General features: G+C 41.6%; 1 protein-coding gene across 1 annotated transcript; it reads left to right on the forward strand.

Moving 5' to 3' along the window:
• Positions 1 to 21,381: 21,381 nt before the first annotated feature.
• Positions 21,382 to 22,633, forward strand: LOC148040771 (uncharacterized). Its single transcript, XM_087686338.1, has 3 exons — positions 21,382 to 21,994; positions 22,088 to 22,375; positions 22,437 to 22,633. Exons 1-3 carry the CDS (start codon positions 21,382 to 21,384, stop codon positions 22,631 to 22,633), a joined length of 1,098 nt encoding a protein of 365 aa, XP_087542464.1.
• Positions 22,634 to 72,089: the final 49,456 nt, after the last annotated feature.

Here is a 72,089-nt window from a genome sequence, read left to right on the forward strand (position 1 = left end):
ATCTAAAATTTACTACATATAGCTGCAGCGGACCTCATCATGCCATGCTAGTGCTCAATGATGGTGCAAAACGTGCATAATCCCAACCTATGGCATGGAAATATTTAATAAGAATAGGAGATGACCCCTAAGTGTAGTGCATCAACAAGTGCAACGTGAAGTGCTCGTGAATCCATTATCCCCGTGATGTGCAAAAGTCTCAACAAGAAAACATACCTAGCTCCTCAATGTTCAATAGCTATTGACAAACACAAGCTTCATCCTATTTAAAAAAATACCAAGCTTGACTAAGGCTATCAAGTTTCACACTCAACAAATCAAACAAAATGATAGAAACAAATCCTAAGCTAGATAAACACAATAAATCCAATTACGAAATAACAAAACAAACTGTCACACAAACAACTAAGCTAGCAGAAATCAAACCTAACTAAAATTTGACTAGGGCTTTTCAGTTTTCACAAAAACACTTAACAACATCCCTAGCTGACTGCTTGCAACAAGCAAAAAGCTCCCCATGAGATGCATCTAGGCTAGGTGTTATACGGCAAGGATGTGGCATGCTCCTCCCCACATGAGCTACACCGCCTCACACGAACAAAGGCAATGGTTTGGGGTTTCCATAGGCTGTTGTGTGTAGCGCTTACAACCTCCCTCATCCTACTACCCTATGTCAAGAGCCTGGTGCATCCCCCTACATATGGTAGGTAGAGTGGGTGGTGCTCCACCTAGGACCTTCTTCCTATGTCAAGAGCCAGGTGCCCCCCCTACTACTACCCTATGTCAAAAGCAAGGTGCCCCCCCTACTACTACCCTATGTCAAAAGCAAGGTGCCCCCTACTACACATATATTCATGAGTAACTTACCCGAGGATCTAGATTGGCCTCCCAACCAACCATCTAAGTGATAGGGAAAACAAGGCTAAAAATGAAAGACATTGTGAATATTTGTGGAGAAAGTGAGCTATAGGGATAAGGCCAAATTATCCACATTCTTAATGATCTGGTATGTGCCATAAAACTGTGTGCTAACTTGTTGTTAGATCCATTCTTGAGAGTAGAATATTGTGACTTGGGCACCTTCAAAAGTAATAACTCTTCTTTTTGAAACTCCATAGGTTATTTCTTCTCATCAACATAAATCTTGATTTGGTCCTAGACTTTCTTAAAATTCACCTTACATTGTTGAAATAGAACCTTTTCTAATGCCCCTTTGTGATATCTGATGACCTAGGGTTTCCAGATCACCGGCTAATGGTCTATCTCCTCTTAGAAACCTAGGGTAGTCTAGATTAGGGCATTACGGAGGCCCTACCACATGCAAAGCAAGCTGCGTAGGAAAGGTGATCCAAGGGGAGTGATCTGGGCTCTCATGAAGATCCATCTCACGGACGGCCTCCACTCACCACCAAGCCTTGGCCTACAATCCTGAAGACCCTCCTACAATAGGACCTTCCAAGTCTACCCTCCTAGTGTGAGGTCACAAAAAACTTGCTTGCCCAAGAGGGCCATACTCTCATACTCTAGGTCTATGATCCCAAGCCCTCCCTCTAACGGATGCCATATGATGGTTGCCCATGCCGCCTTGGCCCTAAAATCCCTAGAGCCGTCCTAACCCAAACCAAAGGAAGTTCCGCTCTAGGCGACAAAGTTGCACTACACACAGGATGAGGAGAAGCACCAAGACGAGGTGATGTACCAGGCTGTCACTAGGAGGACCTGGTTAACCACCATGGCTCTACCTACTAGTGAGAGGTGAGTCATGCTCTAGTAGGTCAGCTTCCTCTAAGAGTCGAGGGCTGGAAGAAACTGCCAGGGTGGGAGTGATGTCAAGTCCCACATAGAACCCTCGGTAACGGGTGGCCTACCCTTTGCTCACCAATCAAAATCCTAGGTGGACGCCCCACTCCAAGGGCTAGAGTCCCAGTCTATGAAGAGACCCACCAAATTCAACCAGTTGATTTTTGCTCTCGTTGCAGAATAGAACACCTACATACTCTGAGTCTAACAACTCAATCTCCTCTCTTAGTGGAAGTTGGAGGCCACATAATCCACTCACACGTGACCTAAGGAGGTAAGAAATCGTGTCTGCAAAGAGTATGAATATGTACAAGGCCGGGGGGGTAGCCCTACTAAACCCCTATCTCTCCAGCTGAAACTCCTCCCCCAGCCTACCACTTATGAAAACCTTGTTGGTAGCCGATATGTAAAGTGCACAGACCCCACAAATCCAAGCATGGGGGAAGCCCAACCTCACCATGGTGCCCTCTTGGAAATCCTAGTCCACCCTATCATAAGCTTTCTCAAAATCCAAGAGTAGTATAGCTAGTCCCTACCCACTATGCTGAGCCCACTCTGTCGGCTCAAAGAAGGTGAATACATTGTCCTGTCTGTGTGTCATGAATGATGTATGTGGAAGCATCTTTGCCAGTGCCTTATAGGCCATGACAATAAGGTGATTGGTCTCCACTAGGAAAGCTCCAAGCGGTCTCCCCCTTTTGGGAGAAAACTGATAAGGCCTGTGCAAAAGACTCCCTCGCATCTGTCCTAAAGTGAAAATCTCCTCGAGGGCCATCAGTAGAGGGTCCTTCAACACCTCCTAGTAGGTAGTGAAGAAGGATTTAGAGAGGCCATCCTCTCCCAGGCATTTCTTCCATCCTGTGTATGGAAAGTCTCCTCTAGTTCCTTCTCTATGAGGGGGCTAGGAGGGAGCGTCCCATCTCCTCTGTGACAAGGAATGGGATATGATCCCACACCTATTGTCTACATCATTTTCCTCTAGCTAAGACTCTCTCCTATTGGAAAAGGAGTCTATAGTAGTCGGTGGCAATCTCCATCACCTCATCTAGGCTAGAACGAGTCCTCCCATACTAATCTTGAAGGCTTCATATTTGCTCTCCTGAGGTGCGAGGATGGTGCACCTCAAAAATCGCCTTGCACATTGTGTCCCCCTTCCACGCCAGATGGCTGTTGAGGTGCAGAAAGAGAACTCTGAGTGCATGTCCTCTAGGCCAGCGATGGATGCTCGTGGGCGCACCTCCCATGCATGGAGGGTGGGATCCCCTAGTGTCTCATGTAATAATATCTCTGTGGCTGCAAGGTCCCACTGAAGTTCTCTCTCCTCCTCCCAGTTCTACTGCCTGGCCTATATGGCTGCCTCTTAGTAGATACTGATCGACTCGGCTAGGACCTCTGCAACCTCCTCTATGATCCAGTCCCTCTTGCCCCACTCCCTATTCCAAATTTTCTCAATCATTCTCTTCACCTCCTTCCTCCTATAGATCGAGTCAGGGATCCCATATGATCGTGTGTCTAGGTTAGATGCTAGGGGATCAAGTGTTAGAAGAAATGTGGTGCCTGCCAACTACCCAATCTGACGTCCACGAGAGCATCCCTACTCTCCCACATAGAACATGTCCAACCGCTCCAACAATAGGACTCCACCTAGGCACTTGTATCCCCAAGAAAAGTCGAGTGACCTTTCCCTCCTATGGAAGGCAGGGTCTCTTCAGGCATCACATGCTCCTACTGCTAGTAGAAAGACCTCCTATGCCTCATGCTTCTCCCCAGCCATACCTTGGTAGTTTTTGCCTCTACCATGCTGGACCTTTAAATCCTCTAGGTTGTTGAAGTCTCCTCCAATGATCCAAGAGTCCACCTCTGGGAGTCCACCCGCAATCTCCACCCAGAACCTGCTACATGCCCTAACCTTTGTAGGGGCATAGACATTGAGGACTCCAAGTCACACGTCCCCAATATCCAATCTGATCCATAGAACCCTCCCTGCCACTATCATCCCATTGTCTTGTACACATGCGGTGAGACTCAGGCCAATAGAGGTGCATATGCCTCCACTCCTACCGAGGGCATCGATGGTGTGCTCCCAGTAAGTGTGTGAGCTACCCAAGAGTATCTTCCCTACCTGCTGGTCCTGGGTGGGAGTGAAATTGTGCTCCTATTGAAGTAAGATGTCGATCCGTTCAGCAAGGGCAGGCTACAACTCCTACTGAACAATCAACTTCTTGGAACCACGTGCCCCACTATAGTGGAGGCTATTCACATTCCAAGATGCAAGGTGTAAACTCATTGGATACATGTGTGTGGAAGCTACTGACAAGAAAGAGGAACTATGAGGCATACATATACCCTTTGCTACTGGCCTGGATTGTGAGATCCATTCCCCAATGGGTGGACCATGGGGGTGATGGATGCACCTAGTGGTACCACTAGGGCATCTATCAACCAGGCTGAGAGGCAAGACTTCGTACACTGGTAGAAATTGGCCGCCTATGCTAAGGGCCACATGATCACATCCATCGGCACTCTCCATTGTAGAGGGGCTCAAAAGATAATGCTCAAATGAGGGACCTTGGCCCCAGGCCTCAGCCCCAGCCCACCAGCTGATGTCCATCATGCAGCTCGACCATTGCTAGGAGAAAAGTGCTAGTCCACCTTCTCCCATCCACTGGGAGATGTGATTTGCCCCTTGGATCTTCACCTCCTCCTCTATTTGAGTCATCATCCAATCTCGTGTGTGAGAGATCTCAAGGAAGAAGGCATAACTTGGTCCATCCGGTGGTGCTAGTAGATGAACCTTGCCACTTCTAGACTTGCGTACCACAAAGTTTCCCACCTCCACGGGTAGTGGGAACGCTCTGCGCTCCACAACTCTAAAGTAAGACCACGGCCCACTTTAAAAAAACTCCAGTGGTAGAAGTTGTGCTTGTCTCGAGAAACTATGACGCGTGGCTTGGACAGATGAACCAGTGGGTATGTGAGGGGTAACTAGACTGCCGGTGGGTAGAGGATGTCGGTGTCTAGGTTTCCTCACCTCTTGTGGTGGGACAGGGGGTGGGTGGGGGAATGGTCACCTATACTAGGTGGGGATCAGGGAAAGGGGGGCTGGTCAGCACGGGTGATGGTGGGGAGGGGGAGGATCAAGGGATGGTAGGGTGGTTGGAGGCACTCGGTGAGTGTGGGGGGACAATAGCTCTAGGTGAAGGGGAGGTGTGGATTAGGGTGTCGGGGAGGAGCCATGGGGAGGGGATGGGGGATATGCTCTGTGGGCTATGGGCTATGGGCCCTCGGGTGATACGGCTTATGATGCCCCTATGGGAGATGGATGTGTAGACCTATGTACATGTCGGGTAGGGAGAGGAGAGGGGCGCCGCGTGATGTTGTACCAAGGGGGTGACGCTCACCCTCTTGCTCCCTGTTCTGGTTGTCTCTGTACTTGTGTGAAATCCTACGCATCCACCTATGGGCCTATTGATGAAGCCACCCTAGCTTCAAAGAGCTTGCACTCTATTGCTTGGTGCCCAAAGTCATGGCATCACAAGCACTGACGTGGCAACCCAATCATAATGACTTGCTGCTTGAAGGAGTGTCCGCGTGCCTCAATCTCTAGGAACTCTTGAATATTCTTGGTCTCTTTCACTGCCACCCGTATCTTTGGGACTCCTGCAACTGTCACTCAATCCGTGAAAGAGAGGGGAGTGACACTACCAAATAACCCTCCAAAGTCTTCCACCAATTGGCGATACTCTATCACCAGTCCAGGTAAGAGAAGGGTAACTGGGTATCTAAGGAACTTGTGCGGAACGCAAATGCCTCCATTGTGAAGCCATTATACTAAGGGACCATGTGGATGATCCCCTTTGTGGAAGAATAGGGTGAACTAGCTAGTAACTCATGGGTTGCGTTAGCCGAGGTGAGTCAAACCATGAAAATTTATTGATCCATTAGAACCGCCTCCACTATCTGCGTTGTGCTGATGCGTAGCATGGAGTGAAGCCAATCCCCAAGCTGGGTCACCCTGGATGGGGAATGACCTACTACTTGACCAAATATTGTTGTTTCTTTAAGCTCCAAATCTGTGGCACAGATTGCTAAGAGCTCTTCCTCAGAGAGGACAACATGCAAGGTGTTTGACTAGGGGACAGTCGTAGAATGCACCGGCATCTGACCAGAGGTTTCCATTGCACATCCCTGCTAAGAAGCTACCAAACATGTTGTGCTGCTAGAGAGGGAGAGGAAGTTGTTGTAGAGGGAGGGAGTAACTGGAGTGAGAGGGGAGGGGGGACCAATGGCAAGGAGGGGGGGAGGGGAGTGGGGAAATGCCTTTTTTCATCGAAGCTGACTCACAATGGCCACAGTGTGGATGTTGGGCCTGTCATATGGGTTCGGGGCTACAATAGAAAGAGATGGAGGACCAAGGCAGAGGAGGCGGGGGGGTCAGGGTGGAGGAAGCGGGGGTTCCGACTATCACCCGTGGGGGGGACAAGGCGAGTTCAGGCGGGGGTGAGCTGGCAAGGTGAGAAGGAAATAGAAGGCGAGTGTGGGATAGGCAAACATAGTGCTGGGGAGAGGACATGTTAGGGGATGGGCGAGGAGTAGTAGGTAGAAGTAGGCAAGGTCAGTGGTGGGGGGTGGGAGTCGTGCCAAGGACAAGGAAGGAGGGAAGCAAAGCAGAAGGCGTGGGAGTAGGTAGGAGAGTAGGCACAATAGAAGGTGAGGGAAGATATGTGCAATGATGGGGGGGTGGAGCAAGAGCATGCACGTCGAGAGGAGCTTCGTTTCAAATACCGCTCCTTATATGCACCTTTATATTAGATAATGACAGGTATCATCATCACCTTGCCCTGGCATTGTAGCAACAACTTCATTTCTTGTAGGAACAAAATATTGACTTGACCTGGCACAACCTTCTATAATAGTCATTCGTAGATCCATTGTACGGCTCTAAAGCAATCTCTCAACTAGAGAATGGAATGTATGAGTATAAAAAATATTATGAGCATGCATCATTTCTTGGAAGGAAGCTAAGAATTTGCTATTAATATTTGTTACAATAGCCATTCTATTTCAGAGCTCATGCTCACTATTGTACACACATATACAATTGCAAAAATCTTAGCCTTGCATGATAATAAGCATAAAGACTAGAGAACCAATACAATGATAAACAATATGATGAGTAAGAAAGGTATAGCCATTTTTTCCAGCAAGCAAGGAGTCATCTATATGTAAATGTTCTTATTAAATTCCTTACTATGCAAGTGCTTATCAAGTAACCAACTCTATAAAGCAACATTATATACACATATGTTCTTATTAAGTTCCTTACTCTGTAAATGATCATCAAGCAACCAACTCCAATGAGGTTCTGGTGGTTCCTAAAGGGCAAGCAAAGAAGCCTTTTTAGTTTGACAACAATATTTCTCCATTGTCAATCTATGAATAGTCTTTGACTTGCAATTCCAAAATTTTGCATCACAATGATAATATGATTTACTTATGTGTGTGAGCTCATGAGGTCCATTATCACAAAAGTGCAATGTAGTCATTGATAGATGAATATGCTTCTCAAGTATAGCATGCAAAATTGAAAGGCCTCCTCAATTAGAAGGATTAAACCTTCATAGATTTGGAAAATTTTAGTCTTCAAGTGGTCTCTCAACATGGTTTGGACTTGTGTCTCCCATATGCTATGCTTGGGGGGTCCACTAGGGTTTACCATATGGTACCACGTGAGTGTAATGGAGGGGGGTTATTTAAGGGAAGGAATGTACATTTTATAAGGTAAGATCTCGTAAATAGGGTGTAGATAAGGGGTATTTTCATGTATTTCTTGCACGCAGGTGACATCTCCTTATTACTACTAGTGATCCCCTGTGATCCTATGATGGGTGCATGTGACAAGCATGACATGAAAATTGGGACACTATGAGCCTAGTGAGGACTCCCGTACTAACTATTGAGAGCATTCTATGTCCTTGACTTCTCGCAAGAAATAATTGTGAAGAATGCATATGATCATGGCTATCATTTTCACTAGTGTGGTGATATGATGTAAGATATAAAGGAATCCTATGCATTTGTGTGCAAACTCTCACATTATATGTTCCAAATAACTCTTGTAGAGTTCAACCATAGTCTATGCATTTGTAGCATGGGCTCCCTTGAAATCAAATGTACAACCATATATTGGATAGATGATATTGAGCTCTAAAATTTAAAAAAAGAAAAAAAGAAAAAAAATATTGACAATAACAACAATGTGTGAACGAAAATGACATAGAGAGAGAGAGAGAGAGAGAGAGAGCTCTAAATGATAATGATATATATGCAACTTTGTAATATCAACCGAGAGAGAGAGAGAGAGAGAGAGAGAGAGAATGAAATGAGCCAAATTACCAAGGCACACATTAAATAACTAAATCTCTTAAGAAAAAATGTATAACAAATGGAAAAACTCACTGTATCAATTTTAAAAAAATAGACTCATCTAGAAAAGATAAGTTTGAAATAAAGACATAGTCGGCACATCCCTCTATATTTGCCACCTAAACTCTAGAAGGGCCAACAATGGTATTGCCACACTAACAAAGGGGTGAACAATACTTGTCATAGTAGGGGAAAGAATGCCACCCCTTCTACCACCTACATCATTAAAGACTGTCTGCCACAACAATAAGACTGCCAAGGTGTGCTCTAAAGTTTGTGGCATCAGCATCAATCTTGTCAACTTGAGACTGTAAATTTTAAATAGCTAAATCTTCTTCCTTGCCCCACAACGTCCCCCACATCTACCCGTATAACTCATGGGTGTCTCTTTGTATGATAGAAGCAAAGTCCATTTGCCCTTGCAAAGTAAGGTCAATCATGGCCTTCCAATATCTAATTGTCTTGCAAACTCAATCTGTTGGCGCAAGCTTAGTAGGTCCTACACAACTTCAGACTTCCAAGTAATGTCCTCTTGCCTTGTGTACTCAAGTTACTACCACAAGCTATGCAGCTCATGTTGCACAAAGGCAATAATAAGTCCACTATTTAGGATTTTCTTGCTTCAGGCTGCATACAATGCTCTTTTAATGGCCTTACCCCTATCCATGTACTTTGTCCTCCTCACATTCATTCTCCCTTTGTGGGGGAGATGCAATGACATCAAGAAAATAAGTATGCCAAAGGTGTGAACAATGGCATTGTGATTGTGCACCTTCATATCTATGGAAGGAACATTGCAACCAAAAATTAAAAAAATCAAGGGACATAACAATGAATATACTTTCTAGAATGTATCCAGTTTTGACATCACACAAAAATGCTTCTCACATATGATAGTGTTGTCTTAGAGGAAAAATATATGCTTCAAGGAATGTTGTTTGCAAAACCAATAAGTTAGATATTATATTTACAAAAACACAATGCAAGTTCTGGGTGCTTAGTTGCAAAAATGGCTAGTATACTTTGATATTGATATATTTCCAAACTTTTGACTTAATGGTTTTCTATATGCAAGTAGAAGTACACTTTGTGAAGATTGTTCACAAGATTCCAATATCTCATGTAGTTAGGATCAACATTGTAAAAGAACTACTTTCTTAACTTCATTAAGGCAATGTAAAAGAATGTGATTATGTACTTCATTATTTCAACATGGAAACCCTACAACTATTGAATAAGAATATAATGACAAGCATGAGTAACATTGAGGATCTGAATGAAGGTACAATAGCCAACCATAAAAAACTATGAAGTGACATAAAGGGAAATCATTGTGATTGCATCAAGCCTCTCATTGTACTCTTGTTCAATCCTGATTATTTCTCTCCTCCTCCTCCTCCTCCTCCTCCTCCTCCTCCTCCTCCTCCTCCTCTCTCTCTCTCTCTCTCTCTCTCTCTCTCTCTCTCTCTCTCTCTCTCTCTCTCTCTCTCTCTCTCTCTCTCTCTCTCTCTCTCTCTCTCTCTCTCTCTCTCTCTCTCTCTCTCTCTCTCTCTCTCTCTCTCTCTCTCTCTCTCTCGTGATGGACTTGTCAACAAGGGTGCTTGCTACTAATCAAAATACAGGCCACTAAAATTATCCAATATACTTGGAACCAAGGCTTACCATTTGGCACACTGGTCTACATAGTTGCACATCACATAAGAGTCTTTGTGTATGGGGGTGTGCTAGTTTCTAGTCAAAAGGCCCAAGCACGCAACACTATAGCCACGAGGTTCACATGATCTAACATGGCCTAATTATGGGGATAAGTTACTAAATATAACATAGTGTTTGTTTAGTGACAATGTCTATGTAACTCCTTTCAATTCCAGGAATGTTGTAATAAAAATGCACAAAATAGGATGTATAGATGGAAGAAGACTCCTATTAGGGCAAAAGGTTTCTTTACACAAGAAGCTCATATATTCAGAATAGGAATGGAATTAGCTGAATGAGAGATCAAAGTGTAGTATGGGTTCTTAGGCTAGGTAGTAAATGCCACATTTCCAATTTTGTGTTATATGATGTCAGAGTTTGGGAAAGCAATGATTATGGCTAGGTGCTTATTGATAATAGCATGAACTTGCTGTAATTTTACATATCTAAACCTACTTGTGCATAGAAGCAATGGCTATTGTATCATCTTTTAAGCAAGGATATAAAAATGATGCAACCACAAGGTCTACACAATCTAACATGGTTTGAGGGAGGTATTGACCTACATGAAAGGTATAGTTTTGTGTGATTTCTTGTGTATTATTTTGTGTTTTTAGGATTGACATATCCCTGTAGACCTCAATATTGAGCATACTTTATGTCCAAGCTAGTATTCTAGCTTGTTCATTAGTAGCAACAACCGAGGTAAACTAGTGTTTTTTGTGTGTTGCCTTTTAGAGATGTCATACTAGTTAGATTTAAAGTTAATATATCTATAATGTTTTAACACACGTAATGCTTAGTTATTGTTTGCTTACTATGCAAAATATGCAAAACATTTTTTAAGCCTATATGATGCCATGAGGCATATTCCATGGTGGATTCCATAAGACCACGGTGGATTTCGTGAGGTTTTTACGGTGGATTCCATAAAACTATATTTATTTGCCGGGGCTCATACACAAGGTGGATTCCTTATGCGAAAAGTTGATGGGGACGCCTGTCATTTTCAGGCATCACATTAATTTAATGTGTAAGTGGGTGATTCCATAGCGGGTGATTTCACAAAATAAATATTTAAATTAATAGATGTTTGTGAGTAGAGTATACACTCGTATTAAATTAAGGTTAAGATAGAGTTCCAACCTATTTTTGTAGCTGAAGACTACTAGGTATTCACTTTTGTCAGTTTAATTTTATTATTTTCTAACAATTATAAATGCTTCAATTAATGTGTAGAGCAGGCAACAGTGGCGCTAGGAAGCACTAGGTGATAGCGTGTATTCAAGTTATTTAGAAGAAATTATCATTTTTTATATGTATGTGTCTTAGGCGTGGTGCTAATATTTATTTAGGTGCATTTATTTATTGAAGTGCTTGACATATATTTATTATTTTGTATGCGCATAGACACACTGTTTAAATATTCATTATTGGACATTGTATTTGGGCACTGCTCGACTCTTGGGCCGCTCAACTGCTTTATTCTTTATTTGGACAAAAGCAAACACAAAAGCTAAAGCAAGCTATTTGTAAAATCAGGCTACTTTTGAGCTTTGAGATGAATAAATTGATAAATACATGCTTTATGAAGTGCTCACACAAGGCATGGGGGGAGATTGTATCCAATTAGTCTTTTTGTCTCATGTCATGCAAGTCTATTCTCTTGATTTTTGAGCTTAAAGTAGAGTTCTTTGTTCTTGGGGACATTTTGGCCCTCGCTACGTATGCATACAACATCCGATTTGCACACCAGTGGTATCAGAGTGAAGTTGTGATCAAGGGCTTCCAATCGCTTACCATCTCGTGCGAAGGCAAAGCTCCTGGAACGAACGGGCTCCACAATTAGTCTCATGACAGTTCGTCAATACTAGCGTGTTCTTGGCGGTAAAGAACCCCCTGTTGTATTGTTGGATCAGGAAGGACCAATCTTTGACGGCGAAGGACCACTTCTCAAGCTCTTTCATAAAGACATTTTTCTTAGAGAACAGAGATAAGTGAATTTGAGATTAAAAGGTTAATAAGCTTAATTAAAAATCTTAATCCCATCAATTTCAGTAAATGCGGAGGCAGCACGTCCTACAAGGCGTCAAATTCGGTGAGCATATTCTCTCGACCTGCGCATTGGCAAACGATCACTTAAAGATTTTAATTAAAAAGCTTAAGTTAAAGGATAAGCTTTATTAAAGCTTAAAGACCGTACCTCTCTAAATCTCTTTCTCAGCAGGGTTGTTCTTTTTGCCATACTTTCGAATCGGTTTCACCCTTTTCTGCAAGCCTCTGTTCACACATGTGCTGTGACAGAGATAATTTTTAGCAAGTAGATTGCTATACACAGTCTTCACGGGCAAAGAATTTGTTGAAGAAGGATTTCAGTAACTTCCGTATACGCAAAGAAGAAAGATCGCTAAAAGCCATTTTTTTTTTAAAAAAAGCAAGCCTTGTAAAGCTGACTTAGAGCTACGCTCATCCCGCTAACAAGATTTCGAGTGTGTGAGGTCGTTTGAAATTTTGCAGGATGATCAATCACAATATCGAAGATTTTATGGCCGAAGGTGATTACCGGAACCAACGATGGAGAAAAAATTGGACCTAATTATGATGGAGCTTCAAGAAGAACGAAGAGCACATCAAACCTTGCAAGCTCAATTGGCCACTCTTCAACAATCTACTACCGATCAAGATGGATTGCAACTTGGAGATGTTATATGACACACGATCAATGTGACACTTGAAGCACAATCTATCCGAAAAGAAGCCAAGATAAGTAAAATAAATTTCGAATTCTGTACTTTTAATGGGTTACGCGATATTGGAAAGACCGTTCTCGCTTTTATCAGTCAATTTGATGATTATTTCCATGAAGAACAGTATTCCGAAAAAGACAAACTCAAGTGTGTCACTAATCATTTAGTGGACAGAGCATCGCTATGGTGGACTATTATCCGCAAAATCATTGATTTCTCTACTACTTGGGAGACTTTTCAAAAGAAATTTTTACAGAATGTTCTTTCACCTCAATTCCACGAAAAAGCAATCAAGCAATGGGTTCTTCTGCAACAAAGAGATTGCAAGCCTATATTATAGTATACTGAGTGTTTCTAGAATGCCTTATTGCAACTTCGAATGCTCGAAGATGTACTTGAGACGACCCATAAGCAAAAGTTTATGTTTGGTTTGCTTGGTCACTTCTATGCAAAAATAAACATGTTCCAGTGGCCCATGATGGTGAAGACGAAATTCGAGGAGAAGCGACCACAACAATTTCCAAATAACGGTAACTTCGGTACAAAGCAATTCAATTCTAACGTTTGAAGATTCAATCAAAACCTCTTTCGTCTTCATTTCGTAAATCTTGGACACGACCCCCTACTTTACCATCAAACACAAATTCAAATCCAAAGCTATCTCTCCAACAAAATCCCAACATTTCTAAACTCCCCGCTATAACCAATAATGTTTCCAAAGCCAAATCCATAGTCTGCTATAAGTGCCATCAACCTGGACATCTAGCGATGAATTGTCAATCCAAAAAGCCAACTATTCACATCAACTACTTGGGAGCAACTGAAGATGAAGACCATGAAGAAATGCCATATTTCATAGAAGACAATGACGATATCGCTACTACTTCAAATACTTTACCAGGTATGCCAAATTCCCATTCTTTATTAACGACGAAATGTATTGTGCATGGTAGAGAAAAGATTGTTTTACATGATGATGGAAGCACACATGATTTTATTTCTGCAAAATTGATCAAACAATTAAATTTACATACTATTTTGACTCATTATCGCAACAAGGCTGCATTTTTAGGCACTAGATACAATGAAACACAAGAAGTGCATGACTTAGAAATTAAAATTGGTGATTATATTGAGCGCAGAAATTTCTTTGTTGTGCCTTTGCAATCTAGTGATATTATCTTAAGAATGCCTTGACGTCATCAATATAATCCCGATATAGATTATTCCATGCATTCAATGAAGATTTATTCTAATGGAAAAAAATCATATTGCATGGTATGCACATCCTTGATAATTTTCCATTACTTAGTCATATACATGCTAAACGTGCATTAAGAAAAGGTAGCAAATCCTACTTAATATGGATGACTAAAATTGAAGCTAAGGAAAATCAGATACATCCTAGGCACACACAATTTATTTCATAATTTAAAGATTATTTTGCTACTGACTTACCACCTGGCTTACCACCTACATGTCTTGAAGATCATAAAGTAGACTTAATTCCAGGTTCTCAACCACCATGTAAAGCACATTATCAACATAATCAAATTGAACAAAAAGAAATTCAAACCCAAATTGAAGAATTGTTAACCCAAGGACTCATTAGGCCCAGTAGTTCTTCTTTTGGTGCACATGTCCTCTTAGTCAAGAACAAAAATAACACCTATATGATGTGCATTGATTATCATGCCCTAAATAAGATCACTGTCAAGAATAGATATCCGATCCCTAGGGTAGACGACCTCATGGATAAACTACAAAGGTCTGCAATATTTAGTAAAATAGATCTTAAATCTGGATACCATCAAGTACAACTAGACACATCCGATATTTTCAAAAGTGTATTTAGGACTCAATTTGGACATTATGAATTCCTTTTTATGCCTTTTGGTTTAACTAATGCACCAGCCGCATTTAGTCATATGATGAATTACATATTTTTGAAGCATCAGCATTGTGTCATTGTTTTCTTTGATGATAAATTGGTTTTTTAGTAAAAATGAGAACGAGCATTATGAACATTTATCCTTGATTTTTAAATTATTAAAAGAGAATCAATTAATTCTAATCTTGAAAAGAGTAAATTTTTTAAATCCACATTGAATACTTAGGACATATTGTTTCATCTGAAGGTATTAAAGTTGATCTTAAAAATATAGAAGAAATTCTGAATTGATGACTGATATCTAAAAATGTGCATGAATTACGTTCTTTCTTAGGTCTTGCTAGCTTTTACAAAAATTTTGTGAGAAATTTTTCATTGCTTGCATTACCTTTGACAAAATTATTAAAGAAAGGTATTGTGTATCATTGGTCTGAAAATCAGCAAAAATCTTTTGATTTACTCAAACATGCCTTAACACATGCTCTTGTATTGCAACTACCTGACTTTAATAGACCATTCTTCTTAGTAGTCACTGATGCTAGTAGATCTGAAATAGGATCTATCCTTATGCAAGATTCACATCCCATAGCTTACTCTAGCTGCAATCTTAAACCCTCTGGACTTAAGTATTCTACCTATGATAAGAAATTGCTACTTGTAGTACAAGCTTTACAACAATGGAAACACTATTTAATGAGATTTGAATTCATGATCAAAACTAACTAACAAAGTATCAAACATCTCCTTAATCAGCCACAAATCTCTGACCATCATATTAAATAGACTACTTTTATTTAAAGTTTTCCTCCACTTATCCAATATCAACTCGAAAAAGAAAATGATGTTGCCAATGCCTTGAGTAGAAGACCAATTATTCATAATATTTCAGTGATATCTTTTGATTCTCTTATTCCTATGAAAGATACCTGTGATCAAGACCCTAGTTTTCAAGCTTATTGAAATAAAATAGTTGTAAATAACTAGATTCCAATATATTCAGGTGGCACTCAGATAACATGTCCATAAGTTTCTCAAAACCATATGATATGACCTATGATTGAAAAGCACTTGAAAAATAAAATCTATTGAGCTATAGAGCGCTTGATTTGGAGTTATAGTGTTCAAGTTATGACAAATCTAAAGATTTGACCACGTGTCCCAAACTTATGGGAAATTCCCATATTCCCCGGTGTTACTTTACGTACATTGGTTGAAGATTTTTATTGGCCCCACAAATGGAATCTGATGTTTCTAACTTTGTATCTGAATGTTTAATTTGTGTTAAGCGACACTATGGTAAGCATATATGGTTTTTTAATGCCTTTACCAATTCCAGAATGACCATGGGAATATATTTCAATGGATTTTATTACTGGTTTGCCTAACACTCAAACTAATCATGATATGATTTGGACTATCGTAGATCGGTTTAGCAAACAAGCATATTTCATTCCATGCAAGAAAATGTTAATTGCATCTCAAGCTGCACAATTGTTTTTGAAAACTGTTTTCACTAACCATGGATTACCAAAAGTTATTATATCTGATCGTGATTCTCAATTCTGCAATAATTTTTGGACTACTCTGTTTACTAATTTAGGTACAAAGATTGATTTTTCATCAGTATTTCCTCCTAAACAAATGGGCAAACAGAAGCTACAAACAATGCAATTTTGGATCTTTTGCGTGCATACACAATCTCAAAACCAAAAACATGGGATACACACTTGCATTTACTTCAATTTGCATACAATAACACTTCACATACAACTACACAGAAAGCACCATTTGAAATCATTTATGAATATAGATTGCCTACACCTATTACCTTATTGTCAAATAAAATTAAAGGTGCTGATGATATTGCCAATATGCATGCTACTATTTTTGCTGAAGTCAAAGACATGATTGCAAAAGCCCAGCAATCATATACAAAACTAGCTAACAAGAAAAGAAAAGCTATGGGTTTCATAGTTGATTATTATATTTGGTTACGCATTGAAAAGAGAAGATTACAAAGTGTGGAGAAACACTCTATTGCAAAGTTAGCTCCCAGATTTTATGAACCTATCAAAATCATTCACAAAATCAATGACAATGCATTTAAATTATAACTACCCCAACACTGAAAAATCCACAATACTTTTCATGTCAATTTGTTACTACCTTTTAAAGGCTAATTACCTGTCCACCTGTCTATGAAAACTCTCCTTTGTTAGAAGAAGAAACTGAAATCCTTGAACCTTAAACTATTTTAGACAATGATTATATGACCACTAGAATTAACTGTAGATATTCTAGAAACACCTTATTGGGAAATATGGGAAATTTCCATAAGTTTGGGACACGTGGCCAAATCTTTGTATTTGTCATAACTTGAACACTATAACTCCAAATTAAGCGCTCTATAGCTCGATAGATTCCATTTTTTGAGTGTGTTCCAATGATAGGTCACATCATATGGTTTTGAGAAACTTATGGGCATGTTATCCGGGTGCCACCTTTTTAATATTCAAAAAATGGGAATTGGAAGATTCCCAAACTCATTAATATTGTGTTTAGATATTTGGTAAAGTTTAAAAATCATCCTGTTGAAGATGCCCAATGGATGCACACTCGTGACCTAAGTGCTTACCCCTCACCGCTCGCTCCACATTGAGCTAATAGCAATTGAGGACAATTGCTATCCCACCCCGGGGGTATGATACCAAGAGGCATATTCCACAATGGATTCTATGAGACCACGGTGGCTCTTTATAGAGCGCTCACACAAGGCATGGGGCGAGATTGTACCCAATTAGTATTTTTGCCTCATGGCCTGCAAGTCTATTCTCTTGATTTTTGAGTTTAAAGCAGAGTTCTTTGTTCTTGGGGACCTTTCGGCGCTCGCTACGTATGCATACAACATCCAATTTGCGCACCACTATAAATCATTAGAGAAAGACTCGTTTGGAGAAGGTAGCCAATCATGCAATGTAATATCCCTTGTGTACACATCAATTGAACATTTAGTAACAATCATAGCCAAACAGAATGGGGATGTGAAGCCTCATAGGAAGTCACTAACTTGTGAAAATGGGGATGAAGATCGATAGGATCAATTGGAGAATGGCGGCTATTTTGTGGCAATGGTGATGGGAGTTGGCAACCTCCAAGCTCAAGATGTTTATGTTACTCCCATTATAGATGCCTCCAAAGTTGGAGGCAACTACTAGCTCTACCACATCTCTCCATTTCATTACTTATATTACCGCTAGTATTGGTGAACCTTTACCACTTACGTTCTCCTTTCTTTATGAGCATACTAAATGTGTAATTCATGAAGACAATTTTCTAATGATAATTTGTTCTCTATTCCAAAAACCTATTTTTGATAGAAAATGTTTATCTTTGTCACTGTTTCTTTCAAAATGAATTATTTTTCATTTCATTACTCTAGCTGGAAAGGTTTGGAATTGTCCTCTACACTTGCCACATGGGGTAGGGGATAGGTTTGATAGATGTATGTAGACTATATATATAAATATAATGTATATTCTAGAGTAAGAGTAAGTATGGAATAGATATAAGTATAGATAGAAGAAATATAGATATAGATAGAAAGTGTAGAAGTATAGATACATCCATGAAAGGCAAAAAGTTCAAGGGTTAGAGTCACGTATTGTGCATGTAGCATACAATCACTAGCAAAATTGGCATTCTTAATATTTCCTATGTAATATGAATGCCAACAGGGTTACGTAGCAAAGGCTGGCATGAACAACCTCAAAAACAACGAAAACGGTAGTCCGCGGTCATATTATGGAAAGTTATTGGATGTTTGGATCCAGATTGGCATTAAATGTGAGTTTGGTGTCGAGAGGGTGGGGCTAGTGCTTACAAAAAACTTTTTTTTCCATCCAATGGAAAAAAGGACTAGGCTTAGCCCCATTAGATTTTGAGAGGGAAATAGCCTAAAATACATAAAAAATATATGGATTTTATAACTAAAATGCATAAAAAATAGTCGGTTTCTGTCAAGAGGAGCTTCAATTTCAACTGGTTTTTTGAAAATATTGCCCGGAAAAAATACACTAAAGGATGGTTTTCTCTGAGCACTTGGTGGGGCAATAGAAGTCTTTGAGGTCATGGATATGGGCCCTCGGGATGGGGCTGGGGCTGCAGGCAACTTAAGGGATGATCCTCCTCAGTGGTCAGTCGTAAGTAGGCCTAGTAGACTTAAAGTTTCAACACCGTGTTGTACGACTACTCATTGTGAGGGCGACTCGCAACTGGGCGTCAAGGTTCATTTTTGAAGGTTGCACAGCCCTTCTGGGCCATTATTGACCTGCTGGAGAATCCCAAAATATTGCAAGCAATGCATTTGAAAGGCAAAATAAAAAAATTGCCCTTCTTGGAGAAGGGCAAAATTTTTCTAGCTTTGCATCCGAATGGCACTTTTTTTCTTTAAAAATTAGTATATTATATTATAAAAAAATATATTAATCTAATTATCCATACCTAGTTACTAACGCTATATCAATGATTCATAATAGAGTTGATTAAATCAAATATGTATAGTATAAATTGAATGAAAAAGTTATCTTACATATAAATTAGAATTTTATCATTGTTAAGTGATTTTGATTAAAAAGCTTATTTGCACAAGGTTTAGATTTTGAAAGATAATATTTATTACACACATAATTCGAAGGCCATATTTTAAAAAGTGACCTTCAAGTGGAAGGGCAAGATCATAGAGAGACCTTCAGGAGAAAATACAGACTAGCCCTTCAAAAATGAACACTGCCAGTGGGCGTTGTAGACCGAACGTACGACTTGTAGGTTGTACAGGCGAGTCTGACAAGAGGCGTGCGTGACGTACTACGAATGATACAGAGTACGCAGCAATATCACCTTCGGAAGTCGAAACGCTGTGCGGACTCCGGAGTCCGGCGGACTCGAGACTCGGGTTCGGGGAGGCAGCCCCCTCTTACTGTCCTATTTCCTTCTCAGAACTAAAGAAATGTTGGAGCGTGGGCTCTCGTCCTTTATTGAGTACAGGTATTTCCTTCCTTGCCTCAAAAAGATCCTGAATTTCTTTGCCTGGAAAAGAGTTCCTAAAATCTGAAGGTTGTGTATCACCCTCGGGGTTTGCTCTTCGAAGGAAGGGTGTGTATATATATATATATATAAGTAATAAATTTTAAAGAACAATTATATGCCTTTTTCCCGAACAATGATATGCAATCTCTTCAAAATCGAAACTCTTTTAGGAATGGCTGGTGCGACGGTGTGAGTCGCGACAACTCGGTTTCGAAACCCTGCTTGCCTCGCTGTACACGGCTATTAAAAGCATGACAAATTGTGGCCCGCTCTCATTTCTCAAGGCCAACCAGCTCACATACTTTGAAAATTGGAAGGTGCCAGAGATGGTTCATGGGACCCTTATCACGTTAACTTGGACGTCAAGGGACGAATTGCACAGTGTGATCATTCTAAAAGAAACGTGGAAGAGGACTCAGAGAAAGGGTTCGTGCCATAATGGGGTGGCACGGTTACATTATTATTCTCCATGCGGTGAGTGATTACATTTTTACAGTGCGAGAACTTCACTGTACTACTAAAGCTGAAGCCAGACCACCACCCAACGTCGTAATACAGGCCAGCGTGCCAATGTACGAGAGAGAGAGAGAGAGAGAGAGAGAGAGAGAACTTGACTGTTGAGAACTTACGAAGACAGGTAGTCTGTAGAGACGGAATGGTAAAGTCACCGCAACTCACGAGTCACCAGTGGAAATTGGATTAAATAAATATTCAGAGTCTCGACAGAGACAGTGAGAGAGAGAGTGCGTGTGTGTGTTTTTTGAGAATAACAACTGATAAGACATTTTTCCGACTGTCGCATCCACACCGGCCAGGCGGTTGATGAGACGGGTGACGCCTGACACACTCCCAACGAAAAATCTGTCCTCTTTGATCCCTCGAAACTTGAAAGCCTCCTTTTCTTGCCACGCCCCTGCTCTAGGCCTTTAGCACTGTTGCTGCTCTCTCTCTCTCTCTCTCTCTCTGTGTCCCTCGTGTCTATGGTAAGGGGGGGTCTTTAAGGAGGGGAGAGTGGTGATCGACGGCCCCCTTTTTGCCCCCATCACATCCGATCATCTGGGCCGTCGATCACGTTGACTGCGAGATATTCGAACGGATATTGGTCTTGTCGCCCAAGTGCCCGGCTCCGCGCGTGCCTTGCTCCAAATGTGCCCGGCCCCGAGCATGCCCGGCCTCGAAAGTGCTCTGTTCCTGGGGTGCCCGGCCCCGGGCGTGCCCGGTCTCGGAAGTGCCCAGGGTCTTTGAGAACCCAGACCAGCTTCTGCTTTCAGTCACTCAGACAGACAGACAGACAGAGAGCCAAAGGTGCTCCAAAGACTCGCAAGTCAAGCAACCCTTGACAAGATTCCAGGACACTGGTTCCATGAATTCGTCCTCCGTTTCATATCTCTTCATGTACTCCTCCCACTCGCGTATAGCTGCCCTATAATAGCTTGAGCAGAGCCTTTGCATTTGAACAGAGAATAAGGCCTTGCACAGTATGTCTGATCACACGAGAGAACAGGGACACTGACTCTATAAGCACAGGGAGCGGCTGATCATAGCAATTTCTTGCACCAGAGGAATATGTACCACATGTTTAATCATAATAGAAAATAGGGCCACTGGTTCTAAGCACAGAGAGTGTCTGATCTTAACAATTTCTTGCATCGGGGGAAGATTTTGACCATTGGCATTTTCACTTATAATCGGGCAATTGAGATTTCAACTGTTGGCAGTTAACAACGGCAGCAAGCCATGCACGTGGCATCAGCACCCCCCCAGACACCCCAAGCACGCTCACCAATGAAGCTCCGATCACAAGAGCAGCAATCACCATCTCCTAAGCAAGCCATGCATGTGGCCTCACCATCTCCCGACGTACCCCAAGTCCCCTCGCCAAGGAAGCTTCGATCGCAAGGGCAGCAATCACCATCTCCCAAGCAAGCCATGCATGTGGCCTCACCATCTCCCGATGTACCCAAAGTCCCCTTGCCAAGGAAGCTCCGATCGCAAGGGCAAGAAGCCATGTACGTGGCATCAACATCTCCTCAGCGAGCCATGCATGCAGCATCACCATCCCCCGAGACACCCCAAGTGCCATTGCCAAGGAAGCTCCGATCGCAAGGGGAACAAGGCATGCACGTGCCATCACCACTCTCCCCTCAGCCAGCCATGCATGTGGCATCGCCATCTCCTGAGACACCCCACGTGCCCTCACCAAGGAAGCTCCGCTCTGGCAAGTTTGTTCCTGTGCGCAAATTTGTGGTGCCGCCGGCTCCCAGAAAGCAAGCAAAGGCGCAACAATCTCCAACCAAGAAACAACTGCCATTTGTTCACATCAATCGGATGCTTTCAAGGGAGTTCACTTGTAAGTTTTTATTTTTCGCATATAAGTGGTTTCAATTTATTTTTGCACTGAGGTTTAATTGCATTGCCTAAACAACAGTTAACCACGATGCAGGTACGGAAGAGCCTGCAGACGATCTTGCCCAGGAAGAGGATCCTGTCCTTGACAGGCCTTCGGCTGATCTTGCTGATGAGGAAGATCAAGCCGCTGCCAGGTCTGCCGATGATATTCGTGATGAAGAACATCAAGTCCCTGCTGCTGACTCGTTGGCCGGTTCGGGGTTGGCACCAAGTGAGTACATTGCATGCCCATTTGGGATGATTTTAAAAACGTATACTATGGATTTCTTGTTGTTCTTGTCTGCAGATCAGAAACTCGCGTCAGAAAATATTGTGTATGAATGCTATCATCAAGTCAGATTGAATTCTGAACATTGTTGTTGTGCCATTTGATGCTTTGCCAGGTGAAACGACGACAAGTGCAGACACACATGGCATTGACCGAGGTGGTCCTAGAGCACGCCCTGGGCCTGTGCACCCCACGGATGATGGTATCGTCCGAGCCTTCGAGATTGTCTTTGACAAGAATGGTCGATTGGCTCGCCAGTGCACTTGTGACCAGTTCTGCAGCAAGCGCACACACTTCTACTATCGATGCTGAGCCATGGAGGAACATTTAAAAGCTGCGCATGGCCTGAACATTGCAGTCCCTGCTGGAGGTAGAATAGGGCCTACTGATGCACGTGTATACGGCACCCACACGGAGTACGAGGAGCATCGTAGCCGCCAGAGATTCGAGGATGTGGAATTCAAGTGGCAGAAAAATAGAAAAAAGCATGAGACTGATTCTATTGTCAAAGGATGGAGGATATACAGTGAGTTGCCAGATTCTCAGAGGATGGGAGGTCCGGAGCAATGGGTGGACGCGTATGTGGCAGAACAGATGAAAAGATACGATGCAAAGAAGGATGATCACATAAAGAGGATCCGTGCTCGCATTGCCGTAGGATTCGATAGATATATAAGTGTATCTCTGTTCTTCAGTTTTTCTGCAGTTGACTTTGCTGGTTTCCATTGATTTTTCTGCAGTCGACTTACTTTTCTGCGTTGCCAACAGCGGAGGACTGCAAGCACAGATGTTGGGGGCCCAGCTCGGACGCAGTCATCGCACCATGCACAGTCGATAGACGCCGCAGATCAGGAGGATGCTGCTGCAGAATACATTGTTGCGGACACACCCATAGAGCTCTTATCGCCAGAGGGGCCTTCATTGTTGATCGCATCTTACGACATTACTGTTTTGCCTGGTCGTGTGCTATATGCATTTTCTGATGGTGACAGGGACACACGCAGGATCATGTTCATATACAATTGATTCTTCTTGTGGATACCTATTTGTTTGCTTCTTTGATTTAACACTTTGATTATATTGTGCAGATATCGATTCAAGTCAACACGCCTCCAACTGGAGTTGCAAGTACAGGGGGACTTCTTTGAACAATTGAAAGATCCCGCACAGCAGGCCAGCACCTTGGACATGAACTTCTTTGCGCTGTGGATGGAGTTCAGCCTACAGGAGGAAATAAGCTGCAAATTCTGGATTGTTGATCCCTTGTGGGTTGGCTTGGCAGGCACTGCATCTACAAAGTCGAGCTTGGACAACTTTATGTCTCCGATTGATGAGCTATGTGACATTGTTTTTTTACCCTTGGTCATGAGCGGTCATTGGACATTGTTTGTGTGCTTCAACTGTTCGGGGCATGGGGTGACTCAGTTGCATCAGAAGCCGGGGCTGCTATTCTTGGATCCTATGAACAAGCCACCCACTCCATTGATGTGTGAGATGGTTAAGCTGGCCGTGGAGCAGATATGGGCTGCGGAGCGTCGCCATGAAACCATACCTAAGCAACCCTCCTGTGCAGGCGGTGATACCGTGCCAACCGAACGCCGTTGATTGCGGGTATTATGTGATGCATTGCATGCGCCTGCTAGTGGAGGCTTGCTTGCAGGGAGTGGTTACGGCATCTTTTGTGAGTATATTTAGTACATGCACTAATATGGATTGATTTAGGTCGGCTCAATCTAATCTGAATCCTTGTCTTCATGCAGCTGACAAAGCGATGGTTCGAGCATGATGATGTTGTGCAAATGAGGAGGACCTTGAGTCAGTGGGTTTCTCGCGTGGTTGGCAATGCCTGAGTGGGTGTTGATCTCCAGCCATAGTTTCATGGGATGTTTTTGAACTGTGGACTTGGGGATGGGTAGAATGCATTGTACATGTTAGGCCATTCTGGCAAGGCTCTTGTAAAGACTTCATGTTTGCATCAACAGCAGTTGACTGTGCATCCGCTTTCTCTTGAGGCGGATCAATTTTGGCTTTGTAAACTGTCAGCTTCCATTGACACGTTCATGTGGCTTGTAAACTGTTGACACTCATTAAGAAGATTACATATTTCTATTTGCAGCTTTGATGTCTACCCTGAGTTAATTTTGCAATTCATGGTAAATTTTGACTACGCCATTTGGGGCTGTGACACATCTATGCAAAAGTGGTCTCCATTTGAAAAAGGTGCTAGCATACGTATGATAATAGGTTAAAACAACACGTTGTAAACATTATCCAATCTTTTAACTAAGAGTCTACCAAAATGGCAACAAGTATGAAACGTGTTTGGCAAATAGGAAATATACAACTGTTCAGGGCACCAAAATAGACATCATGCTTAATAAATGGATATCCTAGCTCTCGCATGGCCAGAGGAGGACCTTTCAGAAAAAGTTTTGTTTGTAAAATCATGATCTTCAATAACAGGAATCATCTCATGCCAAACAATTACTTTTGCAGGCAACTTTATGGTACTTAGGAATTGAAAGTTTAAAAGCCTATGCTGAGTAGATGTCTCATGAGTCGAGATTTAGCAAAATATTCAAGCACCTCAACCTACCTAATATTGCAAGCAGTACACACTTACATGGTGCCTTTGACAGTGTCAATCAACAGAATCCTTGTCAACAGCCTTTGACAGTGTCAATCAATAGAATCCTTGTCAAACAGGCTCACAGATTACCACAGGATTTTCCCAATTTGTTCCCTGTCTACAAAGAGACTATAAAGCTAATGGACACAACAGTTTTAATTAGGGGCAACCTAACACCACAAGGATATGGCAGGAAGGACATTGACAGAGTAGCAGCACCCATGATGCATAAAGTCTGGCATGCATCACTGAAACTGGAAGACAACAAACCGCCAAGCAAGTGTCTCTGTAAATTTATGGCTAGCTCAGAATTTAGTCTGAAATAGTACTTGTTTCTAGATCAACTATAGGTGTTATAGGCGATATCAAGCTGGAGCAGCCAGATAGATGCTAGGAACAGTAGCTCAATGATGGAAGCATAGGGACCATTTCCTATAGGTGTATCTTGTTTCAAACCTTACAATTTTTCTCATGTATGCAGTGTTTTGTCTTGCCTGCTATTTGTTTTGTCCCTACCCAGCAAAATAGGGAAAGAGCAATAAGCACATATATATTAAACAAATACACGCATGCTGGCTTGTCTCAGAAAATCCACCAACACCAATCCAAATTATAAGCAAGAATCTATAAAATCACTTGTAAGAATCAATTGCTCATATATATGTTGTCATTCGACATGTTCACAAAGACAGTCAAAGTTCAAATCACCTATAAGAACCAATTAGCCATATATAGATGTTGTCATTCCACATGTACACAAACAGTCAAAGTTCAAGCTTGAATCACATACATATTATATCCGAAATCCAAAGTTTTATGGCTAACATGTCATGAAAAATAACTCCATTGTCAAACCAAAAATTTAGACTGAAATGTAAAATAGTAAAACTCTGGAATCCCAATAGACAATCATCTTGTGTTCTTGAATTTTGACATTGTGTTCTTAAAAGCATATTTTGACAATCGGGAAAGAATTTCTGCCTTTAAGCTTTTCATTAAATGTAGAAACACTCCAGTGCATAGAGATCGACCCACAGAATATATTAAAAGATCGAAATAGACCCAAAGCCCTTCCTCAGTATCATGCTGACAAAATAGCAAGGCTTTGAAAAAATTGTGAGGGATGATACAACACTATGCTACATAGAGCTGTCAAGCAATCTGAATGCAGAAAAACAGGCTGCTGACTCACACACACAGGAGCAGCCAGCTTTAAGAAGGGCAATCAGCAACTTTGAGATTTACAAAACCAAGGCAGCAGAAACAGAAGGAATCTTAAAAGTAATTTTGGAGTTACTGTATACCAAGTCCAGCAATATATTCATAGCAACCACCTCAGCATTGCCGAATGGTTTATCTCAGCTTCCACTAAAACCATGCATAGGAGTGGACTCGAAGGAGTCTCAAGGACCCTCCCAGAAGTTCATGAGGCAGTTGAGGTCCTTCAAATTGATCAAAATCGCTTACAATAAATTTGAGAGCTCTCTAAAGGTGCAGTACTCTTGAAGTTCAAAAACAGTCAGCAAAAAATGACCTGACCATAAACATAACACTCATACTTTGATAATATTAGACTAAGATTAAATGGAGTTTTGCAAGGGGTTAACCACCAGGTTATATTAAGCAATCACCAAAGATGTGATAGATTGACATGCATTTGTGAATTCCAACATATTTGATGATCATGTGTACACTCTGTTGTGTGTCAACCCACAAACTTCACCACTTGTCTCTAGCTTGGACTGCTAAACTTTTTTGCAGTACATGTACATATCCCAAAAGAACCTAATGTCTTAATCTTAAAATATATTTTTACTCCTGTAGGCCTTGCCTAGGTTTGAAAAGGATGCATACAAATCCAAGAGAAGCCACAAACATAGCAGCGCCACTAAAAGCATCCACAAACAGCCTCTCTGCCATAAGCATTGAGAATATATAAGCTTCTGGCAAGAGTCCCAGTAAACACTATACCGCTATCATGCATAAGACATAGACCAAGCAACAAGTACCATCAAAAGTAACTTGGCATCCAACTTTGGCGATGCTAAACAGAAGCTAGATTTTTCTTTACCAGTGTGACATAAAGCACATGCAAATACATCACCAAAGACTGACGCAAGTCTGACCTTTCCAATGCCTTTGACAACTGAGAGACATCATTGGCACATGTGACCGAACCCCCATTAGGTGTACATTTTAAGAATATAAATAGGACATACCATGATGTAATGTGCTTCACTGCTTAGAAGCAACACTATCAAAATACTTGGTAGACACGATATCAGTGGTAGACATAACACATCATAACCAAAGGGATCATAATGATTTGCCATTTTTGATCAATCATTGCATTGAGTTCAGCACCAAGAGCAGGTCCACCATATTTTTGACATGTCCTTGCAGCAATCGGCTAGTTTTGGTAATTTCCAGCTATTTATGTTTGGCCCAATATATTGGCAGATACATTGTCTTGCAAATTTCAGCACTCTCCGACATCCAGTGGCACTCCTCCCTCGTCCGGTGCTTCTCTCTGTCATCAGCTTCATCCAGTGCCCTCGCTTTGTTGATAAACACGGATGTAGAGCTAGTTAACTATGGTGGATGCAAATCAAACACACGATACATTATAAAAAATGAGAGATTGTAACTCAAGTGAATTAGGTTCCAAGATAGATTAGCTTGGACTCATAAACACAATCTTGAGTGAATTAGGTTCCAAGATGGCAGCCATGGAACCTTGGCCTCGAGCTCAAAAATCCCGAAGATTTTGGTCTCTCCTTGGTCCTCGGGAGTCCCTCTTGAACATTGCTCGAGATTTCAGCCATTAAGAAGAACGGGAAGAAGATCACAAGCAAGGTTTGAAGGCATGCACTTGTGGGCAGCCATGGCTATGGAGTAGGACCTCCAGAGAGCAAGAACCCTCATGGGGAGGTCCTGAACCATCCTGCCCCAAGCTTGATTTCACCCTTTCTTGAGGAAGCATACCCATTTTGGAGCCATGGAGCATTCGGGATCAAATGGAGCTCTCATGGAGGACTGAGGTGGCATCAGTGAGACTGCCTTCTTCTCCAAAGACTCAAGGTAACTGACTCTTGGCTCTCATTCTCTCCGTTTAAGCCTCTTGTTGAATCCCATCCAATTTTTTGAGAGAATGTATGAGTCCAAGTAGATAATAGGAGACCCAGACCTTGAATGCATGCTGATTCTCATGTCCCAGTCATTTCTCTTTGATCTTATAGTGCTGAAATGGATTTTACTCATGCTGAAGCTTCATTGTGATTATATTTTGCTTACCCATAACCCGTTTGGCTTTTTGTGAATTGGCTGAGCCAAGAAGTGAAAAAAAATCCATCAAAGAAGTGACCCCCCTTGCCATCAAAGACCCTGAAGGGGTGCACAACCCGGCCCGGGGGGAACTTTGCCCACCTCCCGGTGATCCGGAGCCCAAAGAATTATTGCAGGTGCAGGTACATTTGATGGAATAGCCCGAACACTGATCACTTGAGCTTACAAACCCTTACATGCATTGGTAATGTCATAAACCGCTTGCTAATGTATGGTGGATGCAATGCAAGAAGGGTAGGGAATGCAATATGGAACTGGTCTAAGCAATAAGCTATGGATGCAAAGAATGTATGGCTTTATGGGGCATTGAGAGCCACCATTGAGGCCCTACATGTCTGGGATAAGACCCTCACCATTGGGATAAATAATGCTTCTTGAGGGAGCCTTTGCAGGATATTACAGACAGCCAGTCCTACACAGTCAGCCCACAAGAATTGATTATAGCAAAGCCTCTTTGTGTGATTGAGCGCAAGCTCTATAGCTTGACTCGAAGAGGGCATTTTCCCCTTCGATCTAAGATAAAAATCTTCACATTCCGCCCTACGGTTTGAGAGATACACTCAGTTTTGTACCCAGAGGTACTGTGGGACAGGCAGCGGTCCTACATAGTCAGCCCACAAAAAGTGATTACAGCAAAGCCTTGATCATTTACTGTCGGAGATATTTTTACATAGACTCATAGAGGGGATTGAGGGCTTTCATTTGAATCAGAAATTTTGGCAATCGGAGTTCCCTAGCTCAAGTTATCATCATTTCTGTAACAGGGGGTCTGGTAGACTGCACTTGGGATGATAGGCCACAAGGGTAAAGCAAAGGCCAAGGAGGAATTTCAGCGTGAAATAAGGGACTCCCATGCCTCAATGAACGATCCTAGCTATGCCCAGGAGGATTGTGAAGACTTTTTTGAAGAAGGTGCCCTCGACATAGATCGCTTATCTCTGCTCAACCAAACCCTATGCCAACATGAGACCCGTCATGCTGATCGACATAGAGAGATGGAGCAACGCCATAGGGAGATGGAAACCCACCAAGATCAGTGTCATTCCGAGATGATGACCAAGATGGACTGACTCATAGAGCACATGGGCGCCCTCATTCCCGCCATTGCCCCCCCCCTCGGATCGACCCAAGGAGTATGTCTCTCCCCGTGACGCTAATCGCCCTCCCCCCTTGGAGACCGGGCATAGCTCACAAGGTCTTGGTGGTACCCATGGCATTTCCCATAGCACTTGATCAAATGGCAAGGCCTACCAATAGAGGAAGCCTCTTGGCGCCCAGCATCTATATTGGACGAATTCCCACACCTCAAGGAGGCTATGTTGGCTGTCACCTCACCATGACCCCTGTTTTGGGCTGCAGTTTGCATCTGGACAGCCACCTGTTTTGTACCAGATTTGGTCCTGGTCCACTCTCAGCCCCATCCTCCATACATGGCCAGAAAGTATACCTTGAGGGCTCCATTCCGACACCTTACTTGCCCCGATCGAAGTTCCCTAGTGGAAGTTATGGCTGTTTTTCTCCAGCCATACCATCTGGGACTGCACGCTAGAAATTCCTGGATAGCCCTTTATTTTGTACCAGTTTTGGTCCTGACCTGATTGCAGCCCTGCCCCAGCTACATGGGCTGAAAGTACATCTCATGGGCTCCGTAAAGACACCTTAATTGTCCCATTCGGAGTTGCCCATACAAAGTTATGGCCGATTTCCTACAGCACACTCTTACAATCCATGACTACATCCCTTGTTTTTTAGGACAAAAACTTTATGAGACGGGATGGTTTGTAATGAACGGGGATCACGGGAATATCTTGTTCAGTGGAGGATAAACCCCGCTACCTTGTTCAGTGGAGGACAAAGCTAAGGTTTGGACAAAGCTATCTTCTCTCTACAAGCTGAAGACCTTTGCCCACCGTATTACCACAGAAAAGAAGCTCTAAATGCTTCCCGTCGATGATCTGCAGTTGAAGACTTGTGTTATTTTTTCAAAGGAGCAGGAGGGGGTGAAGATGATCTGCAGTTGAAGACTTGTGTTATTTTTTCAAACAGGCTGAATGCCATTGTAAACTGAAGGTATGCATTGAGTGATTGCCTACTCTATGGGTCAAGCTGCAGGTTGTGGCTTGTTTAGAGCCTTGTGAAGGAGGTATTAAGCACTAGTGTGTGCTCCATCAGCATCAACCTCAGCAAATCGAGCTGTTGGAGCAGAGGTCAGATTTGCGTGAACTGCGCCTGTTTGCTCCTATGAGTTGTTGGGCTGCACTTCATCAAATGCAACACATCTGAAAAAAAGAACAGATCAGTTGCTGGAGCAGAGGACAGATCAGAGTGGGTAGATCTGAAAAAAAGGCCAGCACTGCTGTATACACAGCATACATGGTATATGCAACACATTGAAGAGCTTTGGAAGCTCTCTGACAAGCCCAGAAGTACTCTTGGAGCATAGGTATATGCTGGAGGTCATATGTACCTGTTGTGATCCACTGCAAGCTGATTTTGGTAACTGAAATGCTCAGATGTGGAGCATTTCAGACAGGCTGAAAACTGTCATTTGACATGGATAGCAAGCATTTGTTATTTACTGAAGCATACTGTGACATTTGGTGACATCTATGAGATGTATGTACTGACATATGTATGTCAGAATGTTCATGGGTTGAGAAAAGCATTAAGTGCCACTGAATGCTGAAATTTTTGAAGCTGAAGCAAATGCAATCTCGTCTTTTGGCGTATGACTTTGCTCATTAGAGATAGACAGTCTATGGTCACTACATAGTCATGCATTGACCTCGTCATACTGGAGCACATGTATGGTTTGGTTTGAAGACATTTTGAAGTGGTTTGAAGCTGGTTATGCTGGTGTTTGGTTGATTGCAGCCTGCAAACAAAACTGTTGATACTTGTACTTGCTGATTATGCACTGTTTTGTCCTGCTATGCTCATGTCTCGAGTGACATATGTACTTGCAATCATCTGAGAAGACTTGGGACATATATGACATGTGTGCATGTTGCTTTTGGCATCAAAAGTGTTGCTGTTAATCACAGTTTACAGGTTTAGACTGCATGTTTTTGGACCCTGGCAGTGGATCTGCAGGAGTTCAATCTGAAGCAAGTACAGGGCATATGTATTGACAGTTATTTCTATGAGCTGGACAACTTGATTGTGGACTATTTTGGGCTGATACTGGGCTGAAATTTACTGGGTTTTTACTGCATTTAATTGTAGAAAATTGTCATCAACTGTAGTGGACTAAACTTAGTCAGTAGGACTTATTGACTTGCAAGGAGTCAGGCATTTGACATACAGGCTGTTGCATCATGGCTAATGCACATGGGACTGATAATATCACGCAAATAGTTGGAGAAAAGCTAGACAACAAAAACTTTGCATTATGGAAATTCAGAAGGAAAAATTTTCTGGTTGGCAGAGGATACTGGGACTTATGCACAGGAGATGAAGCAGCCCCTGAATTGCTTGAAGCAAATGCAACAAATGAACAGAAGAAAGCTCACAGGTTATGGACTAAAAGAGCATGTAAGGTATTGCATTGGTTTTCACTATGTATATCCGATGCTATGGCTATTCAAATCATTGGCTGTGAGTCTCCGAAGGATGCTTGGGATATACTGATGAGAAATTATGGAACCATGACACATGCACGGAAGATCCAGTTGAAACAACAGTTCAATAATATGTGTAGGAATGGCAGGAGCATCCAGGTGTATACCACAGATATTAAGACCATAGCTGATCAACTTGCTACTATTGGCTCAAGTGTATCAGAAGATGATGTGATTGCTGTTGCAGTAAACGAGAGGATGTGCCAACTTTGCGAATGGGAGCCAGAGAGCAATTACAGACCTTTTCAGTATGGGATCAGAGCCAATCCCAGCCACGTCCACCCCTCCAAAGAGCAATTACAGACCACAACGAAGAGAGCCACTCTAAATAGAAACCACAACAACAAAGAATGGGTTGCACTACATTCTTTTAAGCATGGGTGCCAGGAAGAGACGGAGATCGGAAACCTTTTACCAAGTAAGCTGAAAGCTGGACACTGTACAATTTCCCTCAAATATGCAAATTCTCAGTATCAAATTCCATTGCCGAGCATTGAGAAACTTGCATTGCATAAACTCTTGTAACAACAATCCAAAAGACTGGAACTGAGATGGCCAATGTACTATAGCGATACTAGAAAACACAGCTGACCCATCATTTTCTGCAAAGCTGTGTGCTCTGACCATGGTACTGAATGATAGAACAACATCCTCTGTAAGGACATGTGAGACATCAATGTCATCCAAGGCAAAGAAACCAATAAGGACATGTGGGCAATCAACGAGGACGTGTGGGCAATCAATGCCATGCAAGGTAACGAAATCAGGAGAGCCTAGGCATCTCTCTCCACAAGATGGAAATTGGACTAAGGAAAGTCGAACGCTTTTGTAAATACTTTCCAACAAACCTTGGAAGCACCAAATCCTGTCACCAAGAATATGCACAGACCAGTCAAGATCTCTGAGACCAACAAGGCCTCCATTTGAGGTGAATGGTTTCATGTTTTCCTTTACAGCATCAAAGACAGCCATTCCCTCCATTTCTGCGATGTCTGCCAAGCACCATGGTCCTGCTTGGAGAGTACTGCAAGCATTGCACACAGATTCCAGAGTGTGAGTGTAGCATTCCATGTCCATTGGAAGGCTGCTTATCACCTTCTCAATAAGCTCCATTAGAAGAAGACCACATCAATCTGGATCCAAGAGAGTTCTGCGAGAACAAGACTAACAATCAAATGAGCTATGCTGCCATCTCTTATGCTGAGAACCATCAGCACCACCCTCACAGAAACCTGACGATGGTGCCTCGCAATCTGATCAGACAAAGCCACGTCTTCGATCACAGAAACCAAACAAAGTCATCACAATCCTTTGCAAGTTCAATATATGAACAGCCCAATGGCCATCCACACACCCAAAGATTCATCTGCAAAGTTTCTATGTCAAAGAGTCCCTTCCCACCTCTAACTGTCTCCCTCCCCCACACTCAGTACATTTTATCTCGTTTCTCAATCTTGTTTTCCCTAAAAAATATGCATACAGTAGCCTTGGGGTCTGCATAGTTGCCTTTCTGCTTTTCATTAGATATCAGAATAATCAACTGCTGTAGACTGTGTCACGCTGACATGATTATCACGCAATGCCAAACAGAATATGCATACAATATGCAGTTGATTATCTCGTTTGTCAGTCTTGTTTTCCCTAAAAATAATGCATACAATAGCCTTGGGGTCTGGATAGTTGCCTTTCTGCTTTTCATTAGATATCGGAATAATCAACTGCTATATACCAGAGGTAGCCATGGAGCTGAGAGAAGACTTGGCCACAGATTGCCCCAGTATCAACTTTGCAAGAGTGAGCACCCACATATAGACAAATTCACATTTTGAACTTTGATCAGACCCACAAGCAAACAATTGGTGAAGAGCAATCAACTATTCAACAGCTTGGGGGTGTGACAATCAGAAGACCCACGTATCATCATCATTATCATCTCTCAGCAAAGTTCCCCACCAAATGCAAACGATTGCAGAGTTTTCAGAATCAGACAACAACCATAGGCCAGAAAGGCATACTAGACCTGGCACTTGTAGCCAGCTGAAATGCATGCCGTAAAAACATCAACAAAGGATATGACAAAAAGCTGTGGACTCAATGGACATCCCTGCCGCCTTAGAGATCTGTGTCCACAGAGTCCATATAGTCTGCCACAAAGAAACAAACTGACATGTTCGTCCTCAGACAAAAGTTGGGACACAGCAAGCAGTGTGTGGCCCAAGGAGCCGTGCTCTCTACTTAGAGGCCATAGCGGGGGACCAACCTGCATCTGGAGGCCCTAATTGCCTCCATTGAGCTGTCACCTGACATTTGAACAAGAAAGCTCCTTTCCCCCCCTTCAGTTGGATACGCAATGTCTGCAATTGTTCCATCCCACAACATTGCATCGCCATGGAATGCAGTGATTGTAAGACCAGTCAATGTGCTACGAGCAATCTCTGCATTGCAATCTCTAGCACCCAAAGGCAGCATTGCATCACATGTTTTGCAAGCAAATGTGGACCGGCAGTCAATGATTAATGTTTTGCTACAACAATGTGGACACTGAATACGATCTTGCTGAGGAAACCTGATTCGTTTACGGCCTCATTGATGTTTTTTTGGCAGTCGGCATGTCTGATTCCTTGGGCGCTTAGGTGAGATTCCAATTTTCGGATCAACATCACTCTTCTTTGCACCATGCCCGAGTCTTGTCTCCGTCACATTTGCTTGGATCTGCCGAATACTTCCCCCGGATGGCATCTCAGTGGTTCCAGGGGCAAGCAATCCAGCTATATGGCTCTGCAATGCTTTCATGTTTTCAATACAGCCCCTAACATCAGCAGCAGACAAAGAGGTTGCTACGTCCTCAAGTCTTTCCAAACTCCGACGTAGCTCGCTGATTTCAGCCTGCAGACATGCATCTTTCTGCGATTCCATGATATCCACGTCAGCATCAACATCTTCATGCACCCCAACTGCTGGCAATGCTCCTCGCATGGACATAACATGGTCAACCACAGGAAGAGCATCGCGAAGATGTGAGAATTTGGTATGTAAAATTTGTCTTAACCCAAGTAAGTGCTTGCATTCTGTGGTCCGGTCAGGGCAGTCACAGTAACTTGCTTGCACGGAAACATTGTACCAAATGTCCGAGTTTGACTCGCTTAAAACCTTGAACAGCATGGACTCCTCACTAACCACTAGGACAGTAGATGGGTCAAGTTCGAAGCGCTTGCATATACGGTATCCCCCTTGCAAGCACTTTGCATGGTCTTTGGATGCCCCTCTGTGTGCATATCTGCCCAACTCTGCAATCCCCTGCTTCATCTTGAACCATTCAAGAGCGGTTCCACCCATCCTTGTGCCCGTCTGACTATCACCAACCAATGCATGCACAAGCTCAGTTATGGATCGATTGATCCTTCCATCTAGCAAGGTGTACCTAATGTACTGCCACAATCGCTCTACCAAGTTTGTCGTGTCAACGTTTCCATGGTAAAACAATCGCCCAAATTTGGGCCACATATATCGCCACTGGGAGCTTCTACCACACCGACCATGAGAAATGTAGCTTGTGACATCTGGAAACTGTGAGTACTCGCGCATGGTTGCATCAAACAATGTGTCAAAGTCTTTCTCACTTGTGCAATGCATTAATTGACTCATTCTCTGGTACAGGCAGTTTCTATCAGCGCTTCCAACCTTTGGCAACAAGTTTTCTACCCAAGCTTTCTTGACATGAAACCAGCATAGTAAAATTCTGCATGCTACCAGCTGTCTTTCAGCATCATGGGACTGCCAGCAGTGTGGATCTTCAGCAATGACATTAAGAAGGGCAGAGTACTCTGTAGGAGACTTGTCGATAACAATAGCCGCTGGTCTCACGTGATCCATTCTTGCGAATACAGCTTTGATGGTTACTGTTAGTGCAGCAATCTCCTGTGCAGTCCCTGGATCAGCCGAACACAGCATGAGCCATAGAGGAATCCCATGCCCAATATGGTTTGGTGCGACGGCTGCGTACAACGGAAGACCAAACATATTGGTTTTGAAAGTGCTATCTAGAGCCCATGCATTGTTAGGAGACAGACGCTTGCACATTTCCAACATCCACTCGTCTTGCAGTATCAAAATAAATGGTTGCTTTGCCACATTTTCAGCAGTTGGATCATATGGCTGCACATACAACACCTTGCTAGCCTCCTTCAACTTATATGCCTCGTGCATCATTGAAACCCAATCATTATCAGACACCTGACTTCCCATCCGCAACTTGTATGCCAGTTGAGCAACCTCTTTTGGTATCATAAAGAATCTATGTCTTGCCCTATCCAAAAGAGGAACTCTGGACATCTGCCATGTTTCTTTCTTTGAGCTCATTTTTGCTACGTGTTTAACTGAACCCACGTCAAACAAATCATCCACACAACAACGCATTACATTCTCGTGCATGGGTAGATTGTATCTGTCACTACGAGTACCCGGCTGATGCCCTTTGTGATCTGCGTATAGAAATATTGTAGCCCTGTCAAGCGCTGTTTTGTAAACCACATTCACGCGAAAGGGACAGCCACATCGCTTGGATTGTTTAGGTCTTCGCATAGTTGTGCCTCTTCTGTTGAGCTTACCGCTACGATGGCAATCGTACCGTTCATACCTGACATCCGAGCAGCTTCTCTTCCATGGCCTGCCCTTTCTTAGCCGACTATTGTGCTTGATCTGAATTTCTGCCAACACTTCTTGCACCTCGTCTATCCGACACTGAAATGTCTCAGTCGCATTCTCTTGGGCCAGCAAAGTATGTTTAAACTCTTCAGCAGATACACGGCGCACTTTTTGACAAGCACAAGCAAGCACTAGGGCAGTCACATAGCCTGTTGGAATCCCATGATGCAAGATATCTGTACACCAATGCTTTTTCAGAAAGCTCAGAGTTTCAGCCAAGCTCCTGTGACATCCGTGATCTCTATCGAAGTGAGCATCCCAAACGATATCAGACCATTCTTCGACCCATGCAATGTAAAGCTTGTCTTTTGACTTCAAGCACAAACGGCCGTTCGCAGCAATGCATACATTCTCTTTTATTTTTCGCCATCTTCATATATCAATGCTCTTGTATGGACATGCATGCCTCAAGCTCTCGATGGTTGCATGATTTGTGCCAGTAATATCCTGAGTCATTGTCTCATACAGCGGCCTTGTAAAGGCTAAATATTTCGATGACAGGAAATCTTGCGCGTTAGGCACATTTGTGTGTGGCCATTTGCGGTTATCACTTGAAGCATCATGGTCGTTTGTGAAGGAGTTGTTCCCTCCATTGGATTCCTCGCTGCTTTCAGAAACAGAAACAGAATCAACATCTGAGGAGTATACATCTAAAGACATGCAATCTTCTCCACTGCTGTCAATGATGTCTGCTGGAATTTGATCCTCTCCAAAAGCATATGCCATGGAGCCTGCCATTTGCAAGGAATGTGTTTACTTAGCAGGGGGGTTGCCTTCTTTGCAGAACGCTTGATTCTATGCATCGCCGATCAGACCTTATCCATTCTGTGCATCCAGATCAAGCACGAATTCCGTTGCACTAATCCATTGCCATACAAACATTCAAAAGTACCTTATCCAGTCAGTGCATCCAGATCAAGTACGAATTCAGTTGCATTTTGCATTTAAATGTACCTTATCCCTTTAGTGCATACAGAACAAGCACGATTTCAGTTGCATTCTCCATCCAGATCACACACGAATCCAAATCAAGGCATGAATTCTCCGTGCATGTCGCATATTGGGTGCTTCGAAGGTGGTGCAGGCATTCAAATGTACCTTGTTCATTCATTTAGTGCATCCAAATCAAGGCACGAATTCTCCATGCATGTTGGGTGCTTCGAAGGTGGTGCGAGCTTTCAAATATACCTTATCCATTCATTCAGTGCATCGAGCTGGATCAAGTACGAATTCAGTTAACTGCATTCTCCATCTCTGCAGATCAAGCACGAATCCAGCTGGATCAAGCTTGGCACGATTTCTCCATGCATATCGCGCACGTACTGGGTTGCTTCAAAGGTGGTGCAAGCCCGGTTTTTTCATTCGAATTTAAACTCTGTTCCCTTTTTTAAAAAAATAAAAAAGTAGGGTCGGGCACCCCACGATACGGGCACTTCTGAGACCGGGTACGCCCGGGGCCGGGCACCCCAGGATCTGGGCACTTTCGAGGCCGGGCATGCTCGGGGCGGGGCACATTTGGAGCCGGGCACATTTTGGGCCGGGCACATTCGGAGCCGGGCACTTGGGCGACAAGACCGATATCTCGCAGTCAACGTGATCGACGGCCCAGATGATCGGATGTGATGGGGGCAAAAAGGGGGCCGTCGATCACCACTCTCCCCTCCTTAAAGACCCCCCCTTACCATAGACACGAGGCTTTGTGTCTAGCCATGGAGGATGGCACCGCGCAATATCGGCCCAAACTCACATGCTCTCAAGCCTCCAAAACTTTTATTTCTTGCGACAGCACCACAAGTCAATTCTCAGCTCGTCGTGTCACGAGTATCAATAGTGGCGGCGAGCTCCATATAAACCTCGAGTGCAGCGTCGGCGGAGGCGTAAGCCTGCCGGCCAGAAAAGAAGCTTTTCTGGGGCAGAAAAATGTCCCCTCAGATATCAGCACACGAATGACACTTTTAAAAATCCCCATTTTGATTTCTATTGATTTGTACACTTTTCAGTGTCACATGATAGGTTTATTTCTAGATTAGTTGCACACATTGTCAATTTTGTTAACACAATGTAGTTGCAGACAATGACATTGTCTTTCGATGACACAAGGAACTTTAGACACCTATCCATATAGAAAAAAAAGAGAAATTTTTTAGATATTTATCAAAGTATCTAGAAAAAGTCTCATATAGTAAAAGTGGAACACTTTACAAGTTAGTGATATAGTAAAATATTTTTGTATAGGAATTTCAAAATTCTCTAGTTATCTATGTAGTGAAAATTTACTATATAAACAGACTAGTTAGAACGAATCATATAGTATTTTTTATATGTAAAAAAACTAGTTGCAATCATGTAGATAGTTTTAAGAATTAATATTATGATAAAATATAAATAAAAATAATAGAAATAATTAAAAGATGTTATCTTCATTAATAAAGAGGTTAATTCAAGATACATATATCATCAATACTCAAAGGTTTATCGTGATTTTTTGTGATATGAATTTTCTCTCTATAGAGTAGCCAATCCACGAGAGCTTTTCTCATGGCTGGAAATGTTTGCTCATTGCGACCTCCTAAAAAAGTAGGATCTCTCTCAATAACACCATATGTAGATTTTAACGATGCATATAGCTCATCAATGGATTGGATGTCTAAATATTTGAGGAGAATGGTTTCTTGGTCTTCCTCTTCAAATGTATTAACAACCTGCATTTTAGAAATACAACATAGATTAGTGTGCTACTACATCATAATTTAATTAGCTACTCTATTGTCTTAATATTTAATAACATTGAGTTGCCGATGAAGTTCTTGATGGCAATTCTACATTAGAAGGATCCACACTTTTTGATAGCTCAACATGGTCGAGAGTCTATAGTATAGACTGTTGGAAACTGCAAGGAAGACGAGAGACACCAGAAGTCGAACCCCGAAAGTGTGTCAACTGAGCACACATGATAGGAATATATAGAGAGGACTTGGAGCGCTATTTATAGACAGTAGACAGATTATATATAGCTATCACCCCCGCTCAAATAAAGGTCCCTTACTATGAATGAAAAAACCCTTGGGGGTTCAAGGGAAAAACCCACAGCTCTATATAGGCCTACCATTATATTAATATTCAAAATATAAAATTACAAAACTGAGCATACTTCTGGGGTTCCACTTCTGGTGTCTCTCTCTTCCTCGCAATTTCCAACATAGACAAGAAAATAAAGTTAACAAAATAAATTATGCCACATTTAGTAAAAAGAAATGCAAAGAAGTACCTTAGATAATTTCTTATTTTTGCCCTTACTCTCATTTTGTTATTGCTTGTTTTGTTGCATTTTCTCGCTCATCTTATCACAATAAGTTTGTAATTAGATATAATTTATTAAATACATATATTAAAATAAAATATCAAGAGATGGCTAAGCATACCTTTCGTACACGAAGACTTTTTCGTACTACTTCAACCTCCCAGGATCTTGGATTATATCTTGTGGAAGAGAGTGTTTACTACTACAAGAACCCTATAATACAAGAAAAGTAAAACTTAAAATAGAATATCTTTTAATTTAAAAGTATAAAAAAATTAAGAATATATGTATATATTCCTCATACAGATTAAATTTCTTGTAGTAGCTCCATAAAACTATGATCTGAGTTTAAATAGTCCTGAAACATAGGTTAAGTGTTAGAAACAATCAAATGAAAAAAGACTACAAACCAAGATATACTAACCATTTCATTAATTTTTTGACATTTTTCAGAAGCAGAAATTGAAACAAGAGGCGGACCACCATTGTGAGATTCCAACTAGTACAAGCAAGAAAATTGAAGTCAATAACAAAAACTAAAAACTCCAAATATTAAAATATTTAAATGGGCGAACGATATACATACATGTGTTGCACTATTCTCAGAAAAGTTACATTGTTCTTCCACCATAAGTTGTGAATATGCAGCCATTCTAGGAGTTCTTGTTAGTTGTGAGGCAGTTAGAGAAGCTGCCAGAAGAAAAATAATGATGATAGAAGGAAAAAAAAACCCTGAATATCTTAAAGAAAATAAATATATACGGAGGTGTGTAAAAAGGGGTTATAACCCCTATACAAGTAGAAAGGAAAAGAAAGGAAAACGAATAAGCTGATCATCGCCTAGCGAGGGCTTGGTAGGTTCCTGGGGACGAGTCAGACCCGGGGCCGATTCCTTTTCTTCCTGGGGGTGGAATCTTGCTGGAAAAGAAGAAGTTAAGGAAGGTTGCAGCGAAAATAAAAGTGAGCGTCAGAAAAGGATTAAGTGTCGCCTTGCGAGGGCTTGGTAGGTTCTTGGGTACTGAGACAGAACCTGAGGCCGATGCCCTATTCTCCTTGGGTCACTACGCTCAGCTTCCCCCTTTTTACATGCACGTGTATGGAAAATAAAAACCTAAAAGAAGAAATGTGCTAAAAGAAAATACTTCTTGATCAGGCTACAGGAGTCCTCGCCTAGTAGGGGCTTCTAGTTGTGTTGTCCTTAGTTAGGTAGGTAGTTCAGACCACCACTTAGGGCAACCTCTTTGATAGTTCTTTTTAGTTTGGCCGTGTTGGAGCAGTCAATTAGTGACTAGCTTCGGACCTTCTATCAGATTATGCTAGGCCTACTCCTTATGGATGCCATGTCTTGGTTTTGTTAGGGGGTAGGGTGAGTATTGTGCTGTGTTTAGTATGTATCTATTTTGTATCAGCTTGAAGCTTCCTTTGGTTGTTTTGTGTAGATCTACTCTGGGATTCGACGGGCTGAGTCGCCTTATCCCGTGGTCGCCAATGAGAGCGGAGTTTTGACACCGAGAAGTGCTTAAAAATAGCTAAAATTTACGAATACCAAGGCGAAAATATTCAATGTCGAAGGCGGCAGCTCCAGCTAGGATGATTTTAAGCGTCAAGTGCTTTAAAGATGCCCGAGCGACACTTGTTGATTTTTGATAATTTTTCAGATTGTCATGTAGGTTGTCAAGAGTTTCCCGCCAATGCGGGATATCAAGCTAGATGCATAGAAATTTACAGTACTCGATTTGGACACCGGACGGGAAAATGGCCAACAAATGGGCAAGATATGAAAAGGTGGACATTGGAGAAGACCAAAAGAGGTGCCCTTTGGGACATTTTAACCCCCCCTTTAAATTTTTGATCAAGAAGTATGAAAAAACGTGGAGAGAGAATGAGGCATGAAGGCGTCATCTTCACGCCATTTTTTTTGCGCCTCCATGGATGGAGATAGTGATGATAGGCTGTGAGTATCCCATACAACCGATCTTGGGGCTGATATTCTCCTTCTTGGCCGATCTTATCGCCTGTCTTCGCCCGTCCAATGGTGGCCTGAATGAAGAGAGCCAATTCTAGTTATTCTCTCTCCTCCCTCTCTCTCCCTTAAGGGGCTGTTCTTGTGTGGAAGAAGACAATGAAGAATAATGGAGGAAAGCTTGTCCGGATGAGACCGGATTGCTTCCGGATGGATGAAGACATGAAGAGTGCTTTTCTTGAAGATGTTGAGCATTAAATGCATGCTAGAAATCAGTCCTGTAGTCAAGACCAAGAAACCGAGACATGAAAAAAGGCGGTAATGTTATTTTTATGAATAAAAATTATATTTTTATGCTATTTGCTTTATGAAACTTTGTTTATATGGGATGAAAGTTCATTATAATATTGTTTGCCATGAGTTTCAACTATTTGCAACCTGAAAATTAGATAATATAAGGTTACATGGCCAGAATTCATGTCAAAATACATGAAAAATACGCGTTTTAAGGGTAAAATTGTGTTTCTTGCTATATAAATGAGAAATATGATATGTCACACCAACTAAATCCGAGTTTTTTCTGTCAATGAACCTAGGGCCACAACCCATAATGAATTTTCATTTTCAATCATTTTTTATTAAAGAAAAATAGAGAAAAATGCCCAAAATTGGAAAAAATGGGTTTAAAATTAGGGAAAAATAGAAAATGGGCTGAGAAAAATTAGGAAAAATTATATCTATGTTTGTATAATGTATAACGATGGCAAAGCACGAGGTTGGCCTCGGTTTGTCTCCGTTTCTATGTTCTGTGTGTATTTATCGTTCTTTTAAAAGGGAAAAATGCATAGAAACTTTATCTAACTAATCAATAATGCAAAATGCTAAGAGTTGGATAAAGAGGGGCTGAAACAATGAAAGATAAAGAAAAGATTTGATTTATGCATTGCACTTGGCATATAGGAAATGGTTTAAATAAAGAGGATGGTAGCATGAGCATATGGCTCGGTGTCTCTGTAGTACGCGTCAGTGAAATTCATGGAAAGAATGCTTTATGCACTATACACGATGTTGGTTTTTCTTTTGTCTGAGCACGTAGCCATACATGATTTGCATTAAGCATAACAATCAAAAGGTATCAGAAAAAACCTCGTGGATGCATGGCACCTGTCTTCCTTAGGTTGTGACGAAACGATGAGCGTGAGAGGATGTCCTAAGCTGTAGGTTAGTCGTTGGTTCCTAAGGGGAAAGTGTAGTGAGGAACGGTACATCCTGAAACGTAAAATATTGGTACCTTGAGAGGAGTTTGTGCTCGTTTGTGTTATATGTTTAGCAGCGCATCAAAGGGCCAATCCCTACAATGTAGGAGAGCTGTAGTGGGGCTCCGACTATTAGTCGGTGGAGTGCCTCCTATGTGTGTGTGACGAGGCGTTATGCCTATGTACTTTGGGTTCTCCCTCTGAGGATTTTAAGGGAACGTTGGACTATAAACTATAAATGCATGAATTAAGCTTTAGGATAGTTTGTCCTTTAGCATTAGATTGACACTCCTGGTCCACAAGGCCGTGAGGGTATTTGTGTGTCATGAGCATGAGGTTCGGCTAGTGCCATAACCAGTCCCGGCCCATTTCAGGTCCCATCAGTGGTGCATTTGCCAAGAGCCACATATAAGTGGTGGTTCTCAGATCTAGGGTTTCTAGGGACCAAAAGAAAGTTGGTTTTTGTCCTTTGACAAGGACCGTCAAGCTGAAATCCAAAAAGTAGAACGTGTTGAGAGGGCCAGATGGCGGTTAGAGATTATAAGTCGTTATTTTACTCAAAGGAGTAGCCCAATACGTATAAGAAGCAGTGGTCTTAGTCACCCAACTGCTCCACATAGTTTGTTAGGTGCAGGAGGAAGCGTAAGTTCTTCCTCTCCTCCACCAACTCTACCCACTTCAAGTGGGGGGGTGAATTCACCCGTTCAAGCTCGTATTATTAATCCGATTATCACCATGGCACAACCCATTGCAATTCTTGCAGGGACGCCAGATTTACTAGCCTTAGGAGTTCCCTTGCCCATTTTTAATGGATTAGCGGAAGAGGATGCAGAATTTCACATTTGTGAGTTTCAAAGATTGATGTTCAATTATTGTATCCAAGACGAGGGGCATCTCATGATGTTCTTCAGTATGACATGAAAATGAAGGGCTGCGGTATGGTATCACAACATAGAGTCTAGAACCATAACCACCATTGATCAATTCTATGCAGCTTTCCGAGCGGAATATGCCCTTGAAAGAGGTGGCCAATATTGGTTATGGGTCTTGAATGTAGCACGCCAAGATCCTCATAAGAATGTGAAAGCATATGCTAACAAGCTGAAGGAAGTATTCTGTAAGTTACAAACTTACATTCCCATTCCGCCAGTTGCCCAATTGCAATACTTCTTGCATAGGTTGGATTTTAATATCCAAGTACAATTGAGCAGTGTGGCCTTGGCAGATATAGACACCGCTATTACAAGAGTAGAGGGAGTAGAAGCACGATTACAAACGGCCTACTCCTCTCAAATGAATGTTAATGGGGGTTTAGTACTTGGCGGCAATCCAGCATTGACGAATGAAAGTCAAGGGATGCCTATGACTAACCCTAATGGGAGAGGGAGTGGGGTTCAGAATGTACCTTTATTGCCAGCTCCTCCGAGTGTGACTATGCCGATGGCAAGTCAGTTGGCTCCACCAAATGTTGGAGGCCAAGTTTCGAATTCTAACGGTGTTGCTATGGGTCAACAGGCAATGCCAAATCAGATTGTTAGGCCAATGGAACGACGGCTCGACGATCGAGGCTATGAGTCGAGTGCATCTAATGTCCTTGGTGAAGTTAAGGATATGATGATGCATTATACCGATATGATTTTCAAACAATATCGACAGATAGCTGTCGATGTTAATTTCTTGAAAAAGCAGTAGAATTTGATAGGGAGTCGATGCCTTGAAGAGGGTGGATCCTCTAGATTCAGTTGTAAGTGGTGTGGTGGACAGCATTTCTCTAGAAACTGTCCAAATGTTAAATGCGATATTTGTGGGAAGTCGGGCCATTTAGCTGCTACCTGCTGGAGTAAGATTAGTTCTCTCCAACAAGGGAGTAAACAGCCGGGCCCAATGAATCATAGAGCATAAGGAAATAACTTGTAGTAGAATGATGCACCAAGACAAATATTGCAGAGGGGAAAAACAACTGTAGAAGAGTTGCCACAAGGCAACAGAGTTAGCCTTATTCCTGCCCTAGGGTTCCATCTTATGTAGATGGAATATTAGTGGAACATGCCATTGTAGACACTGGATCCTCTGTCAATATCATGAGTTCAGAATTGATGGAGAGGCTGGGTCTAGGCATCCAAAAAGATAGCTCCGCCCTTCTTAGAATGGCTGATGATAGTTTAAGACAACTAGAAGGTCGCGTTACTAAGGTCCATGTTACAGTGGTAAGCGTAGAATGCTTCTTGGACTTTAGGGTGATAAGATTTGCAAGACGTCCTAGCTATCGAGTCTTGCTAGATAGGCCTTGGATCTTACGAACAGACTATCAAGTCAATATACCCACCGGTCGAGTGGTTGTAGGTAGAGATGCTAATCGAGTAATAGTCGATGCTTACCCTGAGTCTCCTTAGAGTGAGAGAGTTTCTTTATCTTCTACTGAATTAGAGACAGCAGAGAATCCATCTTGTAGTGAGACATCACCCAATGACGAATCTAAAGAGGGGTCCACTACAGAGGATATTTATCAGATAACTCTAAATGAGCCGATAGAGCCACAAGATAGGATAAGAGACACGGATGTGATAGAGTTAGACCTTGGCACGCCGAATGATTCGTGGCTAATTAAATTAGGTTTCATGCTCAGTTCAGTAGAAAGGGAGGACTATGTGTCCTTGATTCAAGAATTCTGCGATATCTTTGCTTGGAGTTATGATGAGCTGAGAGGTATTCCTCCCAGCCTAGCTGTTCATACTACTCTTGTAAAAGAAGGCAGTCATCCTATGCATCAGAAAGTAAGGCGTATGCCTTTTGAATTGAGGGACGGGCTGTTTGAGGAGTTACATAAGTTAAGGAAAGCTGGTTTAATCTTTCCTGTACAACACACAGAATGGTGTTCACCAGTTGTTATCAGCAAGAAGAAAAACAACCAGATCCTACTATGTGTGGATTTTAGAGAGCTGAATAAGCAGATAGTTAAGGATTACTACCCATTGCTGTTTATTGACAAGATTTTGGATCAATTAGCAGGTAGGAAAATATATTCATTCATGGATTGCTTTGCAGGATATAACTAGATGGAAATTGCAGAAGAGGACAAGTTGAAATCAACTTTTATTACTGTCTTTGGTACTTTTTCGTACCATGTGATGGCCTTTGGTTTGTGTAATGCACCTGGATCGTGGCAACGAAGAACAGACAAGACCTTTGGTGAATCTCCCCAAATGAGTTGAAAGTATTTATCGATGACCTGGGGGCAGCCACTGTAAGGGAAAGGATGTTGATTATCTTAAGAAAATGTTTTGAGCGTTGCAGACAATTTTGTATTGCTCTTAACCCACGGAAGTGTGTCTTTGGAGTACCTTACGGATTATTGTTAGGCCATGTGGTCAGTTAAATAGGAATAGCAACTGACCCTGAAAAGATCAAGGTCATAGTTGCTATGAGTCCACCACGCACTCCAAAAGAGGCTCATAGCTTTCTGTCGTCGATAGGATACTATCGAAGGTTTATAAATGCCTTGGCAGAAAGGACGTTGCCATTAACGAACTTATTATCCTTTAACTGTCTATTTGAATGGTGCGACCCTTGTAAGGTAGCTTTCGAGGATGTGAAACAGGAGTTAGTAAAAGCACCCGTTTTAAAAGCACCTAAAAGAGGCGAGGTGTTCTACATATTTTCAGCAGCCACCATGCATAGTATAGGCTGCTGTTTAGCCCAAATTTGGGAGAAAAAGTGGTATCATCCGATACCTTTTGCTAGTCGGAAATTGGGCATTTCAGAGATCAATTATACCTACATGGAGAAGTTGTGTCTTGCGATGGTCTTTGGGGCTAAGAAATTCAGGCACTGTATCCTATTCTATATGAAGGCAGAAGGGCTTAGATTGCTCATGAACAAGCTATAGCCGCTTGATGGGTTGGCAAAGTGATTAATCACTTTGCAGGAGTTCGATTATGAGATTAAGAGTAAGCCACCGAGGTTGCAGGGTATTGTGCAATGCCTTGTGGATTTCGGGGAGCCGAAAGAGGCTTTGGCTGAGGGAAGTGATATTGAGGAAATGTTTAAAATTGATACAGCTTCCATTTCATCTTGGTATGTTGCCATTACACACTATTTGTCAACAGGGGGACTGGAGCTGGTTTATCAAAGTCTGAAAAGAGGAAAATCAAACATCAGGCTTTGAAGTTTCTTTCATTGCAGGGACACTATATCGGCAGGGTGTTGATGGTATCTATCGCCGATGTGTGATGTCTGACAAGGTTCCTTTTATCTTAGAAGAGTACCATGACTCTGCATGTGGAGGGCACTTCGCAGGACGGTTGACGGCACAGAAAGCTTTAAGAGATGGATATTGGTGGCCATCCATCTTCCAAGATTCTTTTGAGTATCTTAAAAGATGTGATACTTGTCAAAGGCATGATAGTAGAGAGAACAGGAAACGCCCACTTACGCCTATCATGGCTATCCTTCCATTTGAGAAGTGGGACATTGATTTTGTGGGTCCTATCACCCTGTCGTCTACTACCCAGAAGAGATACATTAAAGTAGCCACTGATTATTTTACAAAATGGTTAGAAGCGCGGGCGATGAGGCAAGATAATGCAAAAGAGACTGCAAGTTTCCTTTTAGAGCAGATTATTTGCCGTTTCGGTCCACCGACAGAATTAGAGTCGAACCGTGGAACCCATTTTTAGAACAATGTGATCAAAAGCTTGACTGAGGCTTGGCAAATCAAGCACAATAAAATGACCCCTTATAATACGCAAGCAAATGGACAGGTTGAAAGTACCAATAAGCAGCTTGTGAGGATCTTGTCTAAAATAGTCTCTGAGAAGAAACTAGAATGGGACATGAAGTTGTGTGTGGCAGTATGGGTGTACAATACAACATTGAAGCGAGCCACCGGCCACACTCCATTTAAATTGGTTTATGGGGAAGAGTGTGTGTTACTTGTCAAGATCTAATTGCCAACCATACGGTTTGCAATTAACCACTCTTTGGGAGATGAGGATTCCCCTTTGGACGTTTCACGAACATAGCCCACCTGGATGAGTGGAAGTTGCAGAGTTTACTACACCAGGAGGTAGCTAAATGTCTGATGAAGCAGTTGGATGACTTTAGAGCAAATATACCTTTAAAAAATGGCAAATAGTCCTCTATTACAATGCGCGTAGGGAGTTGTTTCGAGGGAAGCTGGAACCTAAATGGGATAGCCCCTACAAGATTGTCAGGTTAGGAAAAAATAGGTCTACGGCTCTATTAGCTGATCTACAGGTAGTAGAGTTTAAAAATAAGGTTAATCTTAATAAGATTAAACCTTATTATTTCTAAGTATGCTAATACAAAGAAAATGCATTGCAGGTCCATGCTGGGGATGATTTGAGACCTGCAAAAGAGCTTAAAGCCGGTTGATGGATCAATTAATTCATTATTTGGAGCACCCATATCTGGAGCAGAGATACCATCAGGGGAAACTCATCTGGTGGAGCAAAGGATACAACATGATTGAGCAAGAAGACGGAACCTTTGTGTGGGAGATCAAAGTCCTCTGCCATCACTGTTTACGACTGTTGACAAGTATCCTTGTTGAGTTCAATGAAGAAGGTGGGATGGAGCCGTCAGTTCATCCTCTCAACATGCTAAACTTTGATTACCATAATTATGAATAGAGGAGTTTGTGATGGCAGGCTGTGTAAACCCATTGTGGACATACACACTATATTTTGATGGAGTTTCCAGGGGCCCTAATAAAAAAGGGATTGTTAGAGTAGTAATCCGAGATCCCCGACGTAGAGTTACGATGAAGTTAGCTGCTTATCTCGGGATAGGATTCACTAACAATATGGCGGAGTATAAAGCCTTGATTATGGGACTATATATTGCAAAGCAAGGTGGTATTCGTCGATTGTTAGTAAAAGGGGATTCCCAGTTGATCCCGAATCAGCTAGATGTGACATACACAGTGCGGAATCCCATTCTTTTTATGTATCATCGGACTGCGATGACCCTACTTGAGGAGTTTGAGAGAGTGTCTATTCAACTGATTCCACATTACTAGAATCAGTTTGCCGATTCACTGACAAATCTTGCTTATGAGGAAGACCTCTTCTTTAGTTGTGGTCCTGGTTTGGATATTGTTATCAATGATGAAACAGGACCCGGTCGCTTGTGGGATATGTTATTAGAGCATGCAATATATGGCAGACGATGGTTGATATGGGTGATTCAAAGAGTACCCGAGACCAATCTACCGTTATTATCCTGGACCCATAGGCTGATTAGACAACATGTTATGCATACGCCTCTTGCTATATATGCAGGAGGGATGGGTCATAATCTTATGCATTTAGTTTAGGACTGTAAGCCTGTTTTTCCCTCTTGGGAAGGAGCCCATTATTGTATATCTGTACTATTTCAGGGAGGAATGTGTAGGTACTATTCTGTTTGATGTCGTTAGGCCAAGAAGGCTGATTAAGTTTAGTGGTGAAGTACTTTATTTCATTAGGCCAAGAGGGCCAGTTGTTTGTTTAGTGTAGGTATAGTTAATGGTTTTTTGTTTTAATTTTGTGCTAGACAGGTTCAAAGAAGAGCTTGGAAGGAGCCTTTTGTTGCGTGGAAGCTTCTCGTGGCCCTATCCAGGTGATATTTATCCTTTATGAGTACCGTGTTTTGTGTTATATGTATCTATGTACTTGTAGACCATCGTTCGCCTTTCCACACTTCTACTTCATCACATTTCTGTGCTCTCTTGGATTTGGTTCATACAGATATTTGCGGTCATTTTCCTGCCTCAAAGTCTCAATATCGATATTTTATAACTTTCATTGATGATTTCTCACGGTACACACGTCTATCTTCTTCGACATAAGTCTGAGGCTTTACCTATATTTAAACAATACAAGATAAGTGTGGAGCTTCAAACTGGATTCTCTATAAAGACGCTTCGCAGTGACAATGGCGGTGAATATGTATCCAATCTATTTGATGACTTCTGTAAGGATCAAGGTATTCATCATGAGTTTACAGTTCCTTATTCTCCTTAGCAAAATGGTGTTGCTGAGCGCAAAAATCGTACGATTATTAATGCTATACGTTGCATGCTTATACACTCTGGTTTGTCTCGAAAGTTTTGGACTGAAACACTTCTAACAGCTGTTTTTATTCAAAATCATCTTCCAACTACTGCACCTGCTGGTAAAATTCCTATAACAATTTGGACAGGGAAGACACCTTCTGTCTCTCACTTTCGCACATTTGGCTACATTGCTTATATTCATGTGCCGAAGGACACTCGACATAAGTTGGATCCTCCAGGTTTGAAGGTTATTTTTCTTGGTTATTCAGATCATTCCAAAGGTTACAAATGTTATGATCATTCTTCTCAAAAGGTTATCATTAGTCGTGATGCTATATTTGATGAGAAGACTATGGGTGACACATGGTGGTCAGATGTTTCAGATGATACACAGTCTTTGCTTAGTGCATTTCCTTACTTTCTTTGTGATTCTACTAATTCTAATGATCATAAACCTCCTTCACCTCCAAAGAAGATTGATGAAAATTTGGAGATCTATGTTGATCTTCCTATTGAGATAGAGCATGGATTCTATTCTATTGAATATGATGTCTTTGATGATGCTATGTCTGTCCAATAGGATCCAATATCATATATGGAAGCTATCAATTCGTCTCAAAGGGATCAATGGCAAGAAGTTATGCAAGCTGAGTAGGATTCTTTAATCTCCAAAGGTACATGGATTCTTACTGAACTCCCCCCAAATCGTGTTCCTATCAAATGTAAATGGGTTTATAAAACCAAGACCAAAGCTGATGGATCGTTTGATAAGTTCAAAGCACGACTTGTTGCAAAAGGTTACTCACAGATTGCAGGAGTAGATTATCAAGAAACATTTTCTCCCGTTGTGCGCTCCACAACTGTTCGTATGATTTTGGCTTTTGCAACAATATTTGATCTAGAAATTCACCAAATGGATATTAAAACGGCTTTTCTCAATGGAGATCTTGAAGAAGAAATCTATATGGAGCAACCTGAAGGTTTTATGATTGCAGGAAAGGAGCATCTTGTATGCCAGCTTCATCGTGCATTATATGGATTGAAGCAAGCCTCTTGTGCTTGGTATATTAAGATCGATCAGTTTCTCACATCTAAAGCTTTTATCGACTGCATTTGAAATGGTGGATCTTGGTGAGATACATTCTTGTTTGGGTATTCAAGTTCAACGACACCGACAACAAGGCATTCTTCTTCTTCGCCAGACAAAGTTTATTAATGATATTGTTAAGAAGTTTGGGTTGACAAATGCGCACTCTGCCAACACTCCCATTCTTTCAAGCTCTAACAACGGTACATCTACAACACACAATGAAGAATCAGCCATTCATCAACCTTTCGCTAATCTTGTTGGTTGTCTTCAATTTATTGGTTTAAACAGAAGACCAGATATTTTATTTGCAGCTAACTTTTTGGGACAATATCTTTCTTCCCCTTTCACTATTCATTGGAGTGCTGCAAAACGTATTCTTAAGTACCCCAAGGATACTAAGGAATTTGGTCTTATTTATCGTCGTCGAGAGGATTCTTCTTTATCTTCTTCAACTTCTCTTGACCTTATTGGATATACAGACGCTGATTGGGCAAGTTCACACTTATCCATGCGATCTACAAGTGGGAATTGTTTATTTGTAAATGGATGTTTGGTTTCTTGGTCCAGCAAGAAACAACGATGTGTTGCGGTTTCTACAACTGAAGCCGAATATATTGCTGCATCATTAGCAGCTCGCGAGCTAGTTTGGCTTCGACAACTACTTGCAGATTTGGGACATCCTTCATCATCTAGTACACCTCTTCGATGCGATAACCAAAGTGCTATTAGTCTTACCAAAGACTATATACAACATAGTAAATCAAAGCATATTGCTATTCATTATCATTATGTTCGACATAAAGTCAAGAAAGGTTCCATTATGGTGGAGCATTGTCCCAGTGATAAAATGGTTGCAGACATATTCACAAAAGCTCTTAGTGAAGCTCGCTTTAGCTCATTAATACATGCACTTGGTATTGTTTCAAGTTCTTGTCTCATTGATTGAGGCATGTATCATTGTATTCAAGAAAACTTTATAGTAAATTATTTTTGTATCGTAGGTATGTGTAGGGGCTCGGGTTTTTCCCTTGTTCTTCCCAAGGGTTTTTTCACTCACAGCCAGAGACCTTTGTTTAAGTGGGGATGTTACAACTATATATATCATCTCTCACTTGACTTGGGTCTCACCTATATATACTAACTCTACATCAATATGAATCATTCTTTGGGAGCATGTCTTGTATATCTCTCTCGTACTCTCTCTCTCTCTCTTAATAGTATGGGGGGACTGAAGTATAAGGTTTCGCCTCAGTTCAGCCCTACCTTTATGTTTTAGTGAAAATTTTATTGCTTTTTATACAATAAAAACATGGAAATGAACCCTAAACCAATCAATAGCACACAATCTAAACGGTGAGGGGGTAGAGTGTATAAAAGGTGTTTAAATGCTGAATGAAATGATGAAAAGCTTGCTGGTTTTTATGCATACCATATAGATCGGTCGTTAATTTAAAATTAAAAATCTAGTAGCACGAGGGTTTCTCAGTGTTAGGTTCATACAACGCCGTATACGAGCAATAGTCAAAATTCATTGAAAGAATGTTTTTGCACTAAGTACTGACGAAGAAAATTCGGTATGACAGCCTCTATACTATGCCAAACTCCCTTCTGCCACAAAGTGAATGAGGTAAGGGCACCACCTAGTCATGGAAGAGCAGACTAGGACGCTATGTAAGAGGGAGAGGAGATTGTGAGGGAGAAGAGATGAAAACTAAGAGAGGGAGAGAGAGAGAGAGAGTGAGAGAGAGAGAACTACGAAAAAATAAATGAATCAATAGACTTAAGAGATGGAGAACCCTCGGGACATAACCAATATACACAATATGGACACCAATATCATGGGCTTATTACATTGTAGAGCATACATAAGGTATAGTAAGAGAAGGAATTTCATAAGCTTATGAGGGAGAATGGGGAAGGCTCAATAGGGCTGAAGGAGGCCTCTTTGCTCTCTCTCTTCTTCCAAATTACAAAGGAGAAGGCCTCTTTATATAGGCCTTGAGGGTGTTTAGGGAGGAGGTTAATAGAAATTAACACCACCACCAAAGCTGCATTAAGGCGGTTCCACCAATGTGGAAGCTCCATCTAGATGTTTTGTTAACCAATTTGTACTTAATCAAGCTCCATCGTAGGTGAGTTGTCTCCATTCTCCTCCCCATAGCTTGAGTCCAAGAGCTCTCCTATAAAAAAATATAGAGAATCTTCATAAAATAAGATCATATCTAGCAATAATAGAGAGAGAGTAATGAGAGTTTATACATTACTACTACAATTAAGGATGATTTGAGGGTGATTTAGGAGGAGAATTCTAATGGTTTATTAGCTTGAGAGAGAGGAGAAGAAAGGGGAAAGGGTTGGGGGTCTAATGAATGATGTTTTATGCAAGTGTTAAGTGTGGGGAAGAAAGTATGGATGTGTATCAAATTGGGAGGTGGTCTCCACTACAGTTGGAAAAAGTTGACATCCACCATTTTGGCCATATCTCCCAACTCGTAGCTCCAAAAAATTATTAAAAAATACTAGCTGAAACTTCAGCTCACGCGCTACAAGTTTCATGTTGAAAAGTTTTTTGGATCGGAGTGGAAGTATTTTTAAAAAATCTTACAAAATCATGTGCCTGATTTTTCTTCCACTAATGCTTCCAAGAAGGGTCCCATTTGGTTGAATTGTCATAAGGCTCCAAAGTCATGACATTATGAGCCTTACATGCCCTTTGGATGGCTCCAAATCCATTTCATATCTTTTCTTTTCACATTATACATTTTCCCTTCACCTTCCTCCATTGATCTTTACTCTTCACCCCCCCTTGGTAAACCGGTCCATGAAATATTTTCATCCAGTGATTTCTTGGATTTCCCAAGAGGTTATTCCCACCCTCTTTTTTATTTCAAAGCTCCAAATGTACAAAAAATCAACAAAGTGTTAGACAAATATTTTTTTGTGATTTTCTTGGATCAGCACAATGTTGATTTTTCTTTGTTTGAGCACGTAGACATTCACAACTTTCATGAATCATAAAGAAATTTAGAAGGTATCAGATAATACCTCCTGGATACATAGCACCTGTATTCTCTAAATCATGCCCAACATTGAGTGAGAGACCAGTTGTCCAGGCTGTAGGCTAGGCGTTGGGTCTAGGGGGAAGTAAAGTGAGGTATGGTACATTCCTAGATACGATCAATTGGTACCTTGAGCGGAAGTATGTGCGATATTGTGTTATATATGTTTAGCGACGCATCAAGGGGTCAATCCCCAAGATGTAGGAGAGTCGCAGTGAGGTAGCGGTAGTCAGCCATGGGAGGACCTCCTATGTTTGTACTTTATGCTATTTGGCAATGTGTTGGGACTCCCTCTGAGGAGTGTTAGTTAGGTTAGAGTTGGACTACGAGACGTGATACAAACGCAAGATGTTTAGGAAGATGATGTATGTGTTATCCATGCTCCTAGCCGCGAGGCCGTGGTGTTGTTAAGCGCATGATAGAGGTCTGGCTAGTGCATGAGCCAGTGCCGGCCCGTTTTAGGTCCCATCAGTGATGCGTCTGCCGAGAGCCACTTATAAGTGGTGGTTTTCGGATCTAGGGTTTCTAGGGACCAAAAGGAAGTTGGTTTATGTCCCTTGACAAGGACCGTCAAGCCGAAATCCAAAAAGCAGAACGTGCTGAGAGGGCTAGACGACGGTTAGAGATCGTAAGCTGTTATTCTCCTCAAAGGAGTAGCCTAGTATGTATATGAAGCAGTGGTCTTAGTAACCCAATTGCTCTACATAGTTTATTAGGTGCAGGAGGAAGTGTAAGATCTTCCTCTTCTCCACCAAGTCTACCCACTTCAAGTGGGGAGGTGAATTCACCTGTTCAAGCTCCTATTGCTAATTCCATTGTCGCCATGGCACAGCCTATTGCGATTCCTACAGGGACGCTGGATTTACCAGCCTTAGGAGTTCCCTTGCCCATTTTTTATGGGTTAGCGGAAGAGGATGCAGAATGAGAGATTGATGTTCAATTATCGCATCCAAGACGAAGGACATCTCATGATGTTCTTCAATATGACGTTAAAAGGAAGGGATGCGGTGTGGTATCACATCATAGAGTCTTGAACCATAACCACCATTGATAAATTCTATGCAGCTTTCTGAATGGAATATGCCCCTGAAAGAGGTGGCCAATATTGGTTGCGGGTCTTAAATGTAACACGTCAAGATCCTCATGAGAATGTAAAAGCATATGCCAAGAAGTTGAAGGAAGTATTTTGTAAGTTGCAATCTTACATTCCCATTCCGCCGACTACCCAACTGCAATAATTTTTGCATGGGTTGGACTTTAATATCCAAGTACAATTGAGCAGTGTGGCCTTAGCAGATATAGATACCGCTATTACGCAAGTTGAGGGTGTAGAAGCACGATTACAAACGGCCTACTCCTCTCGAATGAATGTTAATGGGGGTTTAGTACCTAGTGGCAATCCATCATTGACTAATGGAAGTCAAGGGATGCCTATGACTAACTCTATTGGGAGAGGGAGTATGGTTTCAAATGTACCTTTACTACCGGCTCCTCCCAGCGTGACTATGCCCATGGCAAGTTAGTTGGCTCCACCAAATGTTGAAGGCCAAGTTTCAAATTCTAATGTTGTTCCTTTGGGTCAACAGCCAATGCCAAATTAGATTGTCAGGCCAATGGAATGACCGGTTGACGATCGAGGCTACGAGTCGAGTGCATCTAATGTCCTTGGCGAAGTTAAGGACATGATGAAGCATTACACCGACATGATTTCTAAACAATATCGACAAATAGCCGTCGACGTTAATTTCTTGAAGAAGCAATAAAATCTGATAGGGAGTCGACGCCCTGAAGAGAGTGGACCCTCTAGATTCAATTGTAAATGGTGTGGTGGATAGCACTTCCCCAGAAACTGTCCAAATGTGAAATGTGACATTTGTGGGAAGTCAGGCCATTTAGCTGCTACCTGTTGGAGCAAGATTAGTTCTCTCCAACAAGGGAGTAAACAATCGGGCCCAGTGAATCATAGAGCGCAAGGAAATAACTTGCATCAGAATGATGCACCAAGACAAATATTGCAAAGGGGAAAAACAAATATAGAAGAGTTGCCACAAGGCAACGGAGTCAGCCTTACTGAGGCTGTACGAGTCAATGATGATGAAACCTCTAACTTAAGAGCCGTGACAAGAGGCCAAAAGGCTAAAGAGGTTGGCAAAGATAATGCAAAATCGGTTGAGGCAAACCCTAAACAAGGGGATAAGGGGACGCAAGTCCAGAGTCCTAGCATGGAAGGGGGGCCGCTAAGACCGGTTGACAAGAAAGTTGACCCTAAGAAGGATGAGGCAGTGCCAAGAAAGAAGGCAAGAGCCAAGAAAGAAGCACCAAAATCGGTCCAAAGACAAAGAGAGAGGATGGTTTGGCGGGAAAAGAGAGCTTTGGCTACGTATCATGACTTTGATTTAGCAAGTTCTCTTTGCGAAGTTAAACCAAATGTGAACCTCTTGCAGTTGAAGAAATTATCTCTAGGAGTATGCAAGGAATTTAAGAAGATCCTGCGTATCGGGTATATTGTAGAACCCTTGGGCATAGCACGAGTAGGGGAAGATTGGTTTGACCATGCTGAAAAGAACTGCCCTAGGGTTCCGGCTTATGTAGATGGAATATTAGTGGAACATGCCAGTGTAGACACTGGATACTCCATCAATATCATGAGTTCAGAGTTGATGGAGAGGCTGGGTCTAGGCATTTAGAAAGACAGCTCCACCCTTCTAAGAATGGCTGATGATAGTCTAAGACAACCAAAAGGTTGCATTACTAAGGTCCATGTTACAGTTGCAAGTGTAGAATGTTTCTTGGACTTTAAGATGATCAGATTTGTAGGACGCCCTAGCTATCGAGTTTTGCTAGGTAGGCCTTGGATCTTACGAACAGACTGTCAAGTCGATATACCTGCCGGTTGAGTGGTTCTAGGTAGAGGTGCTAATCGAGTAATAATCGATGCTTACCCTAAGTCTCCTCAAAGTGAGCGAGCTCTTTTATCTTGTACTGAATTAGAGACAGCAGGTGATCCATCTGGTAGTGAGACATCATCCAGTGATGAATCTAAAGAGGGGTCCACTACAGAGGATATCTATCAGATAACTCTAAATGAGCCGATAGAGCCTCAAGATAGGATAAGATACACGGATGTGATTGAGTTAGAGCATTGGCATGTCGAATGATTCGCGGCCAATTAAATCAGGTTCCATGCTCAACTCAGCAGAAAAGGAGGACTATGTGTCCTTGATTCAAGAATTCCGCGATATCTTTGCTTGGAGTTATGATGAGCTGAGAGGCATTCCTCCCAGCTTGGCTGTTCATACTATTCCTGTAGAAGAAGGCAGTCGTCTTGTGCATCAGAAGGTAAGGCATATGCCTTTTGAATTGAGGGACGGGCTGTTTGAGGAGTTACAGAAGCTAAGAAAAGCTGGTTTAATCTTCCTTGTACAACATACAGAATGGTGTTCACCAGTTGTTATCAGGAAGAAGAAAAACAACCAGATCCAATTATGTGTAGATTTTAGAGAGCTGAATAAGCAGATAGTTAAGGATTACTATCCATTGCCATTTATTGACCAGATCTTGGATTAATTAGCGAGTAGGGAGATATATTCGTTCATGGATTGCTTTGCAGGATATAACCAGATGGCAATTGTAGAAGAAGACAAGTTGAAGACAACTTTTATTACTATCTTCGGTACTTTTGCATACCATGTGATGGCCTTTGGTTTGTGCAATGCACTTGGATCGTTGCAACGAACATCAAACAAGACCTTTGGTGACATCTCCCCAGATGAGTTGAAAGTATTTATTGATGACCTAGGGGTAGCCACTGTAAGGGAAAGGATGTTGATTATTTTGAGAAAGTGCTTTGAGCGTTGCAGACAATTTTGTATCGCTCTTAACCCACGGAAGTGTGTCTTTGGAGTGCCTTATGGGCTATTGCTAGGCTATGTGGTCAGTTCAGTAGGGATAGCATTTGACCCTGAAAAGATCAAGGTCATAGTTGCTATGAGTCCACCACGCACTCCGAAAGAGGTTCATAGCTTTCTGTCATCGATAGGCTATTATCGGAGGTTTATAAATGCCTTGGCAGAAAGAACGTTGCCATTAACGAATTTACTATCCTATAACTGTCTATTTGCATGGAGTGATGCTTGCAAAGTATCATTCGAGGATGTGAAACAGGAGCTAGTAAAAGCACCCATTTTAAAAGTAGCTAAAAGAAGCGAGGTGTTCTATATATTTTCAGTAGACACCATGCATAGTATTAGCTATTGTTTAGCCCAAATTTGGGAGGAAAAGTGGTATCATCCGATAGCTTTCGCTAGTCGGAAATTGGGCATTTCAGAGATCAATTATACCTACATGGAGAAGTTGTGTCTTGCGATGGTCTTTGGGACTAAGAAATTCAGACACTCTATCCTCTATGAAAAGGTAGTTTCTATACGAAGGCGGATGGACTTAGATTGCTTATGAACAAGGTGCAACCGCTTGATCGTTTGGCAAAGTGGTAATCACTTTGCAGGAGTTCAATTATGAAATTAAGAGTAAGCCACTGAGGTTGTAGGGTATTGTGGAATGCCTTGTGGATTTTGGGGAGCCGAAAGAGACTTTGGCTGAAGGAAGTGATATTGAGGAAATGTTTAAAATTGATACAGCTTCTATCCCATCTTGGTATACTGCTATTACGCACTATCTATCAATAGGAGAGACGGGAGCTAGTTTGTCAAAGTCTGAAAAGAGAAAAATCAAACAACAGGCATTGAAGTTTTCCTTGATTGCAGGGACACTATATCGGCAAGGCGTTGATGATATTTATCACCGATGTGTGATGCCTGACGAGGTTCCTTTTATCTTGGAGGAGTGCCATGACTCTGCATGTGGAGGGCACTTTGCAGGACGGTTGACAGAGTAGAAAGCTTTACGAGCTGGATATTGGTGGCCGTCCATCTTCCAAGATTCTTTTGAGTATGTAAAGAGATGTGATACATGTGAGAGACATGACAGTAGAGAGAATAGGAAATGCCCACTTACACCTATCATGGCTATCCTTCCATTTGAGAAGTGGGGCATTGATTTTGTGGGTCCTATTACCCCATCGTCTACTACCCAAAAGAGGTATATTATAGTAGCACTGATTATTTCACAAAATGGTCAGAAGCACGGGTGACGAGGTAGGACAATGCAAAAGAGACTGCAAGTTTCCTGTTAGAAGAGATTATTTGCCGCTTTGGTCCACCGACAGAATTAGTGTCAGACCATGGAACCCATTTTCTAAATAAGGTGATCAAAAGATTGACTGAGGCTTGTCAAATCAAGCACAATAAAATGACTCCTTATAATCCACAAGTGAATGGGAAAGTTGAAAGTACTAATAAACAGTTTGTGGATATCTTGTCTAAGATAGTCTCTGAGAAGAAACGAGACTGGGACAAGAAGTTGTATGTGGCAGTATGGGCGTATAATACCACGTTTAGGCGAGCCACCGGCCATACTCGATTTAAATTGGTTTATGGGCAAGAGTGTGTTTTACCCCTCAAGATTGAATTGCCGACCATACGGTTTGCAATTAACCATTCTTTGGGAGACAAGGATTTCCTTTTTGAAGGTTTCATGACTATAGCCCACCTGGATGACCTGAAGTTGCAGAGCTTATTACACCAGGAGGTTGCTAAGCGTTAGATGAAGCGGTTGCATGACCTTAGAGCGAAGAAATATACTTTTAAAAAAGGGCAACTAGTCCTCTATTATGATGCGCGTAGGGAGCTGTTTCCAGGGAAGCTAGAACGTAAATGGGATGGCCCCTACAAGATTATCAGGTTAGGGAAAAATAGGTCTACGGCCCTATTAGCTGATGTATAGGGAGTAGAGTTTAAGAATAAGGTTAATCTTAATAATATTAAACCTTATTATTTCTAAGTATGCTAATATAAAGAAATGCATTGCAGGTCCATGCTAGGAATGATTTGAGACCTGCGACAAAAGAGCTTAAAAGTTGGTTGATGGGTCGGTTAATCCCTTATTTGGAGTACCCATATTTGGAGCAGAGATACCATCAGGGGAAACTTATCTGGTGGAGAAAAGGATATAAAGTGATTGAGCAAGAAGACGGAACCTTTGTGTGGAATATCAAAGTCTTCTGCCATCACTGCTTACGACTATTGATGAGTATCCTTGTTGAGTTCAATGAAGAAGGTGGGATGGAGCCGTCAGTTCATCCTCTTAACATGCTAAGCTTTGATTATCATAATTACAAATAGAGGAGTTCGTGATGTCCAACAGTGTAAACCCATTGTGGACGTATACATTATATTTTGAGGGAGCGTCCAGAGGCCCTAATAAAAAAGGGAGTGCTGGAGTAGTAATCCGAGATCCCGACGTAGAGTTACGATAAAGTTAGCTGCTTATCTCGGGGTAGGATTCACTAACAATATGGCAGAGTATAAAGCCTTGATTATGGGACTGCATATTGCCAAGCAAGGTGGTGTTCGTCGGTTGTTAGTAAAAGGGGATTCCCAGTTGATCCTGAATCAGCTAGATGGGACATACACAGTGCGGAATCCCATTCTTTGTATGTATCATCGGACTGCGATGACCCTACTTGAGGAGTTTGAGAGAGTGTCTTTTCAGCTGATTCCATGTTACTGGAATCAGTTTGCGGATTCATTGGCAAATCTTGCTTATGAGGAAGACCTCTTCTTCAATTGTGGTCCTAGTTTGGATATTGTGATCACTGATGAAACGGGACCCGGTCGCTTGTGGATAATGTTATCAGAGCATGCAATATATGGCAGACGATGGTTGATATGGGTGATGCAAAGAGTAGCCGAGACCAATCTACCGTTATTATCCTGGACCCATAGCTAATTAGGCGACATGTTATGCGTACTCCTTTTGCTATATATGCAAGAGGGATGGGTCATAATCTTATGCATTTAGTTTAGGGCTACGAGCCTGTTTTTCCTCCTTGGGAAGGAGCCTCTTATTGTATATTTGTACTATTCCAGGGAAGGATGTGTAGGTGCTACTTTGTTTTCTTTCGTTAGGCCAAGAGGGCCCATTGTCTGTTTAGTGCAGGTGCAGTTAATGGTTTCTTGTTTGAGTACTGTGCTAGACAGGTTTGAAGAAGAGCTTGGAAGGAGCCTTTTGTTGTGCGGAAGCTTCTTGTGGCCCTATCCAGGTGATATCTTTCCTTTATGAGTACTGTGGTTTTTTTTAATGCTATATGTGTTTGTGTACTTGTAGGGGATTTTTCTTTTCTTGTTGGGGACCGGCGTCCAATGCATGAAGTCCCAGGTTTAGGTTAAGTATGTCTGAGGGAGGTTTGAATAGTCGTTGTCTCCTGTAAAGACATTGCCCGACATCAAAAGACCTGTTTTAGAAAGGAGTCCTAGTGACCCTGTTCTGCTAGCCTGCTAGGCAGCCATTCTTGGAGTTCTTGTTAGTTGTGAGGCAGTTAGAGAAGCCTGTCGAAGGAAAAAAAAAGATGATAAAGAAAAAGAAACCATGAATATCTTAAAGATAATAAAAATATACAGAGGCGTGTAAAAAGGGGTTCTAACCCCTATAAAAATCTAAAAGGAAAGAAAGAAAAATTTATGAGCAGTTGATCATCGCCTAGTGAAGGCCTGGTAGGTTCCTAGGGACGAGTCAGACCCGGGGCCGATGCCTTGTCTTGCTAGGGGTGGCATCTTGCTGGAAAAGATGAAACTAAGGAAGGTTGGAGCGAAAAAAGTGAGCATAAAAAAAGGATTAAGTATCGCCTCGCGAGGGATTGGTAGGTTCTTGGTTACCGAGACAGGACCTGAGGCTGATGCCCTGTTCTCCTTGGGTCACTACGCTCAGCTCCCTCCTTTTTACATGCCCGAGTATGTCAATAAAATAAAACCCTGAAAGAAGAAATGTGCTAAAAGAAAATACTTCTTGCTCAGGCTATAGGAGTCGTCGTCTAGTAGGAGCTCCTGGTTGTGTTGTCCTCAGTTAGGTAGGTAGTTCAGACCACCACTTAGGGCAACCTCTTTGATAGTTCTTTTTAGTTTGGCCGTGTTGGAGCAGTCGGTTAGTGACTAGCTTCGGTCGTTTTATCAGATTATGCTAGGCCTACTCCTTGTGGATGTCATGCCTTGGTTCTGTTAGGGGGTAGGGTGAGCATTGTGCTGTGTTTAATATGTATCTATTTTGTATCAGCTTGATGCTTCCTTTGGTTGTTTTGTGCAAATCTATTATGGGATTCGACGGGCTGAGTCGCCCTACCCCGTGGTCGCCAATGAGTGCGGAATTTTGATGCCGAGAAGTGCTTAAAAATAGCTAAAAATTACAAATATCAAGGGAAAAATATTCAACATCGAAGGCGGCGGCTTGATCCAGGACGATTTTAAGCGCCAAAGTGCTTTAAAGGCACCCGAGCGACACTTGTTAATTTTTTGATAATTTTTCAGACTGTCGTGCGGGTTGACAAGAGTTACCGGCCAATGCGGGATGCCGAGCCGGACGCCCAGGATTTAATTCGGAGTTGGGACGGGGAAATGGCCACAAAGTGGGCAAGATTTGAAAATGTGGACATGAGTTTGGCCAAAGGAGTGGTGACCTTTGGGGGCTAGGGGGCATTTTATGCCAATTTTTGACTTAACATGAAATCGTGGGTGGAGAGAGAAGGAAGAAAATGTGATCAGGGAGGGCACCGAAAATTACGCCAAGAGGATGGAGTAGGATCATCTTGCCTGCAAACAACCATATCAATTGATCATTGCCCCTCATTCCCCTCTGCGTGCTGGACATATCGCCGTGCTTCACTCCTCCAATGGCAGTCTCTATGAAGATCTCTGATTTCAGTATTTCTCTCTCCTCCCTCTCTCTCCCCTAAGGGCAGATTCATGTGGTGAAGAAGAAAAAGAGGAATGGATGACGGATGCTTGTCCAATGAAGACCGGATTGCTCCGTGGTTCAAGAGGAATGAAGATTGCTGATTGTGGACTGTCATGGACATTAATGGTTGCTGGAAATCAGTCCCGAGATATGGCAAATAAAAACCCGCAACCCGCAAAGAACGGTAATTCCATTTTTACAAAGGAAATTGATGTTTTATGCAATTTGCTTCATGAATATTTGTTTCCATGGGATGATTATGCATTATGATGTTTCTTGCTATGAGTTTGATCAGTTTATGCTCAGAAAATCAGAAAATCATAAGTGTTGTGATTGAAGTTAATAGTGTAAAACCCGTAAAACATGCGAAATAGGGGAAAATTGGGTGTTTTTGATATATAAATGGAAAATATAGTAAGACACATCAACTAAATTTGTGTTTTCGTTGAAAATGAACCAAGGGCCATGGCCCATAACTCATTTTATATTTTCAATCATTTAATATTGTGAAAAAATACAAGAAAAATAGGAAAAATAGAAAAAAAAGGAAAAAAATGGATTTTGAGTGCCGAAATTAAGGAAAAATAAGAATCATGTTTGTGGATGTATGGGGGGTCTGAAGTATGAGATTTAGCCTTAGTTCAACCCTACCTTTATGTTTTAGTGAGTTTTTTATTGCTTTTTATACAATAAAAACATGGAAATGAACCCTAAACCGATCAATAGTGCACAATCTAGATGGGTGAGGGGGTAGAGTGTATAAAAGGTGTTTAAATGTTGAATGAAATGATGAAAAGCTTGCTGGTTTTTATGCATACCATATAGATTGGTCGTTAATTTAAAATTAAGAATCTAGTAGCACGAGGGTTTCTCGGTGCTATGTTCATGCAACGCCGTATACGAGCAATAGTCAAAATTCATTGAAAGAATGTTTTTGCACTAAGTACAATGCTGATTTTTCTTTGTTTGAGCACGTGGACATTCACAATTTGCATGAATCATAAAGAAATTTAGAAGGTATCAGACAATACCTCCTGGATGCATAGCACCTGTATTCTCTAGATCATGCCCAATGTTGAGTGAGAGACAGGTTGTCCAAGCTGTAGGCTAGGCGTTGGGTCTAGGGGAAAGTAAAGTGATGTATGGTACATTCTTGGATACGATCAATTGGTACCTTGAGTGGAAGTATGTGCGATATTGTGTTATATATGTTTAGCGATGCATCAAGGGGTCAATCCCCAAGATGTAGGAGAGTCGTAGTGAGGTAGCGGCAGTCAGCCGTGAGAGGACCTCCTATGTTTGTACTTCGTGCTATTTGGCAATGTGTTGGGGCTCCCTCTCAGGAGTGTTAGTTGGGTTAGAGTTGGACTACGAGACACGATACAAATGTAAGATGTTTAGGAAGATGATGTATGTGTCATCCACGCTCTTGGCAGCGAGGCCGTAGGGTTGGTAAGCGCATGATAGAAGTCCGGCTAGTGCATGAGCCAGTGCGGGCCCGTTTTAGGTCCCATCATTTTATTAAAGAAAAATATCCAAAAATAGAAAAATGGGTTTAAAATTAGGAAAAAATAGAAAATGGGTTGAGAAAAATTAGGGAAAATTATATCTATGTTTGTACAATGTATAACGATGGCAAAGCACGAGGTTGACCTCGGTTTGTCCCGGTTTCTATGTTCGGTGCGTATTTATCGTTCTTTTAAAAGGAAAAAATGCATAGAAACCTTATCTAACTGATCAATGATGCAAAATGCTAAGAGTTGGATGAAGAGGGGCTGAAACAATGAAAGATAAAGAAAAGAATTGATTTATGCGTTGTACTTGGCATATAGAAAATTGTTTAAATAAAGAGGATGGTAGTATGAGCATGTGGCTCGGTGCCTGCTTTCAACGCAGTACGCGTTAGTGAAATTCATGGAAAGAATGCTTTATGCACTATGTACGATGCTGATTTTGTCTGAGCACATAGCCATACATGATTTGCATTAAGCATAACAATTAAAAGGTATTAGAAAAAACCTCCTGGATGCATAGCACCTGTCTTCCTTAGGTTGTGATGAACGATGAGCGTGAGAGGATATCCTAAGATGTAGGTTAGTCGTTGGGTCCTAAGGGGAAAGTGTGTTAGCTATATATAGTCTATCTATATATAGCGCCCCAAGTTCCCTCTATATATTCCTATCATGTGTGCTCAGTTGACACACTTCTGGGGTTGCACTTTCGGTGTCTCGTGTCTCTCTTCTCCTCTCTCTTTCTCCGTTCCTCGTCTCCCTCACGCACTGTTCAACATGGTATCAGAGCAGAAAAAGGTTTTCTCCTCCATCTTCAGAACCTTGTACCCATCTATTTCGGATCGTCATCCCATTTTAGAGGCTATCAAATTAGAAGAAGGCAGCGATGGACCTTTCCTAAGCTCAACTTTTGACCCCGTGAACCTTCTGGAGGTTGGGGTTCGCGAATGGAGCGATCGCACCTTGAGCCTTCAGTGCCTCAAGAGAAGCTGCAGCATCATGCAGGCCATGGCCTTTAGTGCCTCAAGAGGAGCCGCAGCATCGCGCCGGCCATGGCTTCATCTTCTCAGCTACTGATTCTCAGCCTCTCGTCTACCTCCGAGGATCAAAGGTAGGACCAGAGGCCGGAGTAGGAGAAGGAATCATCGTGTGTAGTACAAGTTCCCCTTCCGACAATGCAGACTACCTCCTACAAGACTATTCCACCTACCACAGTGATTCCCGCCGTAGCCTCCACCCAGCACGACACCACAAGCACCAACCATGGATTCTTCCTCGTCATCGTTCTCTGCCTCTTGTCACTGAGCCATGGATTCTTCCTCGTCATTGCTGCTCGGCTGGAGGGATCTTGAGACCAGGGGCATCATTCGTGTAAAAACGCAGCATGTTGCTCCATTGTCCGTGTAAAAATGCAGCATGTTGCTCCCTACTCCTCCTCCCATGGAAGATCCACCGCCGATGTAGACACCTTGCACCTACAGGGGCCGACGCTTCCGCAAGGTCCTCCTGGCCCTCCATACATGGCTTAGGACCAAAGCAGAAAGCACCGTAGAAGAATCGCTGGGACTCGGGAGCGAGGCTGATTCCATCCATCGCAAACCCTCGTGTTCTTGCTGCATTGTGTTGTAGGCGTCTCCTTGCATAGTCCTCTGTCTATGAAGGTTCGTGCTATCTCAATCTTGTGAGAATCTTGCATGCTGTTGACACGGCACTTGTTTCTACCATGGATTAGTTCGCGTGCCTGCGTCGAAATAATTTTCCAAGAGCGATTGTTAGTGGGGCTAAAATCTGCCAAAAGACTGCTTTGATGGATTAGTGTTGCATGTGGCCAGTCCTAGCGGTTATATTTGGACAGATCAGATGACTGTCTTTGGCGTTCATTGTAGAATGGTGCCCTTGCTGATTTGTTACCTGCTTCACTTGACGCACTCAACGTATGAGATCGTTGGACAGGTCCAAATTGGACATATATGGCCTTTGATAATCAAGCCATCTCTTAGAAGGACATGTCTATGAAAACTCGATTAACTATTTGCGAGGGTCGCAATGGCAGTAATTCCTCCAATGGGGATGTACTAATATTTCCAGACTTTGTTTGATACAGGGGACTAACTCATTTTGATGTGGATGCCTTTGTGAAAGAAGTCCTAGTACATAACTGAGAATGGGTACCAGGAAGGCCAGAGAGGCTACGTGGCATGCATATCTTTGTGTGTGCACATCTGAGTCATGATATTGTTGTGGCTAGACAAATAATCCAGAGGAACAGACTATGCAAAATCTAGTTGGGCATGCTGATGAAGTGCTTTCTTTTAGAATTGAGGATGGGCAAGTCGTGGAGCAAGTTGTGAGGCAAATTGTAATTCAGGGTACTCATTGTGAGAGTTTCTTAATATCTTGACTTTTACTCAGATTCATGATGATCGTCCTCATTCGTTATTCTAGCTGATGAGGGTCTATATTCCAACTAATGACACATTAGCTGATAACATATTATTTCGTTTATATTCATTGCAGTTGATGATCGTCCTCGTTCGTCTATATTCTAGCTGATGACACATTATTTTGTTTATATTCTTTCCATCTGATGACACATTATTTCATTTATATTCTTTCCAACTGATGATGATCGTCCTCGTTCGTTATTCCAGCTGATGAGGGTCTATATTCCAACTGATGACACATTATTTCGTTTATATTCTTTCCAGCTGATGAGCATCTATATTCCAGCTAATGACAAATTGTTTTATTTATATTCTGTTCATGGGGCCCCACATGTGTTATGTTGTCTATAGAGTGGCGTTGCGAACCGTCTCTATAGAGTTTGTGTTGTTCTAATGTCACTATAACGTTTTTTCTTTAAGTTTTGATGTGACAGATATATTGCTTACATCCCAAGTTCAGTTGAAGGAATTTTTTGGAGATTTTATATTTTGCAGTGATGTCACTTATCCTTATTTTACATGTTGTATATTTAGGAGTGACAAGGCTCTTTTGATGCCTCTCAATAGGCTGTTGTAATTCAGGAGTGATATAGCTCCTTTGATGCCTATGAATAGGCTCTTGTAAGTTCAACTTTGTAATTTTATATTTTGAATATTAATATAACGGTAGGCCTATATAGAGCTGTGAGTTTTTCCCTTGAGCCCCCAAGGGTTTTTTCATCCATAGTAAGGGACCTTTATTTGAGTGGGGGTGTTAGCTATATATAGTCTATCTATATATAGCGCCCCAAGTCCCCTCTATATATTCCTATCATGTGTGCTCAGTTGACACACATCTGGGGTTCCACTTTCGGTGTCTCGTGTCTCTCTTCTCTCTCTTTCTCCGTTCCTCGTCTCCCTTGCATACTGTTCAACAAAGTGTAGTGAGGAACGGTACATCTTGGAACGTAAAATATTGGTACCTTGAGAGGAGTTTTTGCTCGTTTGTGTTATATGTTTAGCAACGCATCAAAGGGCCAATCCCTACGATGTAGAAGAGCTCCAATGGGGCTCCGACTATTAGTCGGTGGAGTGCCTCCTATGTGTGTGTGACGAGGCGTTATGCCTATGTACTTTGGGTTCTCCCTCTAAGGAGTTTAAGGAAACGTTGGACTATAAAATATAAACGCATGAATTAAGCTTTAGGGCAGTTTGTCCTTTAGCATTAGATTGATGCTCCTGGTCCACGAGGACGTGAGGGTGTTTGTGTGTCATGAGCATGAGATTCGGCTAGTGCCATAGCCAGTGCCGGCCCATTTTAGGTCCTATCACCAACATCTAGCGTCTAATTGAATCTTATATATCCTTGAATATTCGTATCTACCCAATGCTTCAAATCAATTTGCATATGTTGCTGGGATTGGCACCTTAGAATCTCAACAAATACCCCAATGACTCGTTGTTGGTATATTATTATAGACAAGGGCTCTTAAAAATAATCCTAATTGTTATCTCAAAAATATATTTGTAATATAGACTATATCTCTTTAATAGTCTACATCTTTGGCTCAATAAACAAAATTTTGTTGATATTGATTATTCAGCCTTTAAGAGAGAATTAGATTTGTCTCTACTAGTCATGGGACGGTTTCATGGTTTTGCTTTGAAGATATTTAAAAAAAATAAAACACAAATATGCACGAGGGAGGGAGGGAGGGAGAGAGAGAGAGTGAGTGAGAGAGAGGCATGATTGCCTCTAAGGCATGATTGCCTTGGAGGCAATCATGTCTCTCTCTATACAAATATTCTTTTTAAATTTTGCAGGTAGACTCCTCGGTAGACGCAAATTGTGTTTGGGGTTTGGCTCCCCTTGAGTTTATCTTTATTTGTTTCATTTACTCTCACATTGATATTGATTATTACTTGTCTACATGACAGGTGAACAATGTCCAAACAGAATTTGAAAAACAACACTTTGATGAAGGTTATGATTGAAATCAACTATGAAGGTATAATCCTAATTTTTTTCAAGTATAATCCTGATTTGTACAAAGGCCCCTCTCACTAGTGTGTAATAGTACCTGATTTCCATTACGAGTGATGGCATAAGCATGGCTTAGATATCTCTAAAAATAATAGTAGCCATTATGTTTATTTTCATTCAGTCTCACATTCATGATGCTTATCACTTGTCTACATGACGGGTTCACTATAAGACAGTAACCATTATTTTTAGTTTCAGCCTTATGTTGATTATTACTTTTGAACTATAGGACAATAACCATAGTTTGTTTCAGTTTTAGTTTCAATTTCAACCTCATGTTGAACTATAGGAAAATAACCATTATTACTTTTGAATTACATAAACCATTATTACTTCTAAACTACATCTACCTTGAAAATAGTAAGGAAGTTGTCTGCTACACCTACTCTGAAAACACATGATTTGATATGAATGATTGATTACTTGTTGATAATTGGAGTATTGCCTTGAAAAGTGTCCTTCAATGCTTGATAACAATACTTATACTAAGCAGTTGATGACTACAACACAGTCATGCATCTAAGGCAATCGACGAACAAGGATGAGATTGTGTGCATGTGAGAAGATGGACCTAGTTGTGCAAGGGAGAATGGACAATGAGATTGTGCGAATATGAGAATTTGGGACCTAATCGTGTACGCAAGAATGGACATTTCTTGAATCATGGAGAAACGTTGAGCTCCCATTTAAGAAAACAACTAATTTTATTTGCATCTTTCTTTTTTTTCTCTTACATTGCCCAAGGTTTAATGACCTTTTACATGTGTCTTATTACCTATGCCCAATGGGCATCCTAAGTACCCAATCCCTTGCTCCAATTCTGCTACTTGGAAGTCTGACTCCCTTACCAACTTTGCTAACTCATTCAATCCTAGGAAAATAAGCTTGCTCATCAATTTATAAAATTAATTGGTCGAAGCACCAGCCCCATAAGATACCATTTCCCTTAAACTAAAATTTGGCAACTTCATCTTTATGTTTTTACAAATCTTCTATTCACTAATATGAGACCAGTTTTATGCCTTGTAACATATGCAAATTCACTGAATCCAAATTAGTAATATAGGGAGAATTTTTTGTTATTCCTCTATTCTCATTGCATTTCTTTTAAGCCTAAAATTATCATGCAATAACAAACATTATAACATATCTACCAGTAGAATCTATTGCTACCTCTGCATAGTATGCCCCCAATACGATTTTCCCAAAGATGAACCTCAATTAGATGACTTTAGACTTGACTACTTAAAGTACTACTCGCCCCTACCAATGCACATTGACCTTTGAGTTCATGCTTCTATACTACACATCAATAGCATTTTCTAGCATTTCTATATTGCACATCATAAAATGTAGGTTTGCTTGGTGAGAACTAATAGATACTTGGGTTGCACATATAGCCTATCTTGTAATCATCAATAGTGCACCATCTCTTCTTCTTACTTTCATTACACCTATAAGGCCATGGGAGAAAGAGAGTCTTGTGATTGGGATGCACACTTGTAGATGGATGCATTTAAATTGGAAATTTTGCAAATTCATCTCAAGATTTTGAATTTGCAAACCTCAAAGAATCCATCAAGATATATTTTGGACATGCTCTGCAATATTCAAGAAGAACAAAACATTAAATCAAATCGAGTTAAATTGATATAATCCCTTGATTAGTTAAAATGGGATGGTTTCAAAAGAGGTTTAGTACCCCTTACTGAAGATAAAGATACAGTACCTAAAATCCGCCTTCTCCTTGTAAAATTGGAACTTGAATAGAACATAGAGGAGAATCTATTGGTAGAATGCATGTCAAGAGATAGAGACCATTTGTTCTTGCCATACAAAAGATACATATATTCCCTATATGCTCTTTTATACTTGGTATCAACACATGTTTCTTATATTTTAGACATTCCAAGCTCCATTTGCATGGAGCTTATAAATATTTGTTGACTATGAAGCATGAAGTATAAGAGCCAGTGTGCTAGCATGCCACCCACTTGGCCTATGCTCGAGGAGAACACCTAGGCTATCTGAAACCTAATTGCCCTTCCACATGCACCAAGGGGTCGCATGACAATCAAGGTCACAATGCAATTGGCCATACCATCAAGCACCCATATGATTGTCACTTTCCTCAAAACTATAAGAGATAATCACACTCTTCCACTTTATCTAAGAGTAGCTGCACATAAATGACATTTGGCCCCCCTCCAATAAATTAACTAACCTACTTCCTAACTCACACGAAGGAACACCTACTCACAATGACCTTCCAAACTAAATTGGCAATAGTTAAGTGAGTTAGCAACAATGTAATATTATAAGATGAGACCCAAACTCCTTGCACTATGGTTCAATACATTTTTAATATTTGCATGGTGCAAAGAGATGAGAAAGAAATCCAACAAAGGACCAATATCAATGATTGCTATATAGAGACATTGTTGATGTACATGTCATATGAGAAATATGACATTGAATAAGATAGTTCTACTCCCATTTCCTAGTCATCAAACTCAAGTGGCTCTTACACTATTCGACATGGCTTGATATAAGGTAGTTGCAATAGTTATTGGGTCCTATCTCCATGGCTCGATATAAGGTAGGTGCAAGAATTGTTGGCTCCCATCTCATAAGGTCATACAATTGTTGGCTCCTATCTCATAAGGTCATACAATTGTCATCTCAAGGCTCCTTTTCACATGACATCATTGCTATGATTTAACATTATATTAACAATTCATGTATTAATAAATGTTGAGGTGATCCTTGCTTGATAGGATCATGCCTTCTTCCTCAAACGACTTGCTTCCTACTCAAAAGTCTACAACAATAGGCATAATTACTAAGAGACATTGTTTGTATGCAGGATCAATTTTGGCAAAGAGAAATTGTTTAAAGTTACTAATAGTGTACTTACTAATA

The sequence above is a fragment of the Lygodium microphyllum genome, chromosome 1 (genome assembly GCF_053477565.2).
Source record: "Lygodium microphyllum isolate KBCC chromosome 1, Lygodium_microphyllum_v1.1.10, whole genome shotgun sequence".
Taxonomy (NCBI): domain Eukaryota; kingdom Viridiplantae; phylum Streptophyta; class Polypodiopsida; order Schizaeales; family Lygodiaceae; genus Lygodium; species Lygodium microphyllum.

Bases quoted from the DNA above. Each gene is read 5' to 3' on its own strand.
- LOC148040771 (XM_087686338.1), top strand. From the start codon at position 21,382: ATGCACGTGGCATCAGCACCCCCCCAGACACCCCAAGCACGCTCACCA. The intron at 21,995-22,087 runs GTAAGTTTTTAT...ACCACGATGCAG, and splicing joins GCTTTCAAGGGAGTTCACTT to GTACGGAAGAGCCTGCAGAC. The intron at 22,376-22,436 runs GCTATCATCAAG...ATGCTTTGCCAG, and splicing joins AGAAAATATTGTGTATGAAT to GTGAAACGACGACAAGTGCA.